Raw genomic sequence first — 72,089 nt, 5'->3', positions numbered from 1 at the left:
ACAGTCATCAAACAAGTAATATAATGAAAGTAATTTTTATCGTCTCCTCAAGGATTGTCAAACAAATATTGTAAAAAATCAACACCAAACAATTTGGGGCACAAATAATTTTTGATGATTTAATTAATTTAACTTAAAAAAACTAAATAAGAGAATTAAAATAAGCCTTTAACACTAAAGCTAGGAAATGACAAATTGTGATTAATATTATGATAAAAGTTAGGCATATCAAATCCCCATAATTTGTAGTTTTGCCCCGAATGTTGCAACAAAGTTCATAGTAAAACTCTCTTGTAATTAGGATTTTCAATTTAATGCACAAGTCATTTTTCCAAATGCTCATGTTAAAGTTCTATCAATTAAATTCACATGCTCCTATGCTAAATTTAATTTCAAGAAAATAATTCCAAGCATCAATCCTTCAATTTTGCAAGGTGAATAAAATATCACTAAGCTATCCACTAATCAATAACAAAATTATCAACATGCATCAATCAAGCATTTCCACTAATTCTAACCCTTCCAGAATTAAAATTAGTTTGTTTCTCACCTAAGTTGATCATTCTCAAGCAAGAGTTTGCACAATAAATATAGCTCAAATGAACAAGAGAAAAATTGCATAAAACATTCAACACTTTGGGGTTGATTACAAATTAGGGTTCATCAATATCCCTAACACAAACAAATTAGCTCATAATCAAAATACCCAAATCACCACAATGTATATTCAACATTATCTCAAGATTTCAAGATGATAAAAATAAAGTTATAGGAAAAGAGAGTTTAGAAAGACAAGCCAAAATAATAAAAATCTTTTATTCTTTGTCTTCTAACTCTTCTTCTTCTTCTAGCTTCCTTCTCCTAGACCTTTTCTCTTCTTTTCTTAATGTTTCGGCTCAAAAGGTGTAGAAACTCTCCTTAAGTGGTGATAGGCAACAGGGGTTTTTCTCTTAGAGAAGAAGATGTCATTTTTTGTTTGGCTCAATCAGGGTATAAACCATCTCTTTCTCTCTCTACATGTGGGGACCACTCTTTTTTCCATAATATGTCAGCTCCTTTCCACCTCATCCTCCCACTATTCAAGTCTCTCCACCTCATTTAGTCACTTCCCAAGTGTGCAAACTTTATTTTGCTGGCTGCACACACTTTGTTGCAGCAAAGTTGACTAATGCTACAACAAAGTGCCAAAATTTCAGCTCTAAGATGATTTCCTTGCACATGCTTCACTAAGCTTTCCAAGCACTCTTTATTTTTGCCTTCAAAATAGATACTACATTTTTAGAACATAATCCCATTATTTTACACAAGAGTTATCATTAATTAAAACAAAATATACAAACAAAATTATAAGACAAAATGATTAAAACCACACAATAACAACTCAAACATTCTATTTCACTTAAATTTTTAAGTTCAAAAGCTCAATTAATAACTCTAAAATATAGAGTTATCACAGCCCCAAACTTAAACCATTGCTCGCCCAGAGTGATGACTCTAAAAGAAAAGAAAAGAAAAGAAAGAAATCCAACTCAACACAAGACACACACGCAAAACAACAATTTAAGAAGACATAAACACACCACACAACTATAACAAACACAACCGACAACATAAAGACTCAAAATAAAACAACACTAGGAATCAATTTGGAAATGGTCATATTAAAGTGGGAATAGAACTCTCAAATCAAGGATTCAAAAGATAATTCGATTGTATATGCAAGCTAAGTTCCTCAAGTATTAAGATGCTAACTCAACCAAGCTTTCAATATGACCCCAATTAGTGCACAAATAGCTATTCCCAATCAACCTCTCTCCCCTAGACTAAGCTAAGAAACAATCCTAAGGTTTAATTCATGCTTTCATATGTTGAAACCAATAATCCCTCTCCACTAATTTAGTTGACAAAGTGATTTAGATCAATAGGTCTTTACATGGTTGTAATGTAGGCTAGGTTAAGGACATGGATTAAGATAGATTTTGTAGGCTAAAACCTTAAAACCTAGCTTGCCTTGGACCTAATGAATGCATTATCCTCTATCCATTACAAGTGAACTCACTCCGCCCAACTCACTCAATAACACGCAATTCCCTTTTCATTGCACACCACACTTATATGCTCAAATATGGTTACAAGTCAACTACAAGCTTGTTTATTTACACTTAACTATATATGTTGACCCTTGATTTGGCCAACGACACAGAGTCAAAATAACGACAAAGAAACAAAAAGGAAATCAAGAATGGAATCAAATGGGAAAAAGGTGACACAAATGATTTATAGTGGTTCGGCCCCAAATCTGTGGTAATAACCTACGTCCACTTAGTGTTCTTATTGATGTTGAATCCCAATGCCGTGATCAAAGAACTAGGGTTCTTGAGTTTCACAAGCCTTAGGAGAATTACAACTTTTTGGTGGATAATCACACTATGCTCTCTCTATGAGTATTCAAGGTTTTGGTTTAACAAAGTCCCTTCCTTGAGCCCTCTCATTCATATTTATAGGCTCAAGGGGGTTACATGGGCTAATGGGCCTTAATTATCCTTAATATTAGCGTATCAAGGCAATAAAGAGAAAATATAGTAAATGTAGTTATTACAAGATTGCGTATCTTAAAGGAAATAAACCGAAGCATGCGACCAGACTAGTGCATCTAAACGCAAGATCTGATGAAGTAATAAACATCTAGTAGATAGGTGAATAGTATCCCTTCACTTCAACGCTGCCACATGTCAACCACGTGTAATAAATTCTTGCCACATCATTAGGAGCTATTTTTAGGTAAACATTTGCCCCCCAAGTTTATTTTACTGCAACCAGCATAAAGTAAACTTAGGAGACTGACCCTTCGCATACCCCACCAAATCTGTCAGAGCCGCCCATGCCTTTTCGAAAAAGGCAACCAATCATGTCTTTTCAGGTTCCCAAAAGTTGTTTGACAGCTATCGTGCTTCCCCATGCCTTGAAATGTTAATCCTATTATTACCTCTTTTACAGTGCCACGATCAATATAAATAACCCATTTTTCACTTTTCACTTTTTACCAATCCTCTTGCCTTCAAGAACTCTGAAGAACAAAGCAAAACAAACCCAGAAAACTTTGCTGATTCAAGGTGCGCCTGTCCATTCTTTTGAAATCTTCACTCCAATCCTTCATCCAGGTAAGTCTTCTGATCCATTCCTTTATGTTACATTGTGTCGTGCAATGCCTATTTTTCCTTCACTTTTTATTTCTGAGCTCTTGAATATCTCTGTTAGTTCTTACAAAATGGTTTTAGGGTAAATGGGTATGTTGATTTACGCTAAATATGATAGGAAAATAACACCTTGCTGGGGTTAGGAAATAGTTTGGTAGTCGGGATCATGAATTTAGGGCGTAAAATCGAAGTAAAAAATCGATTTTTAAGCTTGTAGAAAAAACTAGGTTTTTCCCTCCCCTCAGAGTCGAAAAAGTTTTTCCTGAAAAACTTTTTATGTCTGCTGTTTGATTAGTTTTCCAAACTGCTCGTATGTAATTTAGTGTTTTTGCTAGAATGCTGCTGGTCATATAAAAGCTTGACTTTTATACGCGAGCAACGTTATTCCAATTCTTAACACAAGTTTTTAGGCCGTAGATTCTCATCTCCCCTTCTCCGTTTGCAGATTTTCATGCAAGATCTGCGGGAGGTGAGAGGCCAATTGACGATGACCTGCTCACTCAGCTGCTCGTGCATGAAGAACAGTCGTCACTACTTATCCCAAAGATCCCTTTTTCTCGAATTCCACCCAACAGACCTCATTCAAGTCCACCAAATATGGGTAGAGTAAAATCCATTGCCCAGAAAAAGAAACCATCTAAACCTTCTGAAAATTAGCCTGCTCCTCGGGCTAAAATTCCCTTGATCAATGGAAGAGCCGAAACCACTGGTCCTGAAATCCAAACACATGCTCATCCCCACAACGTCCTTCGACCAGATGTCGAATGGTACCTAGCTCCTACTAGCACAATCACTGCTAGGATGATAAACAATTTCCTCAAAAAGTACGAACTTTTTGGGGTTTCTTTATTTCTTCCTACCACCAACCTACAGGTGAACTTTCCCGGCAGTGCCTTCAGTGCTTGGTCGAGGTATCACATTGAGGCAGGAGCAATCCTGCCTCTCTATCCTTACTTCCAAGGAATGGCCAATTACTTTGGGGTCGCTCCTTTCCAAATAACCCCAAACGGGTATAGAATGCTTTCCGCACTCTATATCCTTTACAGCCATAAAAAATGGCCTATCCCTTCGCCTCATGAGATCAAATACCTGTTAGATCTCAAATCTAACCCCAACCAGGACAACACAGGGTTCTTTCATCTCTGCCGCCAAGAATCGACCTGCACCTTCCTGAGTGGGACTATCTACTAGTCTAATGTAGGAAAGTACTACCAGGAGTACTTTTTAACTACCGACCTGGTCGCCAACAACCTAGCCTTCACCCAAGGAGGTAACTTCTTCGTTCTCCTGGTCATTTATTTTCTTTTATTTTATCTACATTTTCCTTAGAAAATTAGTTCTCTTCAGGTCCATGCGTGGGACCAGCTCCTACTCCAGAAATGGAGCTTCGAGAAGCACTACTGGCCAGCATGACTGACGTAGAAAAAAGTGTCAAATAGCTGGTCACTGAAGCCAACCTAAGGCTGGTCGGGCTTCTGGCACCTCACCAGGACGTGAGGGAGTCAACGATAGGGAGTGCCACTGGTGGAGAAATTCCCGAGCAGCACCCAGACATGTTGCAACCTCCAAGGAGGAGGAAAACTGGAGTGACAATCAGGGAACCCTCTAGCACCCCGCGAGCAGTTGCTCCCCCTGCCCCTTTGGGAAAGGGAAAAAAGAAAGCTTCTGAACCCCCTGCACCCATCGACGAGCCTTTAGATGAGAACGGTATTGTCTTCTCATTCTGAGACAGTTTTCCCATTCCCTGTCATTTATTTGATGGGGACGGCAACTTTAAGTACACTCCAAATTTAAATTCAGATTTCTTCCAGGCAGTGAGTGAGTGTAGCAGTAGTTTAGTAAGTAATGTAGCGACCAATAGTTATAGCACGGGTACTTACTTATAATTTCCTTGCCTTTATTTTCGGCTCCATTTATGCACATTGTCTATCTACTGACCATGTTTCTTCACTTGCAGATATGTCATCTGGAGACATGTTTGACCGCTACACCGCTCCTGCTGCTCCATTGAGCAGGAAGAAAGAAAGCAAGCGGCACTGTAGGGAAAGCAGCAAGGCCCCTTCAACCAAGAAGGCCCGGACTCAAGACCTTCTAGCTGCTACTCCCTCAAAGGAAACAATGCCACCTCTGGCACCACTCAACCAGCAATCTCCTCACGCACCATTCAAGCAGTACTCTACCCCTCCAGCGCCAACCGACCAGACACCTCAGGGCAATCAACCTGAGGACGCCCTGACCAGCACCGAAGTTGGCTCAGCTAGAGAAAGGATTTACAAACTCTCAAAGCACAAATGCAGGCGAGAGGCCATTGACGGCACCAACTCCTTGGAGGCTAACCAGATAATCAACCGAGGGTTGAACGAGATAGCCAACGTAAGTTGCTTTTCTTTAGCCAAGTTATTTTTCTTTGTTATTTTCTGCCATCATCTTATCTTTTCACCTGATAGCAGGGATTGCTGACTATAACTGCTGGTTGGCGCCGCACAGGGGCTTTGGTCACCCAGACTAAAGACTCTGACACCAAGCACATTGAGGCGATAAAGGTGCTCGAGGGGAAGAACGCTGAACTGCTCGAGAAGAACATAGAACTGCTTGGCAAGAACACCGAACTGATCGAGCAAAACTTCCAGTTGACCGAAGAGTTGCTGCAGTTCCAGACTGCCCTGGACAAAGCCATTGCGGACAAAGAGAAGTTTAGGGAGTGTGCTAGACTTAACTTCCAAGAGGCCAAACAACTTGAGGTTGATCTGATCGCTAGCAGAAATGAAACCGAGGAACTAGAGGGGCGCATCAAGGAGCTTGAGGAGACGAATGCCAAAAGAAGTATAGGGAGGCCACCCACCTCTGCTTCTATGAGTTCTGGAAGTACAACCGTGAAGCCAACTTCAACTACCTTTCTGAGCACCTGAGGCGAACTCAAATAGCTCGGTGCACTATTCGCCTGGAGGAAGAAGAAAGAGCCAAAACTCCTGCTTCCCCAGAAATTTCCTTAGCAACGGGGATTAATGGCGCGGAAAATGAAGCTGGAACTACAGTCGACCAGGACACTCCTCAAAACCCTCCTGCCTTGTAGTCTTTTTATTTTTATTTCTTTATCTTTTAAATACATGACCTACGGGTCGTGATGTAAAGATAATTTCTTTTTTAACTTTTATTTCTGCATGGGCAGCTTTTTCCCTTTTAATCAAACAATTACATCCAAGCAGTAACTACTCGCGGTGTAAAAGGATTCTTTTTTGATATTATAATATATTTGCACTTTAGTATAACATCTATTCGCATGACTGAACTTAGCATAGTACTTTGGATTGATTTAACAAAATAACAAAATTTTGAAAAATAATCTAAGTACCCTAGCATGCTTTCACTTATTTTTCTCATGTGTTTACATACCTTTCGATATTCTTTGCTTACTGGATACCTTATATGCCCCCCAAGTGATTGAGGAGCTTTAGGTCCTCAGCCACTTGCCTTGACTAGGACCTGTTCGAACACTACTGCTCGTAGCAGAGAATATAAAACGATAATATAGCAAAACAACACACGTAATGAGAAAATACATGTAATAAATACAATAGTTGGCAAGATTGACTGGCTACGCACAATCCCTTTTTATTTCTCATAGTAAATGGAAAAAACGTGTCTGTACGAGTGATCACCAAAATGATCTTACACTTATAAGCGATCAGTCACATAAAATGACCAACCCTTTTTCATAACTTGTAAAAAGTAAAATTAATACAAGCCAATTCTTTAAGAATAATTGTTTATTGATAGTACTTGCGCAGGTGTTCTCCATTCCAATAGTGAGGAATGAGATCTCCATTTAAGCGAGCAAGTTTGTAAGTGCCTGGATGGAGGACTTCATCAATTTGGTACGGTCCTTCCCAGTTAGGTCCGAGTACTCCAGCGACCTGGTCGCGGGTGTTGAGGAAAACCCTTCAAAGTACTAGATCGCCTATATTGAATTTCCTTTCACGTACTTTAGAATTAAAATACCGGGTGACCTTTTACTGGTAAGCCGCTACTCGGAGTTGGGCTTGCTCGCGCCTTTCATCGACCAAATCTAGAGATTCCATCAGTAGTTGGCTATTAGAGCCTTGATCATACGTCATTCTCTGATGCGATGGCGGATCTAACTCAACAGGCAACATAGCCTCATATCCATAAGCCAAGGAAAGTGGAGTATGGCCTGTTACTGTGCGATGGGGCGTTCTGTACGACCAAAGGACTTCAAGCAATTTCTCTAGCTATGCCCCCTTCGCTTCCTCAAGCCTTTTCTTCAGAGTATCCTTTAGTGTCTTATTGACTACCTCGACCTGTCTGTTTGCCTGAGGGTGAGAAATTGAAGAAAATCTCTTAATAATTCGAAGTCGTTCGCAAAAATTCGTGAACAAATCACTACCAAACTATGTGTCGTTGTCTGAGACAATTTTTCTTGGCAATCCATAGCGACATATGATGTTCTTGACCATGAAGTCCAGGACTTTCTTGGTCATTATAGTTGCAAGTGGCTCAGCTTCGGCCCACTTTGTGAAGTAATCAACAGCAACTACGGTGTACCTGACGCCACCCTTTGCTGTGGGCAAAGATCCGATTAGGTCTATACCCCAGAATGCGAATGGCCACAGACTTTGCATATGCTTTAGTTCATTAGGGGCTGCTCGCAGAATTTTGGAGAATCTTTGGCACTTATCGCACCTCCGCACAAATTCCATCGAGTCTTCATTCATTGTTGGCCAGAAGTATCCTTGCCTTAGGATCTTTTTTTATAAACTCTACCCCCCGGCATGGTCCCCACAAAAGCCTTCGTGGACCTCCCTCATCAATTCTTTGTCCTTCTCTTTCGAAATACAACTAAGGAGTGGCATTGAGTATCCCCTTCGGTACAAGATTCCATCGACCAGGATATACCTAGCAGCCTGCCACTGAAGGGTCCTGGCTTTCTTTTTGTCCGTCAATAACACACCCTGCGTCAGGAATTCAATGTAAGGTGCCATCCATGTATCCGTTGCCTGAATTACCAAAGAGGTTTCTTTCGCTTGGATGCTTGGTGAAGACAACCGTTCAACTGGTACTATATTCAGGGTATCAACATCCTTAGAACTCACTAATTTGGCCAAAGCATCAGCGTTGGAGTTTTGGTTGCGAGGTACTTGCTGGAGAGTATATTTCTCAAACTGAGCCAACAAATCTTTTGCTTTATTCATGTAGGCAACCATCTTTAGACCTCGAGCCTGATATTCTCCAATGATCTTATTAACCACCAACTGAGAGTCACTATAGATTTCGAGTGACTTTATGTGCATGTCTCTGGCTAACCGTAATCCTGCGAGCATCGCTTCATACTTGGTTTCGTTATTTGAACCAGTGAAGTCGAATCAAATCGCGCTATGAAATCAATGCCCTTCAGGCTTTATCAAAATCACTCTTGCTCCAACGTGATGCTCATTAGAAGAACCATCTGTAAACAACTTCCATGAAGGGGTTTGGCTTTGAGGTTCAGGTTCTTCTGTTCCTTCTGGCTGTTCGCTATTTGGAAGACCAGTGAGCTCTGCAACAAAGTCATCCAGAGCTTGTTCTTTTATTGCTGATCGTGGTAAGTAAGAGATATCAAACTGCCCAAGTTCAACTGCCCATTTCAACAATCGGCATGCGGCTTCTGTCTTCTGCAGAATTTGCCGTAGAGGTTGGTCGATCAAAACTGTGATTGGGTGAGCTTGGAAGTATGGCCGCAAATTTCTGGAGGCTAAGATCAAGCAATAGACTAATTTTTTAATAGGGGGATATCGTAGTTTCGCTCCTATTAGCCTTTTGTTTAGATAATAGACGACCTTCTACACACCCTCTTCCTTTCTTACTAGAACATCACTAGCAGCATATTCTGTGATCGCCAAGTAGATGAACAAAGTTTCCTTATCGACCGGCTTTGATAGAATCGGTGGCTGCAACATGAGAGTCTTTAAAGCTTGAAAATCTTGCTCGCACTCATTCATTCATTCGAGCTTCTTGTTGCCTCTGAGTAGATTAAAAAATGGGACGCATTTGTCCGTCGATTTGGAAATAAATATACTGAGAGCAGCAATTCTTCCGGTTAAGCTTTGAACATCCTTTATTTTTGTTGGTGATCTCATATCGACCAGGGTTTTGATCTTCTTGGGATTGGCTTCAATTCCTTGCGAGTTTACTTTAAATCCCAAGAATTTTCCTGATCCAACTCTGAAGGAACACTTGAGGGGATTCAGCTTAATCTGATATTTGTTCAAGACGTTGAAGCATTCTTGCAAGTCCCCTATATTTCCTTCTGCCCTCTTCGACTTAACCAGCATGTCATCGACATATACTTCCATGTTTGTACTGATCAGTTCCTTGAACATGTGATTGACCAGTTGCTGGTAAGTTGCACCAGTGTTTTTCAAACCGAAGTGCGTCACTTTGTAACAGTAAAGCCCTGTATCTGTCCGAAAGCTAGTGTGATCCTCATCAGGTGGATGCATAATGATCTGATTGTACCCGGAGTATGCATTCATGAATGAGAGGATCTCGTGCCCTGCAGTGGCATCGACTAGCTGGTCGATTCTAGGGAGTGGGAAACAATCTTTAGGGAAGGCTTTATTAAGATCTGTGAAATCCACGCATGTTCTCCACTTGCCATTCGGCTTTGGAACCAGTACGGGATTAGAGACCCAGGATGGATAAAACGCTACCCAGATGAATCCACTCTCCTTTAGCTTCTCGGCTTCTTCCTTCAGAGCTTTTGATTTGTCTTTGTCGAGCAGCCTCCTTTTTGGTTGTACTGGTGGAAAAATCTTATCTATGTTCAAGACATGGCTAATGACCACAGGGTCTATTCCAACCGTGTATTTATGCGATCAGGTAAAGACTTCCTGGTTTTTCCTCAAAAATTCCACCAGTGCTTGTTTCGTTGTTGTCTCTAAGTTTTTACCGACTTTCACAACCCTTGTCGGATCTGCCTCATCAAGTTGGACCTCTTCAAGGACCTTGATGGGGCCTATCTCTTCATCAAAATCCCCAAAGCTAGGATCCAAATGCCTGTCCTCACTTTGGACAACGTCCTATTTGGTGACACCATCACCTGATTAGGCTTGTACACCACAAGTCATTTGCAACTCTTTCCCGGCAGCTTCCCTCGATCCACCTTTCTCCGCCTTAGATATCGAGGCGTTGTAGCACTCCCTCGATTCCCATTGGTTTCCCAACACGCATCCTACCCCTGCATCGGTTGGGAATTTCATGGCAAGGTGCCTTATCGAGGTAACAACTCGCAGGTCGACCAAAATTGGCCTTCCAATTACAGCATTATACACTGAAGGACAATCAAATACTATGAAAGTAGTGAGTAATGTCCTATTTGTGGGCGTAGTTCCTACTGTAACTGGGAGCCTAATCGACCTAGTCGGGGCGAGCCCTTCACCATAAACACCATATATGGTTTGGTTGCACGGCTCTAGGTCCTTGACGGACAACTTCATCCTTCCCAGTGAGGACTTATACAAGATGTTGACTAAGCTTCCTGTGTCAACTAACACCCTCTTAACCATCATGTTGGCAATTTGGACGTCAACAACCAGCGGATCGGAGTGTGGGAATCGGACATGCTAAGCATCATCTTCAAAGAAGGTTATCAACTCCTCCTCTGTTTGAGCTTTCTTTGGTGCGCGATCCTCCACACTCATGATATCGATGTCCTGGTCGTGGCGTAAGGTCTGAGCGTATCTCTCTCTTGCTTTCCCATTATCCCCTGCAAGGTGTGGGCCACCACAGATGGTGAGTAACGTAGCTGTCACAGGAGCTGGCTGTAATGGTGGTGAGCGTTGACGTGTAGGCGCCTGCTCGTTGCCACCTTGAGCCTCTCGCTGAGACCCTCATGTGGCTCGTATGTATCTCCTTAGGTGTCCCTGCTTGATCAGGAACTCGATCTCGTCCTTTAACTAGTTACACTCATTGGTGTCATGTCTGTAGTCGTTGTGAAAATGACAGAATTTTGTCGTATCTCTCTTGGAGATATCCTTCCTTATAGGCGCTGGTCGCTTATAAGGGATATTGGCATTGGTCGCTTAGTAGACCTCTTCTCTACTTTCGACAAGGGTCATATAGTTGGTGAATCTTGGCTCATATTTATTGCCTTTGGGGTGTTTATTTTCAGAAGTTGACGGCTCATTGCCCGCCCTTTTTCCACCATTTCTGCCATTTCCGTTCGCGTTTCCTTTGTCGTTGCCATTGGGTTTATCCGACCCATTGGCGTCCTTGGCGGGATCTTCCTTCGGTCCCTTGTCTTTCGTAGGTGACTTCCCCTCGTTGGCGGTCGCATCTTTGAGATTGATGTACTGATCAGCTTGATCCAAGAACTCCTGGGTACTCCTTACCCCATTCTTTCTCAGGCTGCTCCAGAGGGGGGAGTGGCATCTAACCCCCGCAGTTAGGGCCATCATCTTTCCCTCATCGCCCATTGTTTTGGCTCCACCCGCTACTCACATAAAGCGCTGGACGTACTCCTATAAGGGCTCTCCCTCCTTTTTGCGTATCTCGACCAGTTGGTTGGTGTAACGCCCTACTTCCTTAGAGCCGTTACTAAGTGAGTTTTAAGACAAAACAGTGTGCAAAGAGCTCGCTAACCGAGGTTTTTAAACAAAAGTGTGACTAAATAAAAGTTAAGGCTGTAATCTTAGAAAAATGCGTCGTTTCAATAAAACTTCTAGTATTAAACATTTGGGATCCCAAAATAAGGTTTGAAAACTAATTACATCTTGAAATAAGGTTACAGTTAAGAAATCATAAAAGCATAGATTATTACAGCCATTTTCGAATAAACCCCCAACCAAAGCAGTCGGGCAGGCCAAACATGTACGCGTCGCTTCACGCTCTCCGTACTCATGGTTGGTTGACTCAGTCATTGCCCTTACCTGCAACACAGAGCACCCGTGAGCCGAAGCCCAGCAAGAAAACTCATGCAGAACATAACATATGCAATGTATACAGTTATCATAACAGATAATCCACAAATAAACAAGTCAACCATTAGACTAAGCAAACACGGCCATGCCGCCCCAGAGCCTTACCGAAGCCTGGGGTATCGGTTCTCACCGCGAGGATAACTCATGTATCCCTTGGGTCCCACCCTGAATATAAGCATCCCATGTGCTGTGTGTTACTTTCGGCCCCACGACCGCCCCGGCCTACGCCGCACTCGGCCCTTGCCGTTCATTTCATCATAATCACACATATAGTACATTCGAAAAAAATCATTCACACACATCATGATTCATTTAAGGTTAAACATTTGCACACAACACAATCTGGGGCCATGCCCTGCAATCATCTCATCATGCAACATGCAATATAGGGCCATGCCCGGCAATCACACTATGGGCCCACGCCCTATCCTACGGGTGTTATAGTTTTCTTACCTGTATCCCTTGCTTTCCGATGCACTACGGTCACGAGCACGGTCCACTAGCACGAGCCTCCCCGAAATCCTAGTCACAACATACAAAAGACACTTTTAACAACCTTAAATGAGCTTCTAGGCCAAGTTCTAGTACTCGGAACGTTGAAATTCACCAAACATGGTAAAAGACTCAACCCCGAGCACCCTAGGTTAAATTCCCAAGCCTAAATTCTCAAAATCCCAAAATTCCTTAAGCGCCGCGGCATGGCCCAACCATGCCGCGGCATGGCCCCCAAACAGGGCCACAAAATGCCCAGAAACAGGTAAGGGCCGCGGCCCTACAAGGACCATGCCGCGGCCCGCCCTCCATCCTCAGCGCATCTTAGCCTTCAAGGGCCGCGGCCCGACCCTTCGAACCCAGAAAAACCCACCATTTTCAAGCTTAAAACCTCACCTTAAGCCATCCCAAAGCTCCCAATTCAAAACCAATTAATAATCACAACATTAGGATGGTTTAAACAACACAATTCCACCAAAAATCCAACCTAACACTCACCAAGATCCCAATTCCAAATTTCTGAAATTTCAAACCTAAAACTCAAAACCAACCATGGAAATTCTCAATTTCAACCATCAAACTTTAATTTAAACCTTACCTCAGTTGTAGAATCGTTTCCCAAAGGATCCCATGACCTGTCTTCAAAGTTTCAAGCCTCAAACTCCACCTTGAATATCAAAATCCATAAACATTCACAACCCAACAAAATCTCAGAATTTAACTTGAGAAAAGAATTAATTGCTTACCTTTACCCTGATTTGTTCTTGATTAACTCTTGAGCTAAACCTCCAAATCCCACCATCAATTTTCAGAAATGCAAGCTTGATTTCTCCTAAGATTTCTGTGGATTCATGAAAGAAAGAGGAAAGAAAGAAGAAGAAGAGAGGGTGGAGGCTGGGTCGGTTTCTCTAAGTCTCCAAATGGTTTATTTGTTTTGTTTTTATAACTTAAGCTGGTTACCTCAAGGTTCGGGGTACCAAAATGTCCCCAAGGCAAAAATGGTAAAATCCCCCAGTATTCCCGCCTAGACATCCTAACCTCAAATATATCTCCAATTATTTATTTTCATAACCCAATATCAAAAATACTCCTTGACTTGTCCAAAGTCAATCATAATGCCCCGTTGTGACTTTTCCCCGCTATCCAGCTCTAGGATCGCCTCGTGCCGAAAGTTATAAATCACGGATATACCCACATACCACTGTGGTCTCAACAATCATCACATATTAATACAGTTATGCCCAACATGGCCAAAATTACAATTATGCCCTTCTAACACAATCCGGGCCTACATGCATACTAATATACATAGTCATGCATCTCAAATAATCAAATAGTCACATAACACGCTTTAAATCATAACCATGCATTTAACTCATAAAATCACACATAAATCCCAACATGCCCTCCTGGCACACTAATCAAGGCCCTTAAGCCTTATTAGCGATTTTGGGTCGTTACAGCTATCCCCTCCTCATAAAAATTTCGTCCTCGAAATTTATCCAAACACATCAGTCAGCAAACCCGCAACTCTGACCCTGAATCCCAAGGTCCCCCGCCTTTACTTTAGTTTCCAACAACTCTCTTCCAGGCGCAACAATCTTGCCCCACAAGATCTTGTCTAACGGCCATACACTCGATAGCCTCTCGTTTACACCGCAACCCTGCTGAAGCCTCAGGGTCTGCCTCGATTACAATGACCAATTCATTGTCTTATTCCTGATTCCAGAGATACCCAAAAGTCATCACCTCTACCAGGTGGGATCAACTTGTAGGCCCCGCTGGCCTAACCCTTAGTACAACTTCGGAATTTTATGTTGAATCAAGAGTCAGAACTCTCCCTTCTTTCTCTGAACACCTTACAGATCCTCGTCTGTTATTGTGCAGAGATGCAACTCTTTCCTTCCGGAGCTTTGTTTCCTCGTAATTTAACAATTTACCAGCTCTTATGCTTTCAAATAGGCAGACACTCCTGCCTTAAGAGTTCCAACAACCTTTTCGACGTTCTCTCTTAACCAATGCCAAATCGTAGTATTCACTATCCTTAGCCTCTTACCATGTCCTATGTCGTGTTACTTTAACAAGATGCCAGCATTTGCCACCACGACCAACTCAACAGGGAATACACTTCCCTTAATACCTCAAGTATTCGCCTACTCAGCGCTTAATTCCTTAAGATATCCGATAGGCTTTCAGACTGCCACTACACTTGCAATCAACTGGTAATCCCAGATTCCCACTCTGTTCTTTTCGTTCTCTAAATCCATTCCAAAATTTAAAATACTACAGGGTCTCAATTCGATATCATCGACACTCCATCCTGAAACCAGTTCACTTGACCCAACCACATTAATTCCATCAACTGAGTTAAAACTTTTCATGTCCAAACACCTTACTCAAGGTCTAAAGTGGTATATTCCCATCATACACTACCACATCACTTAACCCCTCAGGGTCCAAAGGAAAACACTAGATTCCGTCACCTGCTCGACCCTCCCGGTACAACGTACCCTAGGAGGTGGAATGATATCCATTCAGAATTCTCGTTCATAAACCAAATCTAATTGGATCCTTCATCCATTCCTGGTATCCCAACTTGTACTACCTTAGCAGGGTCCTTCCCTGCTTCAACTCAAGCCAACACTTTGAATTCCATAGATCATTGACACTCACCAGCTAATCATACCTACTAGCGTTACGCCAAACTCAGTCGTCGCCTTGTCCACTCTATTACAGTCTATGGCGCTATCCCCTGACTGACACACGCCTCACAGCTAGGAGTTCCGTCTCCAATTATAACTCCCCTCGCTCAATCGAGGATTTCAAACACTGATCATCCGTCTGATACTTTTCACCACCTCTGCGTCTTCAACGCTATCTTTCTTACTAATACCCAATACTCAAGCACCTTATGATATGCATAACTGTCAACTTAATGTTCTAAGTGTATCAACCAGGTTCATACTTTCGTCTCCCGCAAGGTTCGATCCAACCTCGCGCCAGATGCGCCTGGGCGTGCCTAATCCGTGATGCACCCCTACAAGTCCATGTCCTCATCATAGATCAAGTCCTTTATGCCATCACTCTTTACTTAATCATAACACACACAAATTCCATCATCGTTCGTAACCAATCGAATCTTACCTTGTCTTCTGAATTTCTTTCTGATTTGACACCACTCAATCCGTCTAACCTCAAGTTTTGCTGTTCTTCTCATCTCTGATGTAGTCGTCTCCGGAGGTGCTTGTGCAATAGATGACGCGCTTACCAGTCTTGTTATGCTTTCAATTCTTCAGACGCTCTTCATTAGCTTCTTTGCGGCTTCAGATCAATTCTTCTCTTACCTGTCCTTTCTTCTTGCAGCTGTAATCTGAGAACTCCTGACGACACCCAACTAACACTCCGTAGAACCTTACCTGAGACTCTGCCTTCTGGGTACTAACGTCTTCAGCATAATAATCAGTTGCTCACCATTTCCGTCTGGGAGTAATCCACATGCACTGCTCGTGAGCTTGAAGGGGACTTGCCCACACCGTTCATGCATTCTCTGTCTAAAGAACTTACCTGTGCTGCTATAGCTTGAACCATTCCAGATCTTTGTTACCAACTCCTCACACTCTAGCCGGCGCAAACTAGACAATCCACAAAATGTCTCTATCCTTGGTTTCCAACTGGCAATAACCAGGTCGTAGATCAACTCTTGGGGACATCGTCCCATCTTGTATCCAACATTGAACTTTTCGTCCTAACCCGACGATACTAGCAATCCTCGCAGTATAACACACTAGCTACACCAGGCTCAGATTCCTTCGATTGCTCCAATAGACTTTCTGTCGGCCAAAACCGTCTTCTACAACATCCCTTATACCAATCCTATATGTAGTCTGACCTTGAAGTATTCCCTAAATCTTTCTTTGCATACCCACATAACTTTCCCACTGGTCAGCTCTGTCTCCTTTACGTACTCCAGATGATATCCTCAACAATCCATCTGCTAGAGTTTCTAATTCCTTCTCAATAAGTATTACTGTCCTCGGCCTCTCAAATGGCACCTTTAAGACAACCTCTCTATGTCCATCTCCCTCTCGGAACATTCTCAACACCGAGCCCTTCCAGTTAGTTACATGCCCAAAGCATAAGCTCGTCAATTAAATACTCATCCTTGAGGACTCAGCCTCGAACCTCAAATGTATCGATGCATTCCAGTTCTCCGTTTCCCGCACCATGGGAAATCCATCCTAACATCTCGAGTCATTCTACGTAGAAGTCATGTCCTCACCTGACCTCCTCTCAGGTGGCATCCTCTTCCTCATGTGCATACCAATTAACCTCCTGGTTCCTGTCGCCATCTCGATAACTACCTTTTCGATCAGGCTTCTTTCCAATCTCAATCTAGGTGCCCAAGCACTGTCTGGAGTCCTTTTACCTCAAAATTGAGAATCCGACCTCGCTGCGTTCTACCAACAAAAGTACCATCTTATCAGTCAGACTTTTCCCCTTTTTCTTGGCAATCCAGAAGCCACAACATTATCCGGGGTTCTTTCAACTTGATTATCACGAATCTATCTTTACTAATTCCATCAAAGGAAGCACCGCCCTTGCGGCTCTAGCACTCATGCTCTAATCATCAACCATCAGTTCCTCGAACAACATGGCCCTCTCCGCCATCCACATGCAGACGATAAACTCATACCTCAGAGCAGCCCAAATACCTTAGACTATTCCCGATCTCAAATCCTTAAATGGGTCGCCATCAATTCCGGATACATCCGCCAGTAGAAATTCCCGAAATGAATTATCCAATTCACCAGACCCATTGATTTACACTGTCGTTACCCCCAACAGTCCAAACCAAACTTATTAGTCCACCCGTCTCCAGAGTTCAAATCATGTCTTTAAAATCTCTTCTAACCATTCATCATCTAGGTTCTTTCCAACCCATTAAGCCAGTACCTCAGCCCGAGTACCAATTCCAGGCATCCCTCTGCCTCAACATTTAACATGACCCTCTAATCAGGATCTCTCATCCTCTTAACCATGGGTGGAATTAACTCTGCTCATCTATTGATAAATTCCTTGTCAACTCGAACCTTCCTCAACACTAGAGGATAACACCCTTTAAGCCTTTCATTTAGTACCCTTATCTGACCATACTTCACAGTAAACCAACACTTGTAACCTTACTGTTAAAACATCGAAATCAGCTATTTCCCCAGAGAAATCCGCTGTTCACTTATCCCATCTCGACTAACAAACTCCACAGCTTACCCACACACTAGTGACCCTCTGTTGCTGCTTCCAGGGATAACTGGAGATCTCCACTCCAACTTATATCTAGAACCCCCTTTTTAACACAATATCAGATCCCCAACCCTTCTAGGGACCAACAATTCGAGTTCATCTGTCAAAGCTGACCAAACTCCTGAACTCTGTGGTTCCTACTCTGAACCAAACCGCATCCAGATCCAAATATCCACAGATGTCATGCACACACAAGCATAATTAGGCCAAATCCACAATGTCACACATTTAGCTACCAGATTTAACATCACTAAGTATATCCAGGTCTCAACATGCTTCATACAAGCAAATAAACGGATATAACTTATGAATTTAATTTAGAAAATTAACCACATACACTCAATATGCGAACCATTAAGCCAATATTAATTCATATGCATAATAGTATTATTCAGCATGCATCAATCTCAACATGCAATAATCAAGGGCCCAGCCCAACAGCATCTCCTGCATATGTCAACTCATTTCTCATGCTCCATATAGATAAGCAGGCAAACAGGGCAACCAAACATATATTCAAGCATATTAATCATTCATACCAACCAACCCTGAGTCGAGCTTGTCACTAACAGCGAGCATACATGTTCGGTCGATCTCCATAACCGATAAACCTTGGTTCGCTCTGATACCAAGTTGTAACGCCCTACTTCCTTAGAGCCGTTACTAAGTGAGTTTTAAGACAAAACAGTGTGCAAAGAGCTCGCTAACCGAGGTTTTTAAACAAAAGTGTGACTAAATAAAAGTTAAGGCTGTAATCTTAGAAAAATGCGTCGTTTCAATAAAACTTCTAGTATTAAACATTTGGGATCCCAAAATAAGGTTTGAAAACTAATTACATCTTGAAATAAGGTTACAGTTAAGAAATCATAAAATCATAGATTATTACAGCCATTTTCGAATAAACCCCCAACCAAAGCAGTCGGGCAGGCCAAACATGTACGCGTCGCTTCACGCTCTCCGTACTCATGGTTGGTTGACTCAGTCATTGCCCTTACCTGCAACACAGAGCACCCGTGAACCGAAGCCCAGCAAGAAAACTCATGCAGAACATAACATATGCAATGTATACAGTTTATCATAACAGATAATCCACAAATAAACAAGTCAACCATTAGACTAAGCAAACACGGCCATGCCGCCCCAGAGCCTTACCGAAGCCTGGGGTATCGGTTCTCACCGCGAGGATAACTCATGTATCCCTTGGGTCCCACCCTGAATATAAGCATCCCATGTGCTGTGTGTTACTTTCGGCCCCACGGCCGCCCCGGCCTACGCCGCACTCGGCCCTTGCCGTTCATTTCATCATAATCACACATATAGTACATTCGAAAAAAATCATTCACACACATCATGATTCATTTAAGGTTAAACATTTGCACACAACACAATCTGGGGCCATGCCCTGCAATCATCTCATCATGCAACATGCAATATAGGGCCATGCCCGGCAATCACACTATGGGCCCACGCCCTATCCTACGGGTGTTATAGTTTTCTTACCTGTATCCCTTGCTTTCCGATGCACTACGGTCACGAGCACGGTCCACTAGCACGAGCCTCCCCGAAATCCTAGTCACAACACACAAAAGACACTTTTAACAACCTTAAATGAGCTTCTAGGCCAAGTTCTAGTACTCGGAACGTTGAAATTCACCAAACATGGTAAAAGACTCAACCCCGAGCACCCTAGGTTAAATTCCCAAGCCTAAATTCTCAAAATCCCAAAATTCCTTAAGCGCCGCGGCATGGCCCAACCATGCCGCGGCATGGCCCCCAAACAGGGCCACAAAATGCCCAGAAACAGGTAAGGGCCGCGGCCCTACAAGGACCATGCCGCGGCCCGCCCTCCATCCTCAGCGCATCTTAGCCTTCAAGGGCCGCGGCCCGACCCTTCGAACCCAGAAAAACCCACCATTTTCAAGCTTAAAACCTCACCTTAAGCCATCCCAAAGCTCCCAATTCAAAACCAATTAATAATCACAACATTAGGATGGTTTAAACAACACAATTCCACCAAAAATCCAACCTAACACTCACCAAGATCCCAATTCCAAATTTCTGAAATTTCAAACCTAAAACTCAAAACCAACCATGGAAATTCTCAATTTCAACCATCAAACTTTAATTTAAACCTTACCTCAGTTGTAGAATCGTTTCCCAAAGGATCCCATGACCTATCTTCAAAGTTTCAAGCCTCAAACTCCACCTTGAATATCAAAATCCATAAACATTCACAACCCAACAAAATCTCAGAATTTAACTTGAGAAAAGAATTAATTGCTTACCTTTACCCTGATTTGTTCTTGATTAACTCTTGAGCTAAACCTCCAAATCCCACCATCAATTTTCAGAAATGCAAGCTTGATTTCTCCTAAGATTTCTGTGGATTCATGAAAGAAAGAGGAAAGAAAGAAGAAGAAGAGAGGGTGGAGGCTGGGTCGGTTTCTCTAAGTCTCCAAATGGTTTATTTGTTTTGTTTTTATAACTTAAGCTGGTTACCTCAAGGTTCGGGGTACCAAAATGTCCCCAAGGCAAAAATGGTAAAATCCCCCAGTATTCCCGCCTAGACATCCTAACCTCAAATATATCTCCAATTATTTATTTTCATAACCCAATATCAAAAATACTCCTTGACTTGTCCAAAGTCAATCATAATGCCCCGTTGTGACTTTTCCCCGCTATCCAGCTCTAGGATCGCCTCGTGCCGAAAGTTATAAATCACGGATATACCCACATACCACTGTGGTCTCAACAATCATCACATATTAATATAGTTATGCCCAACATGGCCAAAATTACAATTATGCCCTTCTAACACAATCCGGGCCTACATGCATACTAATATACATAGTCATGCATCTCAAATAATCAAATAGTCACATAACACGCTTTAAATCATAACCATGCATTTAACTCATAAAATCACACATAAATCCCAACATGCCCTCCTGGCACACTAATCAAGGCCCTTAAGCCTTATTAGCGATTTTGGGTCGTTACAGTTGGCCTCAGTGGGGTGTACGCGACCCGCATAGAATTGTCCGTAAAATTCCTTCACGAACATTTCTCAAGATACTATACTAGCAAGAGGGAACTTAAAGAACCACTCCTGGGCGGTGTCAGACAGAGTGGCTGGGAAGATCCTGCAGTGAGCATCGTCCAATACATTCTGAATATCCATTTGTATCTCAAACTTGTTCACATGAGATACCATGTCCCCGTACCCATCAAATTTTGGCAGTACTGGCATTTTGAACTTACTGGGGGTCTCTGCCACAGCAATCCTCTGCACAAACGGAGTGCCTCTCCTCCGGTCGTAGTCTATGTGGGATATCCGGCTTCCGACTAGCTGTTGTACTGCTTGGTTCAAAGCATCAATTTGAGCCTACACTGCATCTGGGAACGCTGGGGCGACTAGGGCCGAAGGAGCATACTCATCATGCCTCTCGCATTTGTCGTTGAGTATGTCCCTCAAGTCATCATCCCTACGCCTTTGTTCGCTAGTGCCTAAGCGATCAAATACGTTATGCTGTCGGGATTGCCCCCCAACCTTATGGTTCGCAGGCCTATTTTCTATTTGTGGGGGTTTCTATCTCCACCTCTTTCCTCATGCCTTCGACCAACATTCCCCTTGCCAGAATCGGTCTCATTGCAGTCATGGCCGTCTCTAAACTGGTCACACTGTTTCCTCCTCTGGCTGGCATCTCCCGAGCATCAGGGGGAGCCTTGCGCTGGTCGGTGGGTCCTCATGCATTATTATGTCGTGGGGGGGGGGGCTAACTGCAGAGCCTGACTCGTTATGCCTTCTGTGGGCAGAAGGACGTTGCCCCCTGCTCGGAGGATTTGGCTGTAACACCCTTGATAACCAAAGTCGTTACACTGTATATTTTAAATAGTACAGGACTTGCTAACCAAGTCATATAGTTGAAAACGTGATCCTATATTCATAAATGGGTTAAGTTCAAAAGATTTTGGTCATAAACAGATAATTTCCATTAAAATAATTATTTTGTACATGGGATCCCAAAAACAGGGCTTAAAAGTCGTCTTTACAAAAATTCCAAATGTAATAAACAACCATGGCCACTCTAATGGAAAAATATACAATTTTAGGTTCCGTCCCTGTACAAACCCTCGACTGTGGTGGCCGACCAGCTGACAATGTACACCCCACCCCCAGAGCTCTCCAACTAATGGCCGAACCACCAAATCCTTGCCTTTACCTGCACCATGAAGCACCCGTGAGCCGAGGCCCAGCAAGAAAACATAATATCATATCATGATCAATATCAATAACCAAACATTCCACAACGCATAACCAAGTATTCAACAATTCATAGCATTCACCTATTCAGTGATAACAACCAACAAATTAACAATTTGTCATCCAGATAATCCAACATATCATAATCATCGGATTAACAAAAATAATCACATTCTTAATCAACAGTTTGTCACAACCATTATACAATATTTAGGGTCGACGCCCTTAGGCTGCACCCTCTGTTTAACCCACTGTCTTCGGCTCACTTAGGCCGCCCCCAGTGTTATACCCACTGACTCGGGCCATCTTAATCAATCTTAGTGATAAATAAGTTGTCCTCAGCTACCAATGGCTGAGAAGCGCCCTGTACACAAATATTGATTCTAGCACTCTTAGGTCGTTTATAACATGTCCTCATGGCATAATACCATTTCATGACATTCATACCAATATAGGGAGCTCTTAGTCCGAAGATATTAACATGGTTTATCACAATCATATAATAGTGCATACAATATAGGGAACACTTAGTCCCAACCTATCCACATAAACGGGTGCAATTTTCTTACCTTTATTCCAATAGCTTTGACTAGTGAAATCAACCTTCAAACATGATCCCGTCCGAGCCCTAGCGTACACCTAGTCACAACCATAAAATAGAACCATCATTAACTTAATTAAGAAACCTAACCTCGGGACCAATCCTGAGCCCTCGGGAAGCCATAATTCCATCAAATGGGGTGGTGGAATCAAACCCCGAGCCCCCAGGGGAAAACCCTAAGACATAACCCAAAAACCCACTTCTGGAAAAAAGGTAGTGCTACAACGCCACAAAGTGGGTGCTCTAGCGCTACAAACAGAGCCAGAGCATCCAAACAGCCCTGACCTAGCACTGTAGCGTCCAAAGGCTAGTGCTACAACACCCAACTTCCCAGATTTGTCTCCTTCGAATTTCCTCAAACTAGAACCCACCAAAACTCCTCCAAACCTCAACCATTCTCCAAAATGAGCCTACCTTCATCTATATCTCACTCTCACATGACCCAATAACCCAAAACTTAGCCACATGCACCTTTAAATAAAGAAAACAAGATTTGACTCCAAGACTCAAGAACTCAACCAGAAAACTAGAATAGCCCAAAAATTCAAGTGTTCAAGCTCATAATTTCTTACCTCAAGCGGGGAATTCGACCTGGGGTTACCCTTAGTATCCTTCCAGCCTTTAGATCCTCAATTCTTCAAGCTTAATTCCCTAAAATTCCCATCCAAAACTCAATTCAAACAAAACTCATCAAAACCATAAAACTCAGACTAAACTCTTTAAGCCTTACCTTAAATTGATGGTTAATCCCAGCTAACCCTCTACAACTTCTTCAAGGATCAAGGTTCCAAAACTTAGCTGTGACTCCCTCCGAATTTACAGCTTCAAATTCATCTAGAAATGGTGAAGAAATGACCAGACCGAGAGAGAGAAAGAGATATACCATATACCTTGTTTTTCCTTCTTTCTTTCCTTCTCTTTTCTTTCCTTTAACTTCTAAGACTTTCTATAGCTTCCACTAAAGCCATAAAGCAGTATAACACTTATCTCTAATTTTAAACACCAAAAGACCATATTGCCCTCCCAATTAAAACCAAGCTTTTAAACATTCTAAGGGTATTTTAGTCATTGCTCCCAAGTCCCGCTAATTCCTCAAGTGTCCCTAATAAATATCGTTTACATCCTGTCACCAAACTAGCCATCAATTATTTTCCTTAATATCAAATAATCTCCAATATATTTCCCAGATTCCCAGAAATACCCCCGAGCTCTCCCAAGCCGGGTATAAATTCCCGCTGTGACTTTTCTGCCAAACCGCTCACTAGGATCGCCTTGACTCACAAGCTACAAATATATCCACATAATAATGTGGTCTCAACAATTTATTGCAAATAATTACATTTATGCCCTCAACGGGCCAAAATTACAAACATGCCCTTAAAAACAAAATAGGGCCCACATGCATATTCAATACTCATAAACATACATCTAATCATATCCATATACCCATTTAATCATGCATGCCATATAATCATGCATTTAATCAATCATTCACATAGATACCAATTATGCCCTCCTGGCACACTAATCAAGGCCCTTAAGCCTTATTAGCTCATTTTGGGTCGTTACATTGGCTCATCATCCCCTGGGCGTCTAGGGTCGCGGGGCGGCTGTCGGACCCTATTCTGCCTCTGGCGCTGGGGATTGGTGCGACCAGCTTGAGAGGGTGGTTATTGCTTAGGATCCCGAATTGGGACATCATCCTGAGCAACAGGTGGCTCCTCTGGCCTTTGACGGTTTGCTGGCTGGAGCGGAGGACTCGGATTAGGGGCCCATTGAGGTGGTGCACTTGGTGGCTGATCCAGTTGAGAGGCCAGCGCAGCATGCCCTCTGGCCAACTGAATGGCTGCTTCAAGAGCGATTTTGGCATCTCTTTGCCGACGGTCCATTTCTTCCTGTCGCTCGTTCAGCTCCTGGTGTTGATGCTCAATCTCCCTTTGCTGCAGTGCCAAGGTCTCTGCTGCACTCTCTTGATTGGCCCTCAGATTGGGCAACTCATCCTATAACATGCCCAGTGTTTCCCTCAGCGTCTCAGAATCCATTTCCTCCTCTTCAAAATCTAAATGTGGTTCATTTTCAGCCACATTTGGAGGAGGAGGTTGAGATGATGCAGCGCCTGCAGCCTGTCCAGCCCCCTTGGATGTCTTCGCCTTTTGATTTTCTTCAAGATGACAAAGTGATTTAGATCAATAGGTATTTACATGGTTGTAATGTAAGCTAGGCTAAGGACATGGATTAAGATAGATTTTGTAGGCTAAAACCTTAAAACCTAGCTTGTCTTGGACCTAATGAATGCATTATCCTCTATCCATTACAAGTGAACTCACTCCCCCCAACTCACTTAATAACACGCAATTCCCTTTTCAATGCACACCACACTTATATGCTCAAATATGGTTACAAGTCAACTACAAGCTTGTTTATTTACACTTAACTATATATGTTGACCCTTGATTTGGCCAACGACACAGAGTCAAAATAACGACAAAGAAACAAAAAGGAAATTAAGAATGGAATCAAATGGGGAAATGGTGACACAAATGATTTATAGTGGTTCGGCCCCAACTGTGTTGTAATAACCTACGTCCACTTAGTGTTCTTATTAATGTTGAATCACACTATGCTCTCTCTATGAGTATTCAAGTTTTTGGTTTAAAAGTCCCTTCCTTGAGCCCTCTCATTCATATTTATAGGCTCAAGGGGGTTACATGGGCCAATGGGCCTTAATTATCCTTAATATCAGCGTATCAAGGCAATAAAGAGAAAATATAGTAAATGTAGTTATTACAAAATTGCGTATCTTAAAGGAAATAAACTGAAGCATGCGACCAGACTGGTTGCATCTAAACGCGAGATCTGATGGCACCTTATGAGTTGCTATATGGAAGAAGGTGCCGATCACCGTTGCACTAGGACGAGGTAGGAGAAAGACAGCTTCTAGGGCCTGAAGCTGTTAGACAAGCTCAAGAAGCAGTAACGCTTATTAGACAGCGTATGCTTGCTGCTCAAAGCCGTCAGAAAAGCTATGTGGATACCAAGCGACGCGATGTGGAGTTCCAAGTTGGAGATCAAGTCTTCCTAAAGATATCTCCTATGAAGGGTGTCAAGCGGTTCGGGAAGAAAGGCAAGCTCAGTCCCCGATTCATAGGTCCTTTTGAGATATTGGACAAAGTGGGACCAGTTGCGTATAGACTAGCCCTACCGCCAACACTAGCTGATAGTCACAACGTCTTCCACATTTCGATGCTACGCAAGTATGTGTCAGACCCATCTCACGTCCTCAAGTACGATACCATAGCGCTCCAGAAAGACTTAAGTTACGAGGAACGACCGGTTAGCATCCTAGATAGAGGAATGAAGTAGTTATGGTCCAAGAGCTTTCCTATAGTCAAAGTCCTATGGAGCAATAGTTCTGAACGCGAGGCAACGTGGGAGTTGGAGGAGGACATGCAAGGCCGGTATCCGGAGTTATTTGGTAAGTAAATTTCGAGGACGAAATTCTTTTTAGTAGGGGAGAATTGTAGAGTCCAAGAACTTTACTTAGCTAATTGTTTAGTAGTATTATAGTATGTTTAGTATTATCTTTGTAACTGTGGATTTTTGGTTCAGATCGGGAATTATTTGGACACTCATAGTAGTACTTATAGATTTTCTAAGTTTAATCTATAGTTTAAGAATATTAAGTATAACCTAAGGTTTGATTAATGTGACTGATATTAAGGATTATATTTATTATATTATAAGGTTTACACATCAACCAATAGGATTTTAAGCACATGTTATGAATGGTGATTAAGGATTAAGTATTTTTGAGGATTTAATTTAATAAGGAGTAAAGTTTGAATGTTATAGGGTCAGTCAGCAGCTTTGAGTACGTTGAGGGCTTAGTCAAGGCTATTTACTCCATTCAAACTTAGCTAAAAATGTGTAATTTCGTGTTTAAATATTCAGCGTGTGCCAGTATATCGCAGCTATAGGGGGCGATATATCGCAGCACGTAGATACGAAAAACACGAATCGATGCACGGTCGCCTCAGGAACAATGGTCCAGGCGATATATCGCCTCCTCCAGCATAAATTCAAACACTTTTGAATTCTTTTCCTTTCAGCCATTCAAACTCCTCCATAAGTCCAGCATCTTTTGAACGAGTCTTCAGCCTCTGCTGAACGATTATTCAAATGATTTTCACCTAAAAAGCCATTATTTTTATTCAAGTAAAATCAAGATACTTTCATTCCCATACTCTATAAATAGGACCTAGTACCCAGCCATTACTCACCTTTTGCTCTAAGTTCTGAAGCTGCTAGTGTTAAGTGAGTGTGAGAGTGTAAACACCTGGTTTAGGAAAATCATAAGCTTAAACATCATAAGCTTATCAAACACTTTGGGAAGTGAGGTTCTATAGTATTTCGGTTGAGGTGTAGATTGGTCTTTCAAGTCTTTGAGGTAACCAAAACTCTAGTTCATTTTTGTATTATGTTATTTTTTTTCTCATAGTCTTCTACTCAATCTCTAACCTTATTCTTCATTTTGGTTAAGGAATCTAAGTTCTTAAGCACATAAGTTTCGGTAAGCATGTTTCTCAAATGGTTTAGTCTTCCCATTTCCTTTTCATCTCTTTCCTTCTTTCAACTCACTCTTGTTCATTATGGTTTTAGGAGTGTTCCAAAAAGTCCCAACTCAGTCCACATATCCCGGTAACTTTGGTAAGGAAAATAGGCTAGAATCAATATGTTATATGCTTATGTTATCTTATGTTTTATGTTGTTAAATGTGTTATGATATGTATGCATGTATGTTTGTAGGCTTGGGCATATGACCCATATGACTAACAAGACCCCAAATGGGCTATGGGCATATGACCTACTTAGCTAGTAGGACCCCACTAATCCCATGGGCATATGCTTGTTTAGTCTATGGGACGCCAAGTAATAATGGCCATTATAATAAGTGTATGTTATATGTATTATGTTAAGTCTTTATGTTTCTTATTAAATTTATGTGTATGACTATGTGTTAGATTTTTCCTTGCTGGGCATTAGGCTCATTCCTTTCTGTTTTATGTGCAAGAAAATAAGCTTTAGAGGCGGTAAGATTCGTGACGCTTAGAGGATGTGTATCGATGGTGAATGGAGTCAAGGGGCCGAGCGTTATTCGATTCGAGGATGTAGTCTCATTTTATCTTTTTATGGTTTTATATGTATTTTCCGCATTTCTTATGTAATTCTTTTCATTTGAAACATGTTTTGTTTTTAAAGACAATGGGATCCCATATCCTTCTTAGTATTCTATTTATTTGTAAGTAACTCTTATTTTACAAGTTACTCAATAAAATTATGGTATTTTCGTAAAAATGTAAGTTTATGTATAGTTTCGTTAATGGTCCAAATAGTCTAGATTAGTGGGTCATTACAAATTAACAAATATGAACACCCCCAAATAACCAAGATACCCTTTCTTCACTTCCCCCAAACTTAACTCAAATAATATCCAAGACAAACTAGGCTTAAGGTTTTATGAGAAATAAAAATGGGATATTCAAAAGTGGGATTTGTTATCAAGTCGAGGTTATATGAACAAAATAGGCCAATAAGCTCAAAGTTGGGTCACTACGGATAGAAATTTCAAGGTAGGCACGAAAAGCTCAAACGGTCAAAGAAAATTGCCTAAATCCTCTCTAAATCACTAAGCATCCTAGGATTTCGCCTCAAGGGAATTATCAAGCCAATTCTAAAAAATTAAACCTTCATGAATACTTAGTATAATCTAGGGTGAGAGATTTCATGGTCAAACTATGCACACTTAATTGGGACACACTCTCACTATGGTTGAATTAGCACAAAAAACTTTAAGTACTAAAGGCTCGCTCATACACAAGAGTTAACAAATGATGCAATTTTGTTTTCTGACATTTTATCCTCGTTCCATTCCACACTTACACACAACCATTACAAGAATTGATTCCATTATAACTAGACTCATGACCCAAGACTTTAAACAAAACACGCCTAACAATACCTAAAACTTAAGAAACATAAAGGAAATTAAAACAACACAAAACAGTTATAAACAACACCCCCCCCCCCCCCCAAACTTAAGGGAGAGCACTATCCTCGGTGCACAAAAACAACAGAAAAAAATATAGATAAAACAGATAACACGAAACAGGGAATCAAAATTATGCTGGAAAATAAATAAACTCCCTCTGCTCCCCATCCTCCTCCTCGTCTGAACAGGAAGGTGCAGCGAATGGTTCAGGTGCACACCACCGCTCCATGATGGCCTCAAGAAACTCTAGGAAAAGCTCGGAGGGCCGGAAAGAGTGACGCAATACATTGTCACGCTGGCGCATATATCCCCAATAGGCGTGCTACTAGGACTCCATATGATGCATCATGCATCATATACTGAGTGGCATAAAGCTCAGTGACAGTGGGGTTTGGAGGCACAACGAAGTCATGGTCAGACAATGGCGGTGAGGCAGAGGTCGAGGCCCACTCTCTCTGAATGGAAACAACATTGGTAACCTTTTGAATTGTATGCACATCAATGTAATCGGGAAAGTGATGCCTTTCATCATCTGAAGCTAGGGGCACACCCACGTTGCGACATAAGGAAGTGATCAATATGGGAAAAAATAATGGTCCATTGTTCTTAATAACACCCAAGGTGATGATCTCTTCTGAAATGAGCTCCCCCACATTAATTGTTAGGCCAGTCAAAATGCTAAAAAGCAGGATGACACAATCTTTGTTGATCGAGGTGTCATGAGTGGTGGGCAACATGTTGGTTTTAATAAAATGATTCCATACACGAGTAGAAGTCGTTAAGGAAGTGTGGGGGATAGTATGAGCTGCAAATTTCTTCAAAACATTCCATTGTGTGCTCGCCACAGTCACTTCTGTCAACATATTGGCAAGTTCCGCATCACTTTGGTTAGGGGTAACGTCTCTATACTCAGCCGCATCGATATTAGGCAACCCAAAAACAACATTGATGTCATGAGGTGCATAACTAACTTGCTTACCCCAGACCGTGACTTGTTTTAATTTCTGTGACACAAAGTTAGCATAGAATTCTTTGACCCAAGGAATGATAGCCTCGCGAGATGCTGTGCAAAAATAAAGCCACCCTCGATTGTTAATCACAGTGGTCACATAATCCAGATTTCCAATAGTGGGGAATGCTCTCTCAAACCAAATATCGCGCCTGACAAGTTTCCTAAATTTTTCGGCAACCCCTGGGGATATAAACTTTTCAACAATAGGTTATTCATTGGCCGCTAACTTTTTCTTTCTATTTACTACTTGATTGCTTCTAGTCATAATGCTCAATAACATAAATTCCAGCAACAACAAAGAATTTCAATGCCCAAAGTAATGAAACAAGAGTGATATGGTACCTTGAAGGGTTGGCTACACTGTTGAATGCACTTTGCTTTTGCAAAAGTTTCTTGAAACCCCAATGAAGAAAAATCCAATGAGCTGCCTAATCTTGATTGTGAATGGGCAAGTGAGAGCCAAAATGGAGTGAGAGTTTTGAATGGGTTCGTGGGTGGCGTATGGGTGGTGGTCGTGGTGGGTTCGCGGCAGTGGGTGCGTCAGGTTTGTGAGGAGATCGGGTGAGCAAGTAGGGTGAGAGGCTTCGATGTAATGAGGGTTTCGAGTGGTTTTGTGGGAGGCAGCTGGAGATTGTGGCAATGGTGGGGCGTCGGGCTGGGGGGTCGATGGAGTTTCGGGTTATGGTGGCTTGTGAGATCTTTGGGCTGGTGGGGTGTCGAGCTGGGTAGGCACGGGTGGGTTCAGGTGGGCGGAGCGAGCTGGCGTTGGTGGGACGTCGGGCTGGTGAGTTCCATCGGGTTAGGGGTGGTTGCGTGTGGGGCAGCTGGAGATGGAGGGGAGGTGATTGTGGTTTCGGCTGGGTTGTTGCAAGGGGGAAAAGAGGGTAAGATGGTGATGATGATGATTAGGGTTCCTAAAGAAATTAAGGTTTCAAATTTTTATTAGGGCTGAGTTGGAATAATTTTAGGCCCAATTTCTGTTTCATTGGTTTTTTTTACCAACTTTCTTGCATCATAGAACTTTGCTGCAGCAAAATCAAGTAAGAGAGCAAGCCCAAAATTGATGTTGTAACATCATAGAACTTTGTTGCAGCAAAACTAAGTCAGAGAGCAAGCCCAAAATTGATGTTGTAACATCATACAAACTTTGTTGCAGCAAAACTAAGTCGGAGAGCAAGCCTAAATTTGATGTTGTAACATCATAGATCTTTGCAACCCCTTTTTTATTCTATTTTTCCTGCAACCATAAACACATTAAACCATAAAAAATCAAATTCTCAAAGAATTGTATTATATATATTTTTTTCTTCATTCATTTTTTTTTACACAATATACATTTATATAAAGCTTGGGTTGATTTACAATTAAATCTCCAAGGTCCATAGCAACCCAAGATTTTACATATTCTTCAAGAATCCTCCAAAGAGATTGAGCACAAATTTCAGTCAACCTCACCTTCCCAATAATGCTTGATCCTTTGGCCATTAACCTTGAATTCCCTTCCGGAGCCTTCTTCACGCAATTCCACTGCTCCATAAGGATACACCTTAATCACCAAGAATGGGCCTGACCATCTTGACTTGAGCTTGCCTGGGAATAGTTTCAAACGCGAGTTAAAGAGAAAAACTCGTTGGCCTTCTTCAAACACCCTTGGATGAATATGCTTGTCATGCCACAGCGCGGTGTTTGAACTACAACATGCTCTTTTCTCCTGCAAGTTGCAAATCCATGTTGAGTGTTTGAATAGCCCAATAAGCACGGTGCTCAAGTTCCACTGGTAAATGACAACCATTGTATCACCCTACTTACTTAGAGCCGTTACTAGTGAGTTTAAAAACGTGCTTCCAACTCACTAATCGAGGTTTTAGAGTTAATAGTGTAATTAAGCCATAAACAAAGGAGAAACTTTGGAAATAACAATTTCCATAGAAAAACCATGAAATTTTTACACTTGGGATCCCAAAATACAATTTAGAAACATTTACAACATATAAATTGAACCAAGTCGACTAACAACAAAATCTAGGTTTATTTACAAGCATCTCCCAAAAATCCTCTGGCTGTGGCAGCCAGGCTGGCCAAACATGTACACGCCGCCTCACGTCTGCTATACTCATGGTTGGTTGACCTTCTCTTTACCCTTACCTGCACCACAGACCATCTATGAGCCGAAGCCCAGCAAGAAAACCCACAAACAGATAACAAATGCAACACATATATCAAACATATAAACAGGCCACCAATGGGCTAAACACATACGGCCTAGTCGTCCCAGGCGTTTACCAAGCCCTGGGTTCGCGGACCATGCCGTGAGGATATCCCAGGTATCATTTTAGGGACTCTCCCTAGCAACTCGCACACCACGTGCTCAACGCTACTCCTGGCCCCTTGCCCTTCTCGGCCTTGCACTCAGCGTGCCCTTCGCCGTTCCCGGCCTCTGCCGTCCTTGGCCTACACCGTACCCGGCTCTTGCCGATCATTCACATAATAGCATTCATAGCATAGCAAGCAAATACAAAATTCTAGCTAATTCAATCAAAGGGCTACTCCCTGCAGTTTAAACACATTGGGCTTAGCCCTGCATACCAGTTCTATTCAGACACATTGGGCTCAGCCCTGCATACAAGCTCTATGGGAACAAGGGTTTTCTTACCTGAGTCCCGAGATTTCCGAGCACCGATGCCCCGAGCACAGTCCTCTAACTTGAGCCTCGCCGAAACCCTAGTCACAACACATTAACAATATCCATCCATCAAGTTATAATCCAATAAATAACTTCGATCCATAACCCTGACCTCTGGGGCCTTAAATTCCATCAATCCGGGTGATAAAATCCTTCCCGAGCCTTAGCCATTGAGTTCCCAAGCCTAAACACCCTTAAAAAGACAAACTAGCACTAAGAGTTGTGGCCCCTCCCTCAAGAGACGCGGCTAGCCTCAAAACAGAGGCTAGCACACCCCTGCAACACACACGGGCCGCGGCGCGCACACCAAGCACCGCAGCGCGCATGAACTCCTCGGCCACACTCGGCCACGCACGCACACGGGCCGCGGCGCGCCCATCCTAGGGCCGCGGCCCTCACCTCCAAACCCAGAATTTTCATCTTCTTCCCTGCATTTTCCTCAAGCTAACTCACCCAAAGCTCATCTATCAAACCCAGATAATCAACACATATATTCCAGCTCAATATCAACATCAAAACCCATCAAAATCTGCTCCAAAACCCAACTAAAATACCCAAACACAGATCAAGCTTAACTAACATGCATACTCAAGCAAACCAGCAACAATTCTCAACATAATCCCCATAATTAGAGCTTACCTTGCTGAATTCAATCTCTGAAGTTGATCCTTAATCCCCAAGCACCTAGCTCCCAAGATTTCTCAGCTGAAATCCTTCTAGCTTCTAGCTAATTCCTCCAAGTTCTCCCTAGGCTTCCAAAGAGAAGATATCCACTTGCTTAGAGAGAAAGAATGAGTCGGTTCCTCAAGTGTTCTGTATAGTTCTAAGGTTTGTCTTATTCAACTTATGTTTATGTGGTTACCTCAAGGCTCGGGGTACCAAAACGTCTGTAACGCCCTACTACCTTAGAGCCGTTACCAAGTGAGTTTAAAACAGAAATCGTGCTTTTGACTGACTCTACGTGGTTTCTAAAACCAAAAGTGTGACTAAACCAGAGTTTAAGGCTGTACTCCTTGAAAATGTTTAGTTTCATTGAAAACATAAGTATCAAACATCTGGGATCCCAAAAATAAGGTTTACAAAATATTTACAACTCAAAAATAGATTTACACCAGGTTAACTATCAAAAGAATAAGTTAATACAGCCATATACAAAATGCCCCCAACCAAAGCAGTCGGGCAGGCCGAACATGTACGCGCCGCCCCCACGCTCTCCATACTCATGGCCGGTTGACTGACTCCTTGCTTTTACCTGCCACACAGAGCACCCATGAGCCGAAGCCCAGCAAGAAAACCCAAATAGTATATAACATATGCATAGAATATAGCTGACACATAATCCAATGGTAAATAGGGAAACCCTCAGACTGAACAACCACGGCCATGCAGCCCCAGAGGCCTTACCAAAGCATGGGGTCTCGGTCCTTACCGTAAGGATAACTCATGTATCCACTGGGTCCGACCCTGGCTACAAGCATCCCATGTGCTAGGTGTTACTTCCGGCCCCAAGGCCGTTCTCGGCCTTCACCGCTCTCGGCCTTAGCCGTTCATTTCATTATAATCACACATATGGTACATTTCAAAATATTCATTCAAACATATAATAATTCATTTAAGGTTAAACATTTGCACATAATAAAATCTAGGGCCATGCCCTGAAATAACTCTGTGGGCCCATGCCCTGTCCTCGGGTGTTACGGTTTTCTTACCTGTATCCCGGGCTTTCCTGATGCACCAAGGTCACAAGCACGGTCCTCTAGCACGAGCCTTTCCGAAATCCTAGTCACAACACACATAAAACACTTTTAATACTAACCAAACCCAAAACCACTTCCCGGGACCAATTCCACACTCTCGGGACTCTCAAATTCCTAAAACAAATCATTGGAGACATTCCCCGAACCCCTGGAGCGCAAGCTCAAAATTGCAAAATTTCAAGTCCTGAAAATGGCCTAGCGCCGCGGCGCTACCCAAGAGGGCCGCGGCGCCCAGCAAGTCAGAGAGCCTCCCCTGACTGGAAACATCCTCGCGCCGCGGCGCCCAAGAACAGGGCCGCGGCGCTCCATCGCGAACCCAGATTTTCTGGGTTTTTCTCCTTCAATTCCCTCATCCAAAACACCTCTAAACCAGCCCAAACACACATCTCAACCCCAAAACCAAATTGAAACCTCAAATGAACCATCTAACAACCTATAGACACTAGTATCAAGATCAAAAATACAATCACACCCAAAAATCCCCACCTTTGATTTCAACTTCAGAAAATTTAAACCCATAGCTCAAAACTTAAACCATGATTCAATTTCTTAAACCAAAACAGAAACAAACCTTAAATTTGCATAAAATCCTTACCTCAAGTGGAGAATCCACCCTATAAGTTTCCTTGATCTCCTCCTAAGCTCCCACTTCAGCCCCTTCTACACTTCTTCTTCTTTTTCTTCTACTTGCCCTAGCTTTTCTTTCTTCTAATTTTTATCAAAACATCAAATGACCCAATGCCCAAACCGTGTACCCCAAAACCCAGCTGAAAATTGTCTAAATCCCTTGCCAAAAGACCATTTTACCCCTTCCTAATAATCCTTCCTAACTAAACCTTCAAGGGCACTCTTGTCCTTACACTTCTATTTCAATTCTATCACTTTCTATCTAAAACTTGTTACTCAAAGCAGTTACAAACGGTTACACAGGTTACTCAATCGCCAAAACTATAACCATTAGCTTTCAATTCAACTTACAAAATTCCTAAAGTACCCCTAGGCCCCTCCCGAGCCGGGTACAAAATCCCATTGTGACATTTAGACTAATTAGCTCACTAGGACCGTCTCGACGCGTGCATCATGATAAAAAAAAACACCACACTCACATGGCACAAATCACATAATACAATTATCACATTTATGCCCTCAACGGGCTAAAATTACCAGTTTACCTCCTAACATACAAACGGGGCTCACATGCATCTGCATACAACCTAATGATTCATTCTAATCACATATTCAATCAAATTCATAAAATATCATGTCAATTTACTTCTCGCCCTCCAAGCATGCTTAAACAAGGTCTTAAATCTTCTTAGAAACTTGGGGTGTTACAACGTCCCCGAGGGAAAAATGGTAAATTTCCCCAATATTCCCTCCTAGACATTCTATCCTCAAATATATCTCCAAATATTTATTTTCATGTCTCGATAACCCCATAACACACCTAGTACCCAAATCACCCCTCGACTCGCTCCGAGTTCAAATCTCAACCCTGTTGTGACTTTCTGGCTATCCGCTCCCAAGGACTGTCTCGGATCGTGCTGCACAGACATAACACATATATATCGCATTTATCACATTTATACCCCTAATATCCAGACGGGGCCCACATGCACATTTAACTCAACTAAACATGCATCATTATCATAGATATTCACATAAATCCACATATAAGCATATTAAATCATTTATTGCCCTCCAGCACACTAATCAAGGCCCTAAGCCCGATTAGCAAATTCAGGTCATTACAAGCATTACCAAACTCCAAACGATATGGTGACATCCCCAATGGTGTCTTGAAAGTTGTTCTATAGGCCCACAATGCATCATCTAACCTCTTGGACCAATCCTTGCGGGTGGGATTTACGACTTTCTCAAGGACACCTTTTATCTCTCTGTTGGACAATTCAGCTTGCCCATTAGTTTGGGGATGGTATGTCGTAGCTACTTTATGCCTCACATCATACTTAGCCAATAAACTTGCTAGTAACTTATTCACAAAATGAGTGCCTTCATCGCTAATGATCGCCCTTAGAGTGCCCAAACGAGTGAAAACATTCTTCTGTAAGAACCTCATGACAAATTTAGCATCATTAGTGGGAGAGGCAATTGCTTCCACCCATTTTGAAATGTAATCCACAGCTACTAAGATGTACAAGTTGTCATAAGATGGAGGGAAAGGGCCCATAAAATCTAAACCCCACACATCAAAAAATTCCACTTCAAGAACATTAGTTAAGGGCATCTCATTCCTTCTAGAAATATTACCAACCCTTTGGCATCGTTCACATCTCAACACAAAAGCATGAGCATCTTATAATAAGGAAGGCCAAAAGAAACCACATTGAAGTACCTTAGATGCGGTGCGTGTTCCCCCAAAATGACCTCCACAAGATGAAGAGTGTTAATGATGTACGATATCCTCCATCTCTTTCTCGGGAACACATCTCCTAATCATTTGGTCAGCACATTGTTTGAACAAGAATGGCTCCTCCCAAAAGTAGTGCTTCACATCATGCAAGAACTTCTTCTTTTGTTGGCTTGTCAGATCTGGAGGCAACAATCCACTAACCAAGTAATTAGCAAAATCTGCAAACCAAGGAACAACTTGAGAGTGATTTACTTCAAATAATTGCTCATCTGGGAATGTGTCCTTGATGGGAACTAAAGAACTTGATTCTTTATCACCTTCCATTCTTGATAAATAATTCACTACTTAGTTCTCCACTCCTTTTCTATCTTGGATTTCCAATTCAAACTCTTGAAGCAACAGTACCCATCTAATCAATTGAGGCTTAGCATCCTTCTTTTCAATCAAGTACATGATTGTGGAATGATCCGTATAGACTATCACCTTGGTGCCCACCAAATAAGATCGAATCTTGTCAAAAGCAAAGACAATGGCCAAAAGTTCTTTCTCTGTCACTGTGTAATTGAGCTGAGCACTTGTCAGAGTACAACTAGCATAGTAAATGGAGTGAAAAACCTTGTTTCTTTGCTGCCCCATCACTGCTCCAATAGCAACGTCACTTGCATCACACATCAATTCAAAAGGTGGTAAGTCACAATCTGGAACCACAATAATTGGTACTGAAACCAACCTACTTTTCAAATCTTCAAAGGCTCTCAAACATGCTTCATCAAATCGGAAAGGTGTATCCTTCTCCAATAAGTTGCATAGAGGCTTAGAGATCTTGGAGAAATCCTTTATGAACCATCTATAGAACCCTGCATGGGCAAGAAAGCTTCTGATATTCTTCACTAAGGTGGGAGGTGGGAGCTTTTCAATAACCTCAATCTTGGCCTTATCAACTTCAATTCCATGCTTTGATACTTTGTGACCAAGCACAATACCTTCCTTAACCATAAAGTGACACTTTTCCCAGTTAAGGACAAGATTTGTTTCTTCACATCTTTTCAACACCTGAGCCAAATTACTCAAACAGTCATCGTAAGAATCACCAAAAACAGAGAAATCATCCATGAATACCTCTAAGAATTCCTCCACCATGTCAGTGAAAATAGTCATCATGCATCTTTGAAATGTGGCGGGAGCATTGCATAAACCAAACAACATCCTCTGGAATGCAAAGGTACCTTACAGGGAAGAAAAAATGGTCTTGTGCTGATCTTTTGAAGCTACTACAATCTGATTATACCCATAGTAGCCATCTAGAAAGCAATAATAATCTCTCCTTGCAAGTCTATCTAACATCTTATCACGGAAGGGAAGAGGAAAATGATCCTTTCTAGTAGCTTTGTTCAATTTCTTGTAATCCATGCATATTCTCCACCCTGTCACAATTCTAGTAAGAATCAATTCATTGTCTTCATTCTTCACCACCGTGATTCCTCCTTTCTTGGGTACACACTAAATAGGACTAACCCATGAGTTATCAGAGATGGGATAAACAATGTCAACATCTAACCACTTGATGATTTCTTTCTTTAATACTTCCTTCATAATAGGATTTAGTCTTCTTTGCCCATCAATAGAATCTTTTTCACCATCTTCAATCAAGATCTTATGCATACACAAAGAAGGACTAATACCTCTAATATCTGCAATAGTCCACCCAATGGCCTTCTTGAATTTCCTCAACACCTCAAGCAACATTTCTTCTTGTTCATGAGTTAACTCCGCTGAAATAATGACAAGTAAAGTGGGTGATGGACCCAAGTAGGCATATCACAAATGTGATGGCAAGACTTTCAACTCCAACTCAGGTAGCTCTTCAATTGATGGCTTGGGAGCCTTAAACTCCCTAGATGACAACTCCAATGAATCAAATCAGGCTCAAGTTCTTATCCCTTGAGAATTTTCCTCCAACAAAGCTAGATACTCCTCCTCATCTTCGTCATTTTGAGAATCAAACAACAATAACCTTTCTAATGGATCACCAACCCTCCCTGTCTCAAACTTCTTTGATGCCAAAGTATCTACCACTGAAACAACAGAGCACTCCTCAACCTCATCAGGAAACTTCATAGCTTTAAGGACATTTAAAATTACCTTTTCATCTTGGACCCTCATAGGAAGCTCACCCTTCTACACATCTATCAAAGTTCTTCCTATTGCAAGAAATGGCCTCCCCATGATAATAGGTACCTCTCTATCCACCTCATAATCTAGCATAATAAAATCAGCAGAGACTATGAATTTGTCTACCCTCACCAACACATCTTCAATCTTCCCATCTGGATGAGCAAGAGATCTATCTGCAAGTTGAAGAGTAACTGTAGTAGTCCTGACTTCTCCAATCCCCAATTGCTTGAAAACAGACATTGGCATCAAAGTAATGCTTGCGCCTAAATCACATAAAGCCATCCCAATGTTTCCAATGGTACATGGAATAGTGAAACTCCCAGGATCCTTCAACTTTGGAGGCAACTTTTCTTGCAAAAAGGCACTAGAATCCTTGGTTAGAGCCATAGTTTCAAACTCACCCAACCTTCTTTTCCTTTTAAGAACATCTTTCATGAACTTCACATAATTAGGCATTTTCTCAAGTGCCTCCACAAGTGGTATGCTAATATCCAGCTGCTTCAATATGTCTAGGAACTTCTTAAATTGAGAATCCAACTTTTTCTTCTGAAAACGCTGAGGAAATGGAGGTGGTTGCTTTGAAATTGAACTTTCTGGGTGACAATGCTGCGGCATCCCTACAGCATTCTGGGCAGAGGTAGATTTTTGTGCACTAGGAAGTTCAGTATCTTTTTGGATTTCCTCATTTATTTGGATTGAAGAGGGCCCACCCTCATGCCCAGAATTTGTCTTGTCCTTCTCCAACTCTTTCCCACTCCTCAAATTGATGGCTTTACAATGTTCCTTGCCCACATTCCTTGGATTCTCGGTACCACTTGGCAGTGTACCATGGGTCTATTTCTAGGCTCATTAGCTAGTTGCCCAACTTGGTTTTCTAAGTTCCTCAATGAAGCCGCTTGGCTTTGAAACATGGCTTCATTCTTCACTATATATTCCTTCAACATGTTCTCAAGAGAGCTAGATTGCATTGCTTGTTGTTGTGGCCTTTGTTGTGGTGCTTGTGGGGGGTAACCCGGTGGAAAATTTGGTCTTGGATGCATAAAAGAATTGCTAGGGCCAACTCCTTGACTATTCCATGAAAAATTGGGATGTTGAAAAATTAGAATAAGGACCATTCCTATTTTGGTTCCACATGTAACACACAGCTGCTGGATTGGACGGACAATTGTCAAAAGTATGACCCTCACCACAATACACATAAGAAATGCTCTCCATTTGCCCCATTTGTGTCCCCATAGGCTGCCAAAGAAGTGATGGCATCTACATCATGAATACCAGCCACCTTTCTACCTGTAGACGATCTAGAAGCGGGCCACTGATAGTTGTTGTTGGATATTCTCTCAAGGATTTCATATGCCTCATTATAGGACATAGCAAGAAGAGCCTCATTCGCTGAAGCATCAACCACCATTCTAGTATAAGCATTGAGACCGTTATAGAAGGTCTTCATCTGGATGCAATGTGGAATGCCATGGTGAGGGCATTTGCGCAACAAATCCTTAAACCGCTCCCATGCCTCATATAAAGATTCTTCATTAAGTTTTTGAAATGAGGTAATCTCAATCCAGAGCTTGGCCTTTTTAGTGGGAGGAAAATACTTCATCAAAAATCGCTCAGCCAACTCTTGCCAAGTAGTCACAAAATCAGATGGAAAAGAGTTCAACCAAGCTCTAGCTCTGTCTCTCAAGGAGTATGGGAACAACTTTAGTCTCAGGGCATCCTTTGTCACTCCGGGCAGCTTGAAAGAGTCACTCACTTCAATGAACAAGTGAATATGAAGGTGAGGATCCTCTGTTGGCATTCCACTAAACTGGCCCACAGTTTGAAGCAATTGGAACATGATTGGCTTCAATTCAAATTGTGCGGCCTGAATTTCTAATCTAACGATGCCCAGATTGAGCTTATTGAAGAGGGGAAGTGTAACGCCCTGGATAGCCAAGACTGTTACACTGTGTGTTTATAAAGTGCTAGACCTACTAATCAAGTCGTTTAATTAAAAATTAAAAACGTGTTATCGAAACTATAAAGGAACTAGGGTTAAAACGTTTTGGTCTCAAAAGTCACATTCTTATAAAGAGATGTTACCTGTTTACGCGGGATCCCAAAAATATTAAAATTAAAGACCATTTACAAAAGTTATAAAGTTTAGATACACTATCAAGCCATATTAAGGCAAAACAGATAGATAGGCAATCCCTGTCCTGGTCCACTCCTCGACCATGGTGATCGAACAGCTGGCTATGTACATTCCACCCGGTGGCCCTCCATCTCAGGGTTGGTCCAGCTTGCCTTTGCCTTTACCTGCACCACGTAGCACCCGTGAGCCAAGGCCCAGCAAGAAAACACAACAACAGAGCATAAGCAATCAACGGACAAATCAATATCCCATATTGTATCACATAATCTCAACCATATAATCATTCAGTATAATCAAGTATTCCACATACTAAACGTATCAACTCATATCATATACAGTTCATAAATGATAACTAGGGCTAGCGTCCTCAGGCCGCTCCCTCTCTTATCCCACTGACTTTGGCCCGCTTAAACCGAGCTCAGTGAATATTAAGCTGTCCTCGGCTACCAGTGGCCAAGCCGCGCCCTGTGCGCAAATATTGTGTACGGCACTCTTAGGCCGCTTCCCCATGTCCCATGGCATAATACCATCATTGACACGATACAAATATCGGGAGCACTTAGTCCCATCAGAAACATATAACTGGGTGCAGTTTTCTTACCTTTCAATTTTCTAGCTTTGATCACATGACTCCTTGAGCACGATCCCCCTCGATCCCTAGCGCTCACCTTTTAATGGAATTCGATTTCAAGATAACCTCTACTCCTCCTTAGCTTGCTCTTCCTCAGCCTTTGGCCTGAATTCCCTCAAGTGTTAGTGTGTTCTTGCTAAACCTCTGCCAATTCTTCAAGCTTAGAGCAGAAACCTTGTGGCTTAGTTGACCTAACTCCCCTCTGAAAGTTACTCCAAGAAAACGCCCAGAAATGGTGAAGAGATCACCAACCGACTCCAAGGAAAGCAGCTTTGTTTTTCCTTCCTTTTCTTTCTCCTTTCTTTTCCTTCTTTTCTTTTCAGACTTCTATTACATTCTACCACTTCCACTAACATAAATCCTTAGCATATCTATCCCTTGCAAGCCAAATGACCTTAATGCCCTCCCCTTTATTTCTAACCCTTTAGTCCACTTAAGGGCATTTTAGTCATTTTACCCAATTCCCGCTAATTCCTCGAGTGTCTCTAATATTTCCCACTTAACTCCCGATACCTAACTAATCACCAATAATATTCCTCAATGTCAAAATAGACTCCAATATACCCACTAAATTCCCATTTAAACTTCCAGGCTCACCCCGAGCCAGGTATAAATCCCCACCATGACTTTTTCGCTACTTTGCTCACTAGGATCGTCTCGAGTCACAGATCATGAATATATCTACATAATAATGTGGTCTCAACAATTATCACATATATCAAAGCAGTTATGCCCAAAATGGCCAAAATTACGATTATGCCCTTCTAACCTAGTCAGGGCCTACATGCATACTAATACACATAGTCATGCTTCTCAAATATTCAAATAGTCATATATCATGCTTTAAATCATAATCATGCATCTTAATCATTAAAGTCGCACATAATTCCCATTATGCCCTCCAGGCATACTAATCAAGGTCCTTAAGCCTTCTTAGCGAATTTGGGTCGTTACAGGAAGAGCATATAGCCTGATAGCACGATCTCTGTCATCAGCCACAATAACTGCATTTTTCCCATTATGGGCAACTACTCCCCCTTGAGCTCTCATTCTTGAGCAGCTCCTGCTAGATTTTCCTCCCTTTGAGCGGCTCCTGCTAGATTTGTCGCCCTTTGAGCGGCTCCCTGTTGAGCCCGTTGCTCAGCATCCATCACTACTACTTCCTTTTGATTTTTGTATCTTTCACCTTCTTCTAAATGTATGCTCAATTTCTGGATCAATGGGAAATAGTTCAGGGTCTTGATTCTCGTTCATACACTATGTAAACCTTAATTTTTCACGAGAATCACCCAAGTTAGCACAAAAGAAAATTTAAACCAAATTGTAAGATAATTAACTTTACAATAATTGACTTTAAGTAATCCCCAGCAACGTCGCCAAAAACTTGTTGCGAATTTACCTAAGTGTGTGCAAGTATACACAATCGTCAAACAAGTAATATAATGAAAATAATTTTTATCGTCTCCTCAAGGATTGTCAAACAAATATTGTAAAAAAATCAACACCAAACAATTTGTGGTACAAATAATTTTTTATGATTTAATTATTTTAACTTAAAAGACTAAATAAGAGAATTAAAATAAGCCTTTAACACTAAAGCTAGGAAATGACAAATTGTGATTAATATTATGATAAAAGTTAGGCATATCAAATCCCCGTAATTTGTAGTTTTGCTCCTAATGTTGCAACAAAGTTCATAGCAAAGTTCTCTTGTAACTAGGATTTCCAATTTAATGCACATGTCATTTTTCCAAATGCTCATGTTAAAGTTCTATCAATTAAATTCACATACTCCTATGCTAAATTTAATTTCAAGAACATAATTCCAAGCATCAATCCTTCAAGTTTGCAAGGTGAATAAAATATCCCTAAGTTATCCACTAATCAATAACAAAATTATCAGCATGCATCAATCAAGCATTTCCACTAATTCTAACCTTTCCGGATTTAAAACTAGCTTGTTTCTCACCTAAGTTGATCATTCTCAAGCAAGAGTTTGCACAATAAATATAGCTCAAATGAACAAGAGAAAAATTGCATAAAATATTAAACACTTTGGGGTTGATTACAAATTAGGGTTCATCAATATCCCTAACACAAAAATATTAGCTCATAATCAAAATACCCAAATCACCACAATATATATTCAACATTATCTCAAGAGTTCAAGATGAGAAAAATAAAATTATAGGAAAAGAGAGTTTAGAAAGACAAGCCAAAATGATAGAAATCTTTTATTCTTTGTATTCTAACTCTTCTTCTTCTTCTAGCTTCCTTCTCCTAGACATTTTCTCTTCTTTTCTTGATGCTTCAGCTCAAAAAGTGCAGAAACTCTCCTTAAGTGGTGATAGGTGGCTGGGGTTTTTCTCTTAGAGAAGATGATGTCTTTTTTTTTTTTTTTGCTCAAAAAGGGTATAAACCCTCTTTTTTCTTTCTCTACACATGGGGATCACTCTTTTTTCCAAAAAAATTCAGCTCCTTTCCACCTCTTCCTCCCACTATTCAAGTCTCTCTACCTCATTTAATCACTTGCCAAGTGCACAAACTTTATGTTGTTGGCTACACACACTTTACTGCAACAAAGTTGACTGATGCTACAGCAAAGTGCCAGAATTTCAACTCCAAGATGATTTTCTTGCACATGTTTCACTAAGCTTTCCAAGAACCATTTCTTTTTGCCTTCAAAATAGATACCACATTTTTAGAACATAATCCCATTATTTTCCACAAGAGTTATCATTAATTAAAACAAAATACACAAAAAAAATAAAAGATAAAAAGACTAAAACCACACAATAACAACTCAAACACTCTATTTCACTTAAATTTTTAAGTTCAAAAGCTCAATTAATAACTCTAAAATATAAAGTTATCAAAAGTTATCTAGTAGAGGGGTGTGTAGCGTTGTAGTTAGAATCGAAGGAAGAGAATTACCAGTAGATTTGATCGAGTTAGACCTTAAGGACTATGATGTGATATTAGGAATGGATTGGTTAGCAAAATATGGGGCAACAATTTATTGTAAGGGGTAAGAAGGCCAATTTTCAAACAGAAGATAGCGAGAAGTTCACTTATAGAGGAGTAATTTCTAGAACTCGCATACGATAGTCTTAGCTCTCAAAGCTCAACATTTAATCAGTAGCGGTTGCCAGGCATTTTTAGCCAGCATAGTAGACAAGTCACGAGAGACACAACTCGAACCAAAGAATGTGCACATAGTATGAAAATTTCCCGAGGTACTTCCAGAAGATCTACCGGGATTACCTCCAAGTACGGAGATCGAGTATGAAATATAGTTGGCACCGGAAACGACACAAATATTAAAAACTCCATATAGGATGGCGCCGACGGAGCTTAAGGAATTAAAGATACAACTGCAAGATCTTTTAGACAAGGGTTTCATTAGACCAAGTTTTTCGCCTTGGGGTACACCAGTGCTTTTTGTCAAGAAGAATGATGGGAGCATGAGAATGTGCATAGATTATCGAGAGCTAAACAAAGTGACGATCAAGAACAAGTATCATTTGCCTCGAATAGACAATCTTTTTGATCAATTGCAAGGATCCACGGTGTTCTCAAAGATAGATCTACGAACAGAATATCACCAACTAAGAGTACGAGAGGAGGATATCCCAAAGATGGCTTTCAAGACTCGATATGGACATTATGAGTTCTTAGTAATGTCATTTGGATTGACAAATGCACCAACCACGTTCATGGACCTTATGAATCAAGTATTTAAGGATTACTTGGATAAGTTTGTGGTGGTATTCATTGAGGACATACTAATCTGCTCAAAGACAGAAGCCGAACATGAAGGTCACCTGCGACTGACACTACAAAGGCTCAAGAAACACCAATTATACGCCAAGTTTAAGAAATGAAAATTATGGTTAGAGAAGGTGGCATTTTTAGGACACATCGTATCCTAAAATGGTGTAGAAGTAGACCCAACCAAGATAGAATTTGTGAAAGACTGGCCCAAGCCCGCGAGCGCCACCAAAGTAAGAAGATTTTTGGGCATAGCGGGATACTACAGACGATTTGTTGAAGGTTTCTTCAAAATAGCTACGCCCTTAACAAATTTGGTAAGGAAGCAAAAAAAAAATTTATGGACAGAGAAGTACGAAGAACACTTCCAAAGGCTAAAGGACAAGCTCATAACAGCCTCAGTTCTATGCATTCCAAATGACAAGGACAAGTATGTAGTATATTGCGACGCGTCAAAACAAGGACTTGAATGAGTTTTGATGCAAGATGGAAAGGAGGTCGCTTACGCCTCGAGACAGCTAAAGGAGTACGAACAAAGGTACCCGACCCATGACTTGGAGTTGGCCGGAGTGGTCTTCGCTTGAAATCTTTGGAGGCATTATCTGTACGGAGAGAAGTGCGAGATCTATACGGACCACAAGAGTTTAAAGTACTTCTTTACGTAAAAGGAGCTCAATATGAGGCAACGAAGGTGGCTGGAACTAGTTAAGGACTATGATTGTGAGATTTTGTATCATCCAGGAAAGGCTAATGTCGTGGTAGACGCGCTTATTAGACGGAGTTATGGTAGCATATCGACGCTTAAGGGGATTGCACAACACTTACAAGATGATATTAAGACATCTGAAATTGAGCTGATAACGAGACAATTAGCTGATCTCACAATCAAGTCAACACTTACGGAGGAAATTAAGGACAAACAACAAGAGGATGGGTTTCTTCTTAAGAAAAAGGCATCATTATAAAGCTTGGAAAATGTTGATTTTTCAATAACAAAGGAAGGTATGCTACGATATAGAAACTGAGTGTGTGTGCCGAATCAGGAGGAATTAAGAGCTAGTATCATGTGAGAAGCGCACACCACTCCATATTCACTTCATCCGGGATCGACCAAGATGTACAATGATTCAATGCAATGTACTGGTGGCCAGGAATGAAGAAAGACATAGCATAGTTTGTAGCAAAATGTCTTACATGCCAACAAGTTAAGGTCGAACATCAGAGACCCGCTAGAACATTACAACCTTTAGATATTCTCGAATAGAAATGGCAAGATATAGCGATGGACTTCGTGATGAGATTACCAAGGACCACCAAGCAGCATGACTATGTTTGGGTGATAGTAGATAGACTTGCAAAATCTGCTCACTTCTTTCCAGTAAGAACAGTTTATAACGCTGAGCAGTATGCAGAGCTTTATGTGGCAGAGACAATATATTGTGGGTTATTTTCAAAATGGTTTGGTGTGAAATGTTTTCTAAAATCAGATTATTCTATATATGTTAATAGAATAAATATATAATTTCCTATAAAAGATTATCTTGTCTTAACTTTTGTATATATGGAAATTATTGGTATTTATTTCTTGATCTTATTTGGTTGTCCAGAAACCGTGTACAACTTGCAGAGATAATGTATATATTATTTTCTTATTTATTTAAGGAAACTGGGTTTAAAAAATGTCATGGTTCAATGAATCTGTTTGAACGGATTGCCAGACTCTTTGAACAGATTCTGACTTTCCTTTTTGGGAAGATTTTCCATTTATTGGCTTATTGGTTTCTGATTTATTTTCCACGACCTAAAGTGATTCTAAAGGGTATATAATCATCCTTAGGTCGTTGGTTTTTAATCATCTCTCTTGGTGTATTATTTTCCAAATATTTTCAAGTTTTAGAGAGACTTTTTTATTGTGTGAAGAACTTGAGTCTAGCAAGTTCTTAGTGGTTTATTACAATGTACTTCTGTATTGTTTTCTTTGTGCTAATTGTGCAGGTTGAACACACTTGGACATTTTTCATCAAGCTTTGGGAGAAGTCTTGTTCATGAGTCACTTTTCGGGAGGAAAAGTGCAAGTGTTATGCTTTGAAGAGAGTTCAAGATCTTAGCACTTCAGAAATTTGATTAGGAGTTTAGATTACAACAGCTGCGAAAAATTCAAGAGGGAGTCTTTATTTGTATAAGTCAATTTGGTTTTGTAATCATTTAGATATTCTTCTAATAAATTTCATTCTCTGGGCGTGGCCCCGTGGACTAGTAGCAATTTTCAAAGATTGCTGATACCACGTATAATTTCGTGTGTTCTTTGCTTTATGTTCGTTTTCATCTTCTGGTGATAAAACTGTTTAAACATATCTGGTTTCTGTTCAAACAAACTCTATGTCCGTTTAAACATTTCCGTAACAGTTCATCAATTAATTATTTAATTTGAATAATTAAGTTGGTAATCATAAAAAAATGGAATTTCAATTGGTATCAGAGCGGTTCACTAAACTCTTAGTGAGATCTTGTGGTTATTTTCCGTTTGATTTGTTTTGTGTGAAATTTCTTTCTTTGTAGAAGGTAGTTCGGTGTCTCGACCTCCATTGCTTAATGACTCAAACTATCCATATTGGAAAGTTAGGATGAGAGCTTTCATAAAAGCTCAAGATGAGAAAGCATGGAGAGTAATTTTGTCTGGATGGTCACCTCCTACTGAAAAAGGTGAAGATGGAAGCACAATTGTAAAATCTGAACTTATTTGGGATACAGAAGAAGAAAAATTATCCAGTTATAATAATAAAGCTCTTCACGCCATTGTCAATGGTGTTGGAGAAAGTTTTATAAAACTTGTTTCCACATGTGTCTCGGCTAAAGATACTTGGACAATTCGTCAAACTCAGTTTGAAGAAACTGTAGATGTTAAAAGGTCTAGATTTATTATGTTACAAACTAGGTTTGATGACCTTAGGATGTCTGATTCTGAAACACTATCTGAATTTTATGAGAGATTATCTGATATTTCTAATGAGTATTTTGCACTTGGTGAGAAACTTGATGATTCTGTTCTTGTTAGAAAAATCGTTCGAGTTCTTCCTGATAGGTTCAATGTTAAGCTCACTGCTATGGAAGAGGAAAAAAACTTCAGTACTATGAAATTAGAAGAATTGATGGGGTCACTTCGTACCTTTGAGTTAAATCAAAAGATTCGTCAAAAAGACAAGCCAAGTACTTCCAAAGAGAAAGAGAAAACCATAGCTTTCAAAAGTACTGAAAAATAAGTGTCAGATGATGAAGATGGTGATAATGAAATGGCAATGCTTGCAAAGAATTTTCAAAAATATACGAATAAGATAGGAAATAAGAAGTTTAATGGCAAGCCGTCAAAAGGTTATCCTTCTTCTCTTAAACCTTTTCAAACTAATAAAAAAGGTATTCAGTGCAGGGAATGTGAGGGATTTGGCCACATCCATTCTGAATGTGCAAACACCTTGAAAAAGAACAAAAAAGGTATGATTGCTAGTTGGAGTGATAATGACTCTGAAAGTAGTGAAGATGAGGAAGGTAATGTCGCTTTCACTTCTATTTTACCTGTTTTTAAATCTGAAAATGAGAAAATTATTTGCTTGAATAATGTTTCAAAAGATGAAGAAAATTCATATAGTGATGAATCTGAATTGAATGATGAGTCTTTGAGTGAATCTTACAAAAAGATGTATGGTTCATGGGTGAAAGTGTGTTATGAGAATCGGCCATTGGTAAGTAAAAATAAAGATTTATCCTTTGAAATCAAACAACTTACTGACTTAAATGAAAATTTTGAAAAAGAAATAATTTCAAAAAATGTTGAAATTAATAAGTTGTCTAAAGATTTGGATACTCTTGAGAAAAATGTTAGAATGCTTAACCCCGGTTCTACTGTTTTTGAGAAAATACAGAATGCGGGTCAAAGAAGTCATGTGGGACTTGGTACTTCAAGTTCTCAAAAAACAAAGAAAAATGTCTTTATCTCGGCTGAGATGTTATCGTCTGATGTTCCTGTGTCATCTTCACTAAAATCTGTTGCATCCAGTACTCGGATAATTCCAACAGAATGGACACAGTCAGCAGGTAAATCGAATGGAAAGTTCGAAAAATTCATTTCAATCTGTCATTTTTATGGTAGGAAGGGTCATATTCGTCCTAAGTGTTTTACTCTTATGAATTTTGCCAAAAATGAATATTTTGAGAAATTCAATTATTTTGATAATTTAAAAAGAACTAAAAATGAAAATGTTCAATCAAAGAAAATATGGATCAAAAAGAATAATTGTTTTGCTGGTTTTACTAGTGAATATGATAGATCTGCTTCTTCATATTTTTGGTATTTTGACAGTGGTTGTTCAAGACATTTGACAGGTGACAGGTCTGTTCTTACAGACATAAAACCTATACATTGTGGATCTGTTACTTTTGGGAATAGAATTGAAGGTAATGTTCTTGGAATGGGTACTCTTAACTTTGAAGGGTTTCCTAGAATCAAAAAAGTGTTACTTATGGAAGGACTTAAAGCTAACTTGCTTAGCATAAGTCAAATTTGTGATCAAGGTTATACTGTTAACTTTGATAAAGAGAATAGTTTTGTTTTAAACAAGAATGGTGAGAATGTTCTTGAAGGTTTTAGATCTAATGACAATTTCTACACTCTTTTGCCTTCTATTATGTGTCAATCTGTTGTGAGTAATAACACTGATGTGTGGCATGCTAAACTTGGTCACATAAATTTCAAAACTTTTGAAAAAATTGTCACATGCAGGGATTGTTCGTGGTTTACCTAAGCTAGGTAAAGAATCTGATGGTAAGTGCAAGAGTTTTCAACTCGATAAGCAATTAAAAATTACACATAAAAGTGTTTCTGACGTAAACACTTCGAAAGTATTAGAATTTCTTCACATGGATCTTATGGCTCCAATTCAAATTGAGAGTTTAAATGGGAAAAGGTATATTTTGTTTGTGTGGATGATTTTTCTAGATATACTTAAGTGGATTTCTTGAAAGAAAAATCTGATACTTTTGATGCATTTAAAACTCTTTGCTTAAAATTAAAAGTTGAAATTGATTGCAACATTGCAAAAATTGTTCGTATAAGAAGTGATCTTAGTAAAGAGTTTGAGAATACTGTCCATAATGACTTTTGTAAGTATGCAGGTATTTCACATGAGTTTTCAGCTCCCAAAACACCTCAACAGAATGGAGTTGTAGAAAGGAAAAACCGCACTCTTCAAGAAATGGCTAGAGTAATGTTAAATAGCAAAAAATTGACTAAACGGTTATGGGCAGAAGCAATTAACACTGCTTGCTATATCATAAATCATGTTTTTCTCCATCTAGGTACATCTAAAACATCTTATGAAATTTGAAAAGGTAAGAAACCAAGTGTGGCTTACTTTCATGTTTTTGGATGTGTTTGTTACATTTTGAGAGATAGAGAAAATCTTGGTAAATTTGATGCTAAGAGTGATGAAGGTGTTTTTATTGGATACTCCACTAACAGTAGGGCTTATCGTGTGTATAACATGAGAACCCAAACTGTAATGGAGTCGGCTAATGTTGTTATTGATGATGCCAGGGATTTTTTTGAGTTTTCTACTGAGGAAGAAATTGATAGGTTTATTGATGAACCTACTGAAAAACATGAAGAAGCTTTTGTCAGTGATACTATTGTTGCAACGTCTGGTCCATCTGTTCCAATAGATCACGAATCTGATGAAACAGATTCTGGACAGACAGAAAAGAAATTTCCAGATACTATTTCGGATGAAGTCCAAAAGGAGCCATCAACCCGAGTTAAATTAAATCATCCAGCAGATTTAATACTTGGAAATCCAAAAGACAGTATGGTAACAAGAAGAAAGTTTAGTAATGTTGTTCAATTTGTTAGTTTCTTATCTTTAATTGAGCCTAAAAATGTGAAAGAAGCTTTAACTGATGAAAATTGGATTAAAGCTATGCATGAGGAATTGGAACATTTTTTGAGAAACAAAGTGTGGATTCTTGTGCCAAGACCATTGCATACCAATATTATTGGCACAAAATGGATTTTCAAGAATAAATCTGATAAATTTGGTACAATTGTGCGAATTAAAGCAAGATTAGTGGCACATGGGACCACACAAGTAGAAGGAATAGACTTTGATGAAACATTTGCACCTATTGCAAGACTTGAATCAATTAGATTATTATTGTCTATGGCTTGTTTGATTGGTTTCAGGTTGTTCCAAATGGATGTCAAATCCGCATTTCTCAATGGGATCTTGAATGAAGAGGTATATGTTGAACAACCCAAAGGGTTTGAAGATCCCCATGCACTTGATCATGTTTACAAATTGGAGAAAGCTCTTTATGGTTTGAAGCAAGCCCCTCGGGCTTGGTATGAGAGACTCACTCAATTTCTTGTTTCTCGTGGATACAAAAGGGGTGGAGTAGATAAGACTTTATTTATCAAAAATATTAAATCTAACATAATTATTGCACAGATTTATGTTGATGATATTGTGTTTGGTTCTACTTCTGACAATGAGGTGCAGGTATTTGTGAAACAAATGAAAGAGGAGTTTGAAATGAGCATGGTGGGAGAATTGACCTATTTCTTAGGTTTGCAAGTCAAGCAGTTAGATGAAGGGACATTTGTTTCTCAAAGCAAATTTGCTAAGAACTTGGTCAAAAGGTTTGGTCTTGAAAGTTCAAAGTCTGCCAAAACACCAATGGGAATGACTGTGAAGTTATCCAAAGATGAAATGGTGTCAAAGTTAATCCTACACTGTATAGGAGTATGATTGGTAGTCTCCTTTATCTCACTGCTAGTAGACCTGATTTGAGTTATGGTGTTGGTGTGTGTGCCAGGTACCAAGGAAATCCCATGGAGTCTCATGTTGCAGCTGTCAAAAGAATCATTCGATATGTTCATGGGACTGTTGATTATGTTATTTGGTATTCAAAAGATACTAACTCTAATCTAGTGTGTTTTAGTGATGCTGATTGGGCAGGTACCACTGATGACAGAAAAAGCACTAGTGGAGGATGCTTCTACTTGGGAAATAATCTAGTTTCTTAGCATAGCAAGAAATAGAATTCTATTTCACTTTCAACAGCTGAGGCCGAATACATTGCAGTAGGAAGTTGTTGTGCACAACTTTTGTGGATGAAGCAAATGATGATGGATTATGGGTTTGATCTTGACATTTTAACTATTTTTTGTGATAATACAAGTGCAATTAATATTTTAAAAAATCTTGTGCAACACTCTCATGCTAAACATATTAATATTCGTCATCATTTCATAAGAGAATTAGCTGAAAATAAAGTTCTTGTCTTGGAATATATTGAAACACATAAATAGATTGCTGATATTTTCACTAAAGCTCTTGATTCAGTTCGCTTTGATTTCCTCCGAAAATCTTTGGGGGTTTGTTCACTTTAAATTTCCATGTTAGTGTGTTGTTACTCTTGATCAAATGTGTGTTATTTAAGTTTAAGAAAATTGTCAATTAATTTGAAAATTTTGTTGTGTGTCAAGCTAGATAATCTGACTTGTGTTTATGAGCTTTTGGTTGTATATTCTTGAGAGAAATAATCAATTCCTCCTAGGCATATTCGAGTAAATCAATCAATGTTTAATGTTTGAGCTTCCTTTTGTGTAGCATTGTTTCAAGCTCCTGTGCAAGAATAGAGATACCTACATTAGTGTGTGAAAGCCGTCTTTTGACTAAGTTGGTACTTTGTAATTTGGAGTTATGAAGAGGATACGCTACCATAGAAAAGGGCTACCACTGGTGTAGTGTGACAGTGTCTTCATGGGTTACAATTATTTACAATTTTGAAAAAGACTTATTTGTCATTCGGCAATGTTCCCTTGCATACACTGTCACACACTTATGCTTGAAACTATGCAAGAAAAATTGTACACAGTTTATAATAAAAAAAAATGTGCGTAAGACTCATACATGTTGATTGATTCACTTAAGAATATGTGTTTGTGACTGAATTGTGCATTATTTCTCTCGAATATTCTTTCTAATTTTTCATTTTCACAAGTGTTCTTATCCATGTTATACACTAACACTTATTTTCAGTTGCTTGATTATATATTTTTTTTCAAGGATGACACTCATTGATCAAAGCTTTTTTTTTTTCTCTTTTTGGTTGGGTTTTATTTTTTGCCTTTTTATATATAAAAAATAATAATGTTTGATTGACAAGGAAATTCTTAGTGGACCGAATCTTTGTGGTAAATTGTGAAATTGGCATTTATTTTGTATGATTTAATATATTCTTTGTCTCCAATGAATTTATTTTGTTCACTTTCTCTATTTAGAATACCATGATTTGTCTCTTTATTGTTTTGTACTTTGTTTAGCTTTTTTTAATTAAAAAAATATATAAAAAAAAGGGGGAAAAGTTCAATAAGAAGATCGTGTGGGGTTTTTTGGTTACCTTTTTAGTGTTGGCATTCTCCATTTATTTTATTTCCTTTTATAAAATAAAATAAAAAAGGTAAGTTTGTTATCCTGATCGTGTGTCATAAGGTTTGTTTCCTTATATTTTTTTTAAATAGTAAAAAGAAAAGGAAACCTCTTTTTGTCGTGGGTGTGCTAAATGGGAAAGTTTTGTCCTTAAAAAGCTTGTCACCTACCCACTTTCTCCTCACCCACAATCCCTCTAAGCCTCTTCTTCTTCTTCTTCTTATTTTTTTCTCATTGTTTTTGTAAGTGTTTGCTACTTTTCAGAGAAGGAACAATGGTGAAAACTCATGGAGCTTCCTCAAAGAAGACCCCTGCTTCTCAATCCAGAAAGGTGCCCTCTCCGTCGGCTCCTCCATCTGTGTCAACGGCGCCTCCATCTGCTCCAGCACCAGCGGCATCTGTTGGGAAAACTCCCAAATCCAAGGCACGCAAGAAGGTGTTCTCGCTCTCTACTGAACAGCCCATGGTGTTTCCAGATATCACGGCTGATATTTTCGATGTCGTACCACCATCTGAAGTGGTAGTGCCTTCTCGAGCCAAAAACCTTTCTCCTTTTCCGATTGAATCATCTCTGACGGCTAGGGAAAAATCCAAATCTGTTTCATCCTCTTCCAAAGCTGCTGCTGCTGGGTTACTCAAGCTTCCCATGAAGTCGAGCCAGTCCAAGAAAAACTCTGTGACTCCCAAAAGGAAATTGGGGTTGGACTCATCTTCATCTCCTTTAACTACTGCCAAGAAAATATTGAAGGCTCATCCTCCTCCTCCGTCTTCCTCTAAATCTGACCCTGAGGAAGCGAAATCTGAGTCTGAAGCAACCCATGATACCACCTTATCTGATGAATATGTTCCTGAAAATGTTGAATCAGAAGCTGAGTCTGATGAGCCAGAACAAGAAAACATTGTCCCCTCTGAAGAAGAAGCCGAATCTGACATAGAGCCAGTTGCAACTCCATTGTCATCCAAGGCTAAAGGCAAGAGACCTATTTCTGATTCTACACCATCTCCAAAACTCTCAGGTGTAATTTTCAAACCTTATTCTTCTACTTTTTGTTATAATGACAATGTTTGTGATATGGTTCTCTATGCTCAAAGGAAATTTCTCATTGAGAGAAATTATGTCTTGAGGGATCATCGGCCTTATGGTGTGCTAACAATGCTTCAAGATCGAAAATGGACAGGTTCTTTGGTTAAATTTACTGGTTTTGTGGATAGAATAGTCAAGGAATTCTATGCCAATCTTACTACTGAAATTATTGAACCTAGATCTCCTCTGTATTGTAAAGTGTATGTTAGGGGCCATTGGTTCTCTTTTTCTCCACAAGATATTGCCCATGCTTTGGATCTTCCTCTTGATGTTGAAGATGATGATGGCCTTGCCTCTCTTGACAAGGATGCGGTTATCACTGAATTAGTAGGGAAAAAAATGGTATGGCCATCTAATACAGTCATCTTGGTCACTAATCTCACCTACACTTATGATGTTCTCCATAAGTTTGCCACAACAAATTGGAAACCAACTTCTCACACCGCAACTATCTCATTTGACATGGCTTCCTTTTTGTACAAAGTGGGGACCGGAATTGGTATAAACTTGGCTATGTTTATCTATGATCAAATCATTGGATTTTGAAAATGTAATAGGACAAACTTGAATCTTCCTTTTCCTCAAGTTATTTATAAAGTGTTGAGTATGCAGAAAAAAGATCTCCAGCGTGATCAAGAACACTTGGTGGCTCCCACTACTTCTGCTTCCTACAAATCCTCTGCTCCAACTACTGAAGCCACTGATGTTCCATCAACCAAGAAAGCCAAGCCTCAATCTCTGAACTTTGCCTAGGATGACATTCCCCTTGAATCCTCCTCTATTCCCACAGATTTAGGACCTGTTGCTACAGAACTAGCTGTTGTTCGAGCCACTGCTGATTCTTTGGCTGCTCGCGTGATGACGATTGAAGGACTGCAACGTTCTGTGTTGGATGTTGTCCAAACTCTGTCCAAGGATCCAGCTGTTTAGTTGTACTTGTGTTTATGTCTTTTGTCCTCGGAACATTGATTCTTTCTTTTGTCTTAGGATTATTGTCTTTATTTTTTCATTTTGTTTCTTTGGCTTCTTTGAAAGACACAAAGGGGGAGAGTAGATACCCTCCAAAAACCTCCTTTGTTTGTTGTTTTGTTTAACTGTGGACCTTCTTATTTTGAGGGGAAGTTAAGTCTAGTTTCTTTATATGTTTGTTATAAGTTAATGCATGTTTGCAGGGGGAGTTTTTTCCTTTTTACTTGTAACTAACATTTGTGTTGTAGGTTTTTGAATTAATTTTGTCTATCAAATTGCCAAAGAGGGAGATTGTAAAATCATTTATTGGCATATTTGACAAAATTGACAAAATTAATTAAAGATGTATTTTTGAAATATATTGTGGGGTATTTTTGAAATGGTTTGGTGTGAAATGTTTTCTAAAATTAGATTATTCTATATATGTTAATAGAATAAATATATAATTTCCTATAAAAGATTATCTTGTCTTAACTTTTCTATATATGGAAATTATTGGTATTTATTTCTTGATCTGATTTGGTTGTCCAGAAACCGTGTACAGCTTGCAGAGATAATGTATATATTGTTTCCTTATTTATTTAAGGAAACTAGGTTTAAAAACTATTCAAGTTCAATGAATCTGTTTGAACGGATTTCTAGTCTGTTTGAACAGATTCTGACTTTCCTTTTTGGGAAGATTTTCCATTTATTGGCTAATTGGTTTCTGATTTGTTTTCCACGACCTAAAGGGATTCTAAAGGGTATATAATCATCCTTAGGTCATTGGTTTTTAATCATCTCTCTTGGTGTATTATTTTCCAAATATTTTCATGTTTTAGAGAGACTTTTTTATTATGTGAAGAACCTGAGTCTAGCAAGTTCTTAGTGGTTTATTATAGTGTACTTCTGTATTGTTTTCTTTGTGCTAATTGTGCAGGTTGAACACACTTGGACATTGTTCATCAAGCTTCGGGAGAAGTCTTGTTCATGAGTCACTTTTTGAGAGGAAAAGTGCAAGTGTTATGATTTGAAGAGAGTTCAAGATCTTAACACTTCAGAAATTTGATTAGGAGTTTAGATTACAACAGCTGCGACAAATTCAAGAGGGAGTCCTTATTTGTATAAGTCAATTTGGTTTTGTAATCGTTTAGATATTATTCTAATAAATTTCATTCTCTAGGTGTGGCCCCATGGACTAGTAGCAATCTTCAAAGATTGCTGATACCACGTATAATTTCATGTGTTCTTTACATTATGTTCGTTTTCATCTTCTCGTGATAAAACTGTTTAAACATATCTGGTTTCTGTTCAAACAGACTCTGTGTCCGTTTAAACATTTTTGTAACAATTCAGCAATTAATTATTTAATTTGAATAATTAAGTTGGTAATCATAAAAAAAATAGAATTTCAGTGACTGTGTGTCAAGAAGACTTAGATAAATGGTGATTTAAAATATTTAATTCAAGTAGTCAAATAACTAAGTAGAGATAGTAGTGTGATGGTTGAACTAAGAGTTAGATAAGTAAATGAAGTTTTCGTAACTTTAGGGTGCTGTAACTTCGGACCTAGTTTTGACCCAGTTATATTATGATTTTGAAAAATGTGGATGCTCAATATTCCATGCTTGTAAAATATCTAACGCAACAATGTCTGGAACCCTTTTTATCCCTCGAAAGGATGCCCGAACCAACCATGCTCCAAATGACCACCTCGCCTTGGGCACCCGCGAGCGCCCCAGACATCTTGAAGTCATGCCTCTCGTGAGACGCCTCGCGAGTGTACTCCCAGTTGCATCACACCCGCGCGGAGTCACGGCACAAGCCTGGCGAGACCCCCTGTCTCGCGCATGCACACCTAGCTGCGTCGCGCTTTGCCTCGTGCCTCAGCGAGGCCGTCTCGCCCCGTGCCTCCGTGAGGCCACCTCGCCTCGTACCTCAGCGAGGTTATCTCGCCGCATGCCATCACCTCTCCCCTCGCCTCGCTCGCACACCAGCCTCGCCAAGGGCCTTGCGAGACGGTCGCCTCGCCCGCGCACCATCCGCGCCAAGGGCCTCGTGAGACCGTCGCCTCGCCCGCGCACCAGCCGCGCCAAGGGCCTCGCGAGACCGTCGCCTCGCCCGTGCACCAACCGCGCCAAGGGCCTCGCGAGATTGTCGCCTCGCCCGCGTACCAGCCGCACCAAGGGCCTCGCGAGACCGTCGCCTTGCCCGTGCACCAACCGCGCTAGGGGCTCACGAGACCGTCGCCTCGCCCGCACACCAACCGCGCCTGGGGCCTCGCGAGAGACGCCCCCACCTCAGCACGTCATATCCGTGCCACTAGGGGTTGCCTACATAGTGGGCCTCGTTGGAGGGGCCTAGTCTCTCCCCGTGAGATAGGTGCTGATGACGGGACACCACTCTTACTGTGGGTCTAACATGAGGTAAGATCAAGGACATCTTTAACGCACCCTTAAGAACAAAGTGGGGGAGCCTCATAGTGATTTATGCAAAGTCAGAAGGAGTCAGAGTACGGACATAATATTCGTGCCAGACAGGTAGTGTTCGTACAAATGAGGTACCTGTTGCGATCCTCACCAGCCCATCTCTGACACCAGTACAAGGCAAGTAGTGGAGGCATAATCGAGTACAAAAGCTAAGGTGTTCCCACAAGCACTGACCATGTACTAGAACCAACACCACTACATCTGATACCACTCTCCTGATAGTGTACTTGTGTGCAATCTGGTCCCCTGGACCACAATGTATCAGGGGCCATAAGAACCCCCTATAAAGGGAACCCTTCTTGAACATTGAGGGGGGTTGGAAAAATTACTGTAGCAGTGCACCATAATCAATATAAACTGATTTCACCATTTTTCTTCTACAATTATTCTTGGAGTTTCTACTTAGATTTCTAAAGCTTTTCTTTTGATAATCTCTACGTTGCAATTTTTCTAACTTAACTTAGTTGACGAGTTCTCACCGTCAACAGAAAAATATTGTTTCTGTAAAGTTGTAGATAATTTAATTATCTTTCCAACGGTATAAAAATTGGCATAAATCAAACTTCTACAGCTCAAGATACATTAATTTTACTACAGGAGGGTACAGAGTTAAGAGATATAGGATAGTAGTTTGGAATTTGACTAAAGTTTGAACCAAATGGAGACTATGTAGCATACTTGGAGATGATGTAGCAACAAGAAGGGAGTAAGACTAGGCTGTCCAAAACCATATATTGGAGGGAAGGTTTGATTTTTAAAATTTAAGTTGAATAGTGTGAAGAAAATCAAGGAAGGGAGTTGGGGTTTGAAGCCTATAAATAGAGACTTACCCAAAACTGTTTTTCTCACATTCAAAAGCTCTCAAAAACCTCTCATAATTTCGAAATCCATAGTCCCAAAAGCTCTCTCCATTTTTCATAAACACTCTACATAGCCATAGCCGAAACACTAGTCATTGTAGTGCTGAGGATCTTTTTCTTCTATTTTCTTTATTTTGCCTTAAACACGATTCCCTTTCTAAACCCTATTATAGCTTAAATATTAAACCCCATCAAGCCAATATATTGCCAAAATCTACTCAAGTATCCAAACTCTTGGTGTTGTTGTTGCAGACAGACACTAAAGAGAAGACTCGGGATTTTATCATTTTGGTTCTAGGTTGAAGGTATGACTTTATGAGGTTTAGAAAATTCTTGAAATTATATTTTTATTATAAGGCTCTAATATAAATATCTTATATTGTATTTAAGGTTGATTGTATGTTTTCTATAGCAAGCAATCTCTTCTTTTTCTTTTTCTCTCCACACTCCAGGTAAGGAAAATTACGTAGTTTAGTTTATGACCTAGTATATGTTTTGTATGACCTAACATTTCAGGTGCAATAAAGGGGTAAGTGTGGCTGGACCTAAGGTGTCCAATGATGTATGACGGACATATGTCTGGAAGGCTCAATTGCCAAACTTCTGTGACAGACCTAAGTTGATGTCTAGTAGGCTCGGTTGCCAAACTTATATGACATACTTATGTCCGGGGCTTAATTGTCACCCCTATATAAGCACTTATATTTTTATTATATTTGTCTTGTTATTAGGACCTATGACCTATGTCCTCTTATTATGACTTATGACCTATGACCAATGGTTATGATTATGACTTATGACCTATGACTTATGACTATAAACTATTATTTATATTATGATTATGACTTAGGCTATGTAATGATTGTTGGGGTTTTATGCCCTAATTAAAACCCAAATTCTTTGTAATCTCATTTTATTATCAATAAACGAATAGAAATCATTTTTTGACTTGGTAATCACTTTGCTCACATGTTTTATTTTCATGATTATTTGTTTAATATAAACTTTATTAAATCCCGAGCATGTAGCTAATTTTATTTAGAGTGACATAATCACAGTGGAATATAAATATGATTATATGTTCAAAATAAGGTAGTCCTAAGATTAGTCAGTGCACAAGATTTACACTGACTTGCCAATCTACGATATGATCTACTTACATATCACAGTGTTATGTTCTTTTCAGAACATTAGCAAAGTAGATAAGATCGGATGTATTTGTTACATCGGACAGGACCGATATTGACAGTTGATAAGATAAGTAAACATACCGTTATTATCTATTATAGTCATATCATATAGTTGACCATAGGTCGATTCAATCTCAATTCTGAGTGGTTAGTATTCTAACTGATTGTATTATTTGAGTTCTTTGACTTGTTCATTACCAGCTTACCCTATGGACTAGCCCATACTTACATCTTGGGAACTCGGTAGTATAATTGAGTGGGAGTGTTAATCATAGATATGAACATCTATAGCTTCTGATGAAGAAGTGAAACGATGGTTTCATTTTAGTTTGGCTCAGGGTGTTAAATGATAGAGATCACATTTCAGTAATTAAATTAGTTTACTAAAATATCATTTACAAGGAACTAAGTGTTTTAAGGATAAAATACAATGAGGGGTAAAACGGTATTTTAGTCCTATCTCATTGTAGACCATCTATAGAGGGTTGAGTGACAATTATGGTTGTAACGATGGATAATTAATAGCGTATCTATATTTGTTATAGAGCATTCTATTAATTCAAGAGTGCAATTCCAAATCTATAGTGGAGTCACGAGGAATTAATAAGTTAGTAAATTTATTTGTTACATTTATGATAAATTATTGGAGCTTGATTTCATAGGCCCATGGTCCCCATTGTACCTTGGATAAAATCATTTAGATAGTATTAATTAATTGATTTAATCATCAATTAGAATTATCAAAGTTGACCGGGTCAATTTTGGATAGTTTCACAGAGTTATGTAATTATGAGAAGAAAAGAGAAATTATGGCAGATTTATTAATTAAGATAAATTGGTATCTAAATTAATAAATAAGTTTCACGGGAATAAAGTCCATGATAATTTCGACCTAGGGCTTCAAATTGGCTATTATTTTATTGATTTTTTAATTAGATTAAATGGCCTAATTGAGTCTATAAAAGGAGTGCTCAGAGAGAAGTCAAAACATAAGTTTAATCACTGGATTTCTGATAGTTTTAGATTCTCTCTAAACACAAGTCTTTTTCTAAGCCTCTTTGATTATTTTCTCTTCTTCTCTCTGTATCTATCTCGTGTGTTGAGAATTGCCTACTCTAGTCTAGGTGATTCTAAGGATACTTTGGAAGACTGTGAAGAAATTAGAAGAACGGTTTAGTTTCTTGATAATACTCTGCGACAGAAAGGATTCAAGGGTTAGAGAAAATGAAGGAAGGACTTATTCTTTCCGCTACATATACTGTAAGTATTCTTATCATTGTTTCTCTTTGAATTCAATTTTAGAAACATGTTCTAGGTTATCTCATATTAATTTGTTTAATATTAGATCTACATGAAAATATATAAAGATCTTGTGTAAGTTTTCCTAACAATGACCTAGGGTTTTATGATGTTATATGATTAGTGTAAAAAAGTTATGTTATGACTCATGTGAAATTTATGATATGTTTGATTATATGATTATATGACTTACTTTTGTTTGTATTTTCTTTACTGGGCTTAGAAGCTCACCACTTATGATGTTGTTGATTCAGGCAATTAAAGATAGAAAGGTCGATGGCGAGTGGGACCTAGAAGCTTCGTGATGTACTCGTGGGGACCATATAGTCGAGGAAGATCAAGCGGGCCTATTTTTATTAAAGCATGTTTCTTTTAAAGTTTTATTTAATATTGCTCATTTTAGTATGTTAAAGACAATTATTTTATTTTTGTAAAATCATGGATCCATTTACTTATTTTAATTTTCATTCAATAAAAGAGCAATGTTTATGTTTATGATCTAACATTGTCTTCTCGATAATTTATGAGAAATTAGGGCATTACATTGTGGTTTATTCATTCTTGACTAAGGATGAGAGGATAAAGAAAGGTAAAGAGTGTAAGAATTGGTATCTTCCTGTTCGAAATATGGTAAGTTTTTTTTTTTTGTTCATTTTTGTCAAAACATATTTCATGTTTGGTGAGTTAATTTTTTTTTTAATTTTGACAATAGAAATACTTATTGCCCGACTCCTACTCCAATTTACCACTACATCAAATTTGGAGGAAAATGCATTACTACGAAAAATTTATGGGTTCCCTTGAACATTGCATTGAAGTATGATTCTAATGCTTTATGTTGAACCTATTATTTAACATTTATTTATTATGTAATTTCTAACATCAATTATACTTGTAGATTTATATTCCTATGTTACTTGTAAAGCACTTCATTCTTGCATGGATGATACTGAATGAAAAAAAAGAGTAGAAGTTTGGGACTCACTTGCTGATGAAAAGAATCCTATATTACAATCATCTAAGATTGTTGATATTGTAAGTTTTTATTGGTTGAATATATTAGTCTTTTTTTTTATAAATTCTGAAGTTTGAGTGCAAATGCAGCTATGCAATCTAGATTTGTTCTTGGAGAATCAGATCAAGAGGAAACCTGGTAGTTTCAACCTTGCTATTTTTGGTATAATTCGTGGGAGAAATGTTCCTAGACAACAAAATTTGTACGATTGTGGAGTCTTGGTCATATTATTTATGATTAATAGTTGTAAGCTCAACTCGCGGTCTTTTGTGGTAAGTAGATTTCATACCAAGTTTTTTTATTTTGTTCTTAACATACTATACTTGAGTAAAAAAGAATTATCTATTGTAGTTCGACTCTAATGAAGAAAGGCGCCACATAGCTTCATGGATTGCATGCTCAAATTTTATCAAGAATAGAGCAAAACTATTGAAAGATGTTCGAGAGTTCATTTCAAGCAGAGGAATATAGTACTAGAGACATGGATCTTTACTTCATCTTATGAACTAGCTTTTGTTATTCTCAATCAAGTTGTGTAAAAGAAAGAAATTTTTATTATTATTTATCAATTTTGAGAAATTAAAAGATGATCAATATTCGGGAGGATTTGAATAGTTTACTTCTGAATTACTTATTTATTAACAAAATTAAAAACACACTTTAAATTTTATCATTTTCACAATTAGTGTTAATGTTTATTGGAAGTTTAAATGGTAGTTATAGACATTAATATCATATTTAATGAATAAAAATAAAATTATGTATGTTAGTTTCGAATTTAATGATTAATATATCAATCAATCAGAATTAGAGCATGATGTTAGGGAATTGGAATGGATTTATGGAGACATGCATTTCAGCATTTAATGAAATTAGTTGGCACAATCTCAATTGTACACGAATTTTATGAGCAATGATTAATAACTCAACCAATCATAATTAGAGCATGATGTTAAGGAATTGGAATGGATTTATGGAGACATGCATTTCATGAAATTAGTTTACATGATATTAATTGTACACGTTTTTTATGAGAAATGATTAATAATTCAACCAATCAGAATTAGAACATGATGTTAGGTTATTGAATTGGATTTATGAATACATACATTTAATGAAATTAGTTGGCATTTTCTTAAATTAATTGCAAACATTTTTTTAAGAGAAATTTATTAAAATATATATATTTACACATACTAACTGAATCACTCTTTTTTTTCTATTACAAAACTTAAATATATTTCAAAATTTGTTTGAAATTTAAATTAAAACTTGGTAATTAAAAATCAATGCATAGTAACTCAACTAATAACAACTTAACCATTTAGTATTTAATGGTGTAATTATGCATAATCTACCTAACCAATAACAAAATTATTGTGCTATTTTAGGGAATCAAAATGTATTCATTTAATATTTTGAGAAGTGTAACTAATCATAAATTTGAGCCTAATTTTAGGGATATGGGATAACTCATTAATTGGTATATCTTCCATAATTATTACCTTTCTTAGTTATTAATTTAACAAAAAAAATTCGGGTATGTTTTTAAATGGAATTTCGTTTTTTTTTTTTTGAAACTTTTTAATATTGTAAATGTCATAATTTCGAAATTATGTAGTTTTTAACACAATGAAATTTTTTCAATTTATTTTTTTTATTAAAAAAAATATCATGATTGCTTTCTTTTTTCTTTTTTTTACAAAACTATCATGATTGTTAAATTTATAAATGTAATGTAAACTATCATGATTATCAAAACTATCCTTATATATGAAGCTATCATTTGTAGGCAAATGTAAACTTTAATTTTTAGGTAGAGTTTTAAATCATTTTATACTTTTAAGATTGTGTCCATTTACTCAATAATATGATGACTTAGGAGAGGAAGAAGTTAAAGAGATTTTGTTGCTTTCTACAATTTGATTGATCGTCTTGGAGTGACTTTTGGATTTGACAATCACGAAGCATTATTTGCGAAAATGAAGAAACTATTCAAAGAGGAACAAACAAAAGTTGATGAGCACTTGAAAAATATGGATATGCTCTTGAGAGATGGAAAAGTTGATGAATGCATAAGGAAATTTTTTGTTTGTCTATCTACTATTGTACTTTGTATATATTTTTTTTTAATATTTGATTGAAGTAATGAAATTTTACTTTTGATTGTATTATGGTTTTATTTACAGCATTCATATGATCCTCGTAAATATAAAATATTAATAGCATTCATATAATTCTTAGTACAAACAAAAAAAGACCCATGAGATACCTTAAATAAATAGATAAATAACACTTATTGAGCATCACAAATTGCACCAATAAAATTATTAATAGCATCTTCCAAGTCCACAAACTTGATGCGAGTTTCAATTTTTTTTCCTTCATTGAGACAATCATGTGATTCTTTAGTTCTTCTACGCAAGTCTTTTTCTTTCATGAGAATGTTGTAGAAATCCTTCGAGCTTTGAAAGGTTTTGGTAGAAGGAGGTATGTTATCTACCTAGCCATCATCGTTTCATTCAAGCTCCTTTTAATATTCATTCGAATTCGTACATATTGTTGATGAACCATTGATATTTTTTATTAACTAGACAACATCTATTTCCCCATCAATGTCGCTTGATTCAACATCAAAAAAGTTGTTCAAAAACTCATATCAAGTAATGCTTGAGGACATTTTCCAAGTACATGAAAACGTTGTTCTTCCTTAACATGGTTGATTGTATTGCTACTTCGCCTTCAAGAACAATGTCTTTGTCTGGTTCACGTGAGACATTATGTTGGCCTTCAACCCCACTCTCTGCATCTTTGACTTCATAGTTGGATTCATTTTTTGTTTCATGATTACCACTATTGTCATCAACAAAATCTTCATGAAAACGTCATTCAACTAACTCAATTTTTCTAGGCTCCATAGTAATATCCATCTTGGAAATTCTACTTTTTTGTATTATATTTAAAATTTGATGAGAAAAAATAAAAAGAATTTATGAAAATTGGTTAGGAATATGAATAATTTTCTTTTAATAAAATTAAACAAATTTTGAAGAAAAAAAAACTATAATTGGAAGTTGAACAAGTGTCTTTTAATACTTATGTATAATTTTTTTAAACAAAATTCGAAAAAAAAAATAGAATAGTACATTTAAGAGTTGTGTTTGTTTAATGGGAAGTGTCTTTTTAATAATTATGTATAATTTTTATTAATTAATTTCGAAAAAATACAATGGTAAATTGAACAGTTGTTTTTGTTTAATGGGAATTTGAATAGTTGTCTTTTTAATAATTATGTATAATTTTTTTGACCAAATTTTGAAAAAAAAAATAGAATAGTAAATTTAAGAGTTGTGTTTGTTTAATGGGAAGTGAACAGGAGTCTTTTTAATGATTATGTATTGATTTTTAAATTAATTTCGAAACGTTAGAAAATTAAAATTGAACAGTGGTGTTTGTTTAATGAGAAGTTGAACAAGTGTCTTTTTTTTTAAAAGGACAAGTGTATTTTTAATAATTATGTATAAAAAAATTTTAAAATGAATTAAATAAAATTCAAAATCAAAAGGAATATAAAATAAATATGGCCAAAATTAATGGAAATCTGTTTAAAATTTATTATGAAATTCGAAATTAATAATGTTTAATCGAATAGTTGTCGTTTGAATAGTTCATAGTGTAATAAATGTATGCAAATATTGAAATTAATTACGAAAAACGTGTCTAGGTTCTTTGAACATAATAAATGTTGTTTAATTATATTTTGAAAATATATAAATGTTAACATTTTGTAATTGGTATTGCGAAGATGAATATGTGTCTTGGCAATTAAACATGTGATGTAAAAAGTGTGTAAAAGTTTGTGGGAATAAATTCATTTTTCGAAAACACAATTTTTCGGCTTTTTTTTAATTTATATTAAAAAAATAAAAATAAAAGCATATGGAATCTCAATAGGTGCTACTCATATTAATTTGATAAGATGTCATTTTTATTAACTACACCATTGAAGGATAAGTTTTAAAATTATTTACAAATAATCCATTATGAAAAACAATGTTGAGTTTATTGTGATTGTTGTACCCTAAAAATTAGCATGATTTTAATCACTCAGCTAAGGGTACAGTTGGCAGATGAATATATGGAAAAAGTAGACGAGTAGAACATCTAGCTAATGATGATGTGAGCAGCTCAAGTTAGGACTTGACAGCACGGCATTCAGGTAATTGGTAGGCTGCCTCTTAGGGTGACGGTCCAGTTCGAGACATGTAGTGGCGTCGGATTCCCTTTAGTGCGCTTTGAATATGTTCAGCTCGTGGAAACCTGGTCGTGATGCATAGTGAAGGATCCCGAGAGACTCGGATGCACTCTATACTCTCATAATGCTCACGCGGTATTGCACATTTATTATTTATTGTCCGAGATAACAGGAGTGTATTTTGTTAGGCAATCATATCCCTATGTAAATGAGAATTATTTGTATTAAATGTATAGCATATTTATGCACACGGTTACCCAAACCTGTCTAGGAAATTCCACTATAAATATAATGGATAATGGACAGGAAAAGGGACTACCTGTTTTGAAATACTGAAACTCTATAGAAATTCTGAGAGAAGAGCAATAATTATCTCGTGGACTAGGTGGATTTTAACCACTGAACCACATAAAATTGTGTGTGTAAGAAAGAGTTCATATAAGTTCATTACGGTTTGCAAATAAGCACTAATACTCTTATTAGATTTCTAAATCTACTATTGGTGAAAAACTGCGTCAATAGTTTGGTGATTTCATTAAGAGTGAATTAGTGCTTAATCCTTTACAAGTTTCATTCGACTCTCATCATGGTGGTTACTTTGTCGATGCATGACAACGAAATGGAGCAGCCTGGTGGGCAAGAGGTGCATCATACAGTCGTTCCCACTGAAAAAGGGCCCAGATGTTCAGCAACGTCCTCGGAAGCAACCAGTGGGCCAAGACGACACTGGGAGTTCAGCGTCACACCCACCAAATCCTAACCCAGGATATTTAACAGCTATCGAGATGGAGAATGCCTAATTAAAGAGCCATCTCGTTTGGGAAAATAGACAAATTGAGGAGGTTCTAGCTCAATTACCCGCTCTTGCAACCGATGCTAATTTCGAAAAGAGGCACAGTGGGTCCCATAAGTCCCACAAGAATAACCGGTCCAAACCAGTCATTCTGTCAAAACCACCACTCCCAACTCTGTACCTTCAGAGCGAAATCACTAAAGTTCTTAGCCCAGTAATCATTACGAGAATCATCATCCACATGTCAGTCAGTCGGTCGGTCAGAACTGCGACTCCCAGCTTCGTTTCTTCCGCACAGATTCCCAAGAATGCCCATAACAACCCACCAGTGTGAGCTGGGAAAAATTCACAGAGACAAAACACCCCAGCGAATCCTCCTGCACCGCGATCAGAATCCTAGGCATAGAGAACTCGGGACATTGGGGTAGAACCGAGGCGGGTTAATTTAGTCCGTCCTGATGGAACGAGGATAGCCTCACTGATAAGACATCCGCCATCGCCGGTTATACATCCTATTCCATCACGCCCTCAAAGAGACACTCCAGCTTGTGGAAATAGTAGGAGAAATCCTCCCCCGTCTAGTAAACACTTACGTCCCATGAGCACATGCTGATAAACCAGGTCCTCAACCGCAGGCGTGGAATGCATGTTTCGCAAATGGAAGTTACTGGATGATGAGCCAGTGTGGAGGCAAGTCTAAAAGTGACCTGAGGAATCATCTCAGCTCAGCACAAAGTCCTCATTTCGATCCACATCCCGACCTGCATGATCATCTAAATTCACAAAGGAGGTATCCAGCTCGCAATGATAATATGAGTTATACTCAACACAAGGGAGGTCCGTCTATCGTACGCGACAATGGGAATGTCCCACCTAACCAAGCTAGAACTTGGAGGGATAACAACCCATCAAATGCGTACAATAGGATGGGAGTTGGTGAACAGTTCCCAGCTAACCTAGAGACCAAAGACCCAACCCTCGAGCGACTGGCCTTGATAGAGGAGCAAATGAAGAAGCTCTTATCTGGAAAAGGGATTGGTGATTGTGACTCTGATGAAGTGCTCGAACCTTTCTCCCCAAACATTGCCGCAGCTGAGTATTCTATTGGTTTTAGGATGCCAAACATGCCAACATATGATGGAAACGTAGATCCATCTGAACACCTCGGGATGTTCAACACGTTGATGATGGCCCGCAACCTTGGGTTCGAACTAAGATGTATTATATTCCCCACAAGTGTGACACTCAGTATCCCGTAATCCATAGGGGGAAAGACCGGGTAAAGCTGTGCAATCCCACATCGCCTGGGGAAGGTCAAGTGTGATGATTCTAAGAATGTGTAGGTATGGGACTACACAATTGAAGAAGGCTTAAATGGATTGATGGATACTAACTATATCAACAAGATGCATCTTCTTTTCGGTAGCCCATCACTTGAGAACTCCAAAGTTAAGTGTGCTTGACCTGGAGTAATCTCAAGATGGGTGACTTCCTGGGAAGTTTTCCCAGGAAGCGTACAAGTGAGGACAAAGCATGCTAGAAAGACTCGTGTTGGTTTGTAGGGTCAGTCGTCACTCCATGAAGCAACCATAGTAACGTGGGGCATCACAACGACTCTGATTGGACCTACTAGATAGTGGTTCAAGAAGTAAAAAAAGCATTTGATAAGCTCTTGGAAGAAGTTTTCTTTCGAGTTCAAGATAGCGTTATGAGTTTCAAAGAAAACTCGCGTAGAGGCTAACTCATTGGCCAATGTAAAACAACAACCTGGTGATTCCTTGAAAGCATATATGAGCAGATTCACCAATGTTGCAGCACGAGCTAGAGACGCTGAAGATAGCTCCAATCTCATGGCAATGAGAACAGAAATCCTGGTAGGAGGCGATCTATAGTAGGAGCACCAGCGAAAAAGGTTTGAAAGTGTAGATGAGTTCTTGGCCCGAGCTTAGGAGTGGATAAACTTGGAAGAGGCGTGAATTGTTGTCGTAAGAACCAGTCAGGCCTCTATTCATCCCATTGGAGCGGTGACAGGATGTGCAGCTACAACTCAGCATGTTACCCATAATAACCAAGCGGGAAACAATAAGAGGAAAGGGAATGGTTAGGTCGACCAAAATGGCACAAAGAAAAACAAGTCCAAGGAAAAATTCAAGCCCATATATGCCACCTACATTGACCTAACGGATACACGGGAACATATTTTCATAGCAAACTCTAATTGCTTCCATGGAAGAAACCAAAGCCATTAAGGCATCAGAGGGCGAAGAGAGATCCCTCAAAGTTTTGTCGATGCCACAATAACATCGGTCATAATACCGATGATTGCAGAAAACTGAAGGATGAGATTGAGACTCTCATTCGGGCTGGATCGTTAGCCCAATACGCCCAAAATCGAGTTGCTCCCAATCAATCTACCAGGCAGAATTCTCGTCCAACTCCGACAGGTCATCCGAGGACTCATATGGATCAGATGAATCAGAACCAAGTCGACCCTCCTCCAATATTAGGAGGACATACAACTACTATTGTCGAGGACCTCATTTGGCAGGCACAAGCAATGGAACCCAAAAGAGGTATATACAGGAGTTGAAAAAAAAACACTATGGAATTCATCCCGGAGCAGCGGTTAGAAAAACAAACAATTATTTTCACGAAGGAGGACGCTTGCCACATTCAATTCCCACATAATGACCCGCTGGTGGTAACTGTGTAACTCGCTAATCGAAGGGTACGAAGGATACTGGTAGATGATGGAAGTTCAGTAAATGTGCTTTTCAGATCCACCCTAGAAAAGATGGGATTATCTGTGACAAATCAAAAGGTGACTTCAATGATGTTGTACGGATTTTCAGGTGAAGGGACGGCGGCCATAGGAACAATCGGACGAGTGATTTTGCTAAGGGATGATGCACGAATTGTTACTAAAATACTTGAGTTCGTTGTAATCGATTGTCCGCCTGCATATAACACGATTTTGGGATGAGCTGCACTGATGGTTTTGAAGCCATTACCTCGATCCAAAACCTAGCAATGAAGTTCCTCTCATCCTCGGGGATATTCACAGTACGTGGAGACTAGCCCGCCGCCCTAGAATGTTATAGCATAGCCATGAAGGGAAAATCACAACCCGAGCAGCAAGCAATGGTCATAGATGAAGAAGGTGAGGAGTCCTGGGTAATGGAAGTTACCCATGGGATGGAAGAAACTCAAGAAGAGTATAACTAGTTCGCCCAATAGGACGACATTGACCCACGAATAGGCGAAGATTGATTTGAGCTTAAACTTGTAGAGGAACTCAAGGAGATCAGTATCAACCCAGATACAACTTCAAGAGTTGTAAAATTTGGGGAAAATCTGGGAGCTGAAAGGAAGAATGAGCTGATCGAATTCTTGAGGAAGAATCTGGATGTCTTCCCCTGATCAATTGAAGATATGGTGGAAATCAGTCCAAGTATAATAAAGCATACTTTGAACTTGGACAAGAATGTGCCTGCGAATTCCCAAAAGCGAAGGGTTTTGGGGAAAGTACGGTTGGAAGCATTAGAAGAAGAAGTAGCTCGCCTACTTAAATGCGGATTTATCAGGGAAGAAAAATACCCGATCTGGGTTGCTAACCCCGTCCTGATCCCAAAGCCAAACGAGAAGTGGAGAACTTGTATTTATTTCTCCAATCTCAACAGGGCCTGTCCTAAGGACTATTTCCCACTACCTAGAATAGATCAGTTGGTAGATGCTACAGCCGGTCACGAGCTCATGTCTTTCATGGACGCGTATTCTAGATATAACCAAATCGTGATGAACCCTGCATACCAAGAGCATACCAGCTTCATGACTGTGCATAACGTATACTGCTACAAAGTTATGCCATTCGGGCTGAAAAATGTTGGTGTTACGTACCAACGATTAGTCAACAAAATGTTCGCTAACCAGATCGGGAAAAACATGGAGGTGTATGTCGATGATATGCTCGTTAAGTTAAAGATTACCAATAACCATGTATCCGACTTGGAAGAATATTTTGGCATACTAAGGAGGTATAACATGAAGTTAAATCCCCAAAAGTTCACTTTCGGGGTTTCTTCGGGAAAGTTTTTGGGGTTTATAGTCAACACAAGGGGGATAGAGGCAAATCCAGAGAAAATCATATCGTTGTTGGAAATGCCTTCACCTAGGTCGCACAAGGAAGTACAAAGTTTAATATAAAAAGTGACGGCCCTAAATTGCTTCATTTCAAAATCCACTGACAAGTGTCTCCCA

The 72,089-nt window shown here is 39.4% G+C and overlaps 2 protein-coding genes and 1 non-coding gene across 3 annotated transcripts; 1 reads left to right on the top strand and 2 right to left on the bottom strand.

Moving 5' to 3' along the window:
• Positions 1 to 38,883: 38,883 nt before the first annotated feature.
• LOC133825123 (uncharacterized) lies at positions 38,884 to 39,495 on the bottom strand. The gene has a single exon (XM_062258111.1). The coding sequence runs from the start codon at positions 39,493 to 39,495 to the stop codon at positions 38,884 to 38,886; it is 612 nt and encodes a 203-aa protein (XP_062114095.1).
• Positions 39,496 to 39,638: 143 nt separating this feature from the next.
• On the bottom strand, positions 39,639 to 40,720 carry LOC133825122 (uncharacterized). The gene is made up of 3 exons (XM_062258110.1): positions 40,238 to 40,720; positions 40,068 to 40,195; positions 39,639 to 39,948 (listed from the first exon to the last, which is right to left on the bottom strand). Exons 1-3 carry the CDS (start codon positions 40,718 to 40,720, stop codon positions 39,639 to 39,641), a joined length of 921 nt encoding a protein of 306 aa, XP_062114094.1.
• LOC133827671 (small nucleolar RNA R71) lies at positions 40,347 to 40,453 on the top strand. The gene has a single exon (XR_009890322.1). It is a non-coding gene; the product is annotated as a small nucleolar RNA R71 (small nucleolar RNA).
• Positions 40,721 to 72,089: the final 31,369 nt, after the last annotated feature.

Source organism: Humulus lupulus, chromosome 3 (genome assembly GCF_963169125.1).
Source record: "Humulus lupulus chromosome 3, drHumLupu1.1, whole genome shotgun sequence".
Classification (NCBI taxonomy): domain Eukaryota; kingdom Viridiplantae; phylum Streptophyta; class Magnoliopsida; order Rosales; family Cannabaceae; genus Humulus; species Humulus lupulus.
The sequence above is the reverse complement of the archived record's forward strand: the minus strand, read 5'-3'. Positions and strand labels throughout refer to the sequence as shown.

Bases quoted from the DNA above. Each gene is read 5' to 3' on its own strand.
- LOC133825123 (XM_062258111.1), bottom strand. From the start codon at position 39,495: ATGCCGCAGCATTGTCACCCAGAAAGTTCAATTTCAAAGCAACCACCT.
- LOC133825122 (XM_062258110.1), bottom strand. From the start codon at position 40,720: ATGTTCCAATTGCTTCAAACTGTGGGCCAGTTTAGTGGAATGCCAACA. The intron at 40,196-40,237 runs GCATATGAAATC...AACAACTATCAG, and splicing joins TTGCTATGTCCTATAATGAG to TGGCCCGCTTCTAGATCGTC. The intron at 39,949-40,067 runs GTGAGGGTCATA...TTCATGGAATAG, and splicing joins CATTTCTTATGTGTATTGTG to TCAAGGAGTTGGCCCTAGCA.